The sequence below is a fragment of the Thunnus thynnus genome, chromosome 8 (assembly GCF_963924715.1).
Source record: "Thunnus thynnus chromosome 8, fThuThy2.1, whole genome shotgun sequence".
Classification (NCBI taxonomy): Eukaryota; Metazoa; Chordata; class Actinopteri; order Scombriformes; family Scombridae; genus Thunnus; species Thunnus thynnus.
Genome location: NC_089524.1, coordinates 428,992 through 501,080, shown reverse-complemented (window position 1 = coordinate 501,080; position 72,089 = coordinate 428,992). Strand labels below are relative to the sequence as shown.

At 41.2% G+C, this 72,089-nt stretch overlaps 4 protein-coding genes across 5 annotated transcripts in view; 3 read left to right on the top strand and 1 right to left on the bottom strand.

Annotated features, from left to right (window-relative positions):
- Positions 1–4,562, top strand: part of vcam1b (vascular cell adhesion molecule 1b) — a 17,996-nt gene extending 13,434 nt beyond the window's left edge. Inside the window, exons 9-10 of one of the 2 annotated variants that reach the window (XM_067595984.1) lie at positions 1,582–1,842; positions 1,983–4,562. In XM_067595984.1, coding sequence (XP_067452085.1) covers positions 1,582–1,842; positions 1,983–2,137 — 416 coding nt within the window. In that variant the 3' untranslated portion in view covers positions 2,138–4,562. Of the gene's footprint in view, positions 1–1,581; positions 1,843–1,979 lie in introns of both variants that reach the window. The other variant, XM_067595982.1, reaches the window with a different exon arrangement.
- A 10,408-nt stretch (positions 4,563–14,970) lies between these two features.
- slc30a7 (solute carrier family 30 member 7) lies at positions 14,971–28,866 on the top strand. Its single transcript, XM_067595980.1, has 11 exons — positions 14,971–15,143; positions 15,434–15,535; positions 17,005–17,118; positions 18,273–18,360; positions 19,300–19,429; positions 20,581–20,748; positions 20,908–20,958; positions 22,114–22,249; positions 27,005–27,095; positions 27,629–27,778; positions 28,359–28,866. Exons 1-11 carry the CDS (start codon positions 15,064–15,066, stop codon positions 28,404–28,406), a joined length of 1,158 nt encoding a protein of 385 aa, XP_067452081.1. The 5' UTR covers positions 14,971–15,063; the 3' UTR covers positions 28,407–28,866.
- dph5 (diphthamide biosynthesis 5) lies at positions 28,863–43,167 on the bottom strand. The gene is made up of 7 exons (XM_067595981.1): positions 42,886–43,167; positions 38,041–38,165; positions 36,930–37,038; positions 35,353–35,473; positions 34,134–34,173; positions 33,735–33,838; positions 28,863–32,058 (listed from the first exon to the last, which is right to left on the bottom strand). Exons 1-7 carry the CDS (start codon positions 43,018–43,020, stop codon positions 31,826–31,828), a joined length of 867 nt encoding a protein of 288 aa, XP_067452082.1. The 5' UTR covers positions 43,021–43,167; the 3' UTR covers positions 28,863–31,825.
- A 26,156-nt stretch (positions 43,168–69,323) lies between these two features.
- s1pr1 (sphingosine-1-phosphate receptor 1) overlaps positions 69,324–72,089 on the top strand; it is a 5,212-nt gene continuing 2,446 nt past the window's right edge. Inside the window, exons 1-2 of the mRNA XM_067595979.1 lie at positions 69,324–69,425; positions 70,401–72,089. The exon at positions 70,401–72,089 is cut by the window's right edge and continues 2,446 nt beyond it. Of these exons, the coding sequence (XP_067452080.1) occupies positions 70,504–71,640 (1,137 nt within the window). The 5' untranslated portion in view covers positions 69,324–69,425; positions 70,401–70,503 and the 3' untranslated portion in view covers positions 71,641–72,089. The remainder of the gene's footprint in view (positions 69,426–70,400) is intronic.

The window sequence follows — 72,089 nt, the reverse complement described above, 5'->3', positions numbered from 1 at the left end:
CAGCTCTGGACACAAATAACCGCTGACAGCACTGCTGACTAACGTGGTGCCAGACGCTTAAAGCTCTCAGTCTGTTCATTCAGCAAACAGCAGAATAATCCAAGGAGGGAAAACCAACAGACCTGTTTAAAGCAGGTTCCCAGTGTTCCCAGTGTTTCCAGTGTGTTAAACCAGCAGTCAGGTGTCTGTAATCATTCCTCCTGTTCATACTGGATATTAAAAGATCCTTCAAATGTGCTTTCAATGGAAGTGATGGAGGATAAAATCCACAGTGTGTCCACACAGTCATTTTAAAGTCTGTGTGAAGCTTCTATTCAGCTTCAGCAGTCTGAGTTAGTCATATCAAGTGGATATCTGACACATTTTGTACGGTGGTCCTGAGGTGCAAAACACAACAACAAAACAAATTCATTTGTGAAATGTTGTGTTTTCAGTTTTGTTCTTGTCACCGTATTTTAGCCTAAAAAGTATTTTTTCAGCCCATCAAGTACATTTAATCTGTCAGTTCATCGGAAAATTCATATTCATATTCACATAAGTATGTGGTTTTTATGGGAAACACAAGTTCCTTAAAATAAACAAGAAGCTGAAATGCTGCAAAAGTTTATTAAAAGAAGGAAACAAACCTGCTGGTCGACATTCTGAGTCGGTACCAAAACGTCACATACAAACATTTATGATTCTCCACTGAAAAACACATGAAATACAAATGAGTGTAGTCAGCTCACGTTACTGAAATAAACCTTTTCACATAAAATACTTTGACACGTCACAGCAGCAACAGTGTCAATAATAAAATGAATGAAGGCTGAATTACAGTTCAGGATCCTGGTAAAGCACATGCTGGCTCACAGTTTTACTGCCATGGTTTATGGGGATACTTGTCAATGTTATTAGTAACGTGTGCTTTTTTCCTGTTGTGACGAGTCAAATCTCTGCTGTGGAAAATGTTTATTGACCTTCAGAGTCCTGCTGTCAACAGTCTAGAAGATAACGCTTGTTGTTCTCAGCAGGAGCAGATAACCGGGAAGCAGTGAAGATAAATACTGACCCTAATAATAAAGAAAGACACCTGACCTGCACTGAGGGTCAACAGCTTTTCACTCCTTTAAAGTAGAGCTGCAATCATGAATGATCTGGTGCTTGTTGTTGCTTTTAATGGTAGTTTTAATGTATTATTGTTTGTGTTTTAATGCTGAGTTTGATGTATTTTAAAGACCCAACTAAGGATGGTCTTTGCAAATTAGCTTATGCTATAAATGTTGTGGTGTGTGGCAGTGATTAACGCTAAATAGTTGTCCCAAACATTATGTTCCCAAACATTAATGAAATAAATAAATAAACAATTGAGTCGATCAACAGAAAATTAATCGACAACTATCATCATTTTTCAATCTAAAATTACACAGTTTCTCTGGTTTCAGCTTCTTTCAGTTTTTTTTAGGTAATTCAGCATTATTTAGTATTTATTTCACACCTAACACACGACGAGAAAGAATATTTAGCTATTTTACAAAAACCATCCTTCACATCAGAATCACTGCAGTTAATGCTAATCTGATCTGGTTTCTTCTGCTTCAGCTCCTCCGAGGAACACCACAGTCCTCATCCTGCCGTCTACGGTGGTCCACGAGGGACAAAATGTCACCGTCTGCTGCCGAGCCATCAGCTTCCCGCCGTCAGCTGTCGTACTGAAGAAACTAGCCAATGGGACAGAGCTATATTCCCCTAATGGCACCTTCCTATTGGTTAACGTCACTGCCAGAGACTCGGGGCTTTACCAGGTCAACGTGACCAACGACCTCGGCTACCAGATCACAGTGTTCAGCATCAGCGTCAGAGGTCAGTCAGAGTTTACCGTCCTGTTTCTGTCTGAGAGGGAATGTGGTCAAATATAAACGTCTACGTTCGGTTTTGGAATACTCATTTAAAATCAGTAGAAAACAGTCACAACTCTTCTTCTTCTTCTTCTTTTAAAGCAGAGAGAAGCCTTCCTCCCCGTCTTGGCGTCATCGTGGTCCCAGCTGTCTGCGTAGCCGCTGGGCTAGCAGCTGCTGCTCTGTTCCTCGACTACCTGAGGAGATACAGGAAGAAAGGCTTCTACCAGCTGCCCCAGTCTGCTCCTGCTTCAGCTTGAGACAAACGCCAGGCCACCACCTCCTACCATCTACCATCTTCCAACATTTGGTTACCAAGTTCCCAAATGTGACTTTCTTCACATGTGGCAACAAAGTTCCAACATCTGGCTACAGTGTCCTGAAAATGTGACAACCACATCTCAACATCTCAACATGTTACTACCAAGTTTCAAAATGTGATTGTCCCAAACTTGATATCTCTACATGTGGCTACCAAAATCCAAAATGTGGCTACAACAACCCCACTTGTGGCTACAATGTACTGAAAATTTGGCTACCATCTCCCAACATGTGGCTACCAAAATCCAAAATGTGGCTACAACAACCCAACTTGTGGCTACAATGTACTGAAAATTTGGCTACCATCTCCCAACATGTGGCTACTAACTTCCATCATGTGGCTTCGGTATCCCAAATGTTGCTGCAACATCCCAACATGTGTAACAACCTCCCAAAATGTGGCTAACAAGTCCCAAGTGACTACCACCCACCAACATGTGACTACCATACCCTAACATTACAATCATCAACGTCATCCTACATGTGGCTACAGCTTCCTGTTGTGAAGCTGCAGCAGTCTGATGGTTCCTGATAGTACCTGATGATTTCTGATGGTCCCTGATGGTCCCTGATGGTTTGTGATGGTTGCTTATGGTTCCTGATGGTCCCTGATGGTCCCTGGTGGTCCCTGATGGTTCCTGATGGTTTCTGATGGTTGCTTATGGTTCCTGATGGTTCATGATGGTTCCTGATGGTTCCTGATGGTACCTGATCGTTTCTTCACATCTCATTAGAACATTTCTGTATAATTAAAGAAATTCAAGAGGTTTTATGTCACATGAGCAGCAACACAGCAGATGGAAACACTGAAGGCAGTGAAATTTGGCTCCTTTGAGCTCCAGCTCCAGTTACAGTGTATAATAACATGACATGAACTGCAGTAAACATCTCCTTTATTAGAGTCTGTTATGAACTTTTAGCATCTTTGCAGAAATTTTCATCTGCTTGTTGAATCACTGAATTTTCAGTGAGTGAACTGTCCCTTTAACAGTCAGAGAGTCACAGCTTTGGCTTCAGCTTGCTAACATGTAATGTGTTTACTTTATGTAAACCAGTATTTAATATGATCTCTGTCGGTCTGCTGCGTCTTCAGTCGTAATGTTCTGCACACAGAACCTTTGTGTTGATATTTGTTTGTGTTGAATGATCTGCTGGATTGTGAGCTGGATGTAGATATGTACAGTTTCTCACGGTGTGCTTTTATTAAAGATATTTATTTCTTCACTCTTGTCCCGGAGCTTATTGGATCATCATTTGGTTTCCTGGGAATTTCCAGAGTTTTAGACGACTCGGCTTTCCCTTTCACTTCATGTCAGAACCTGTTTTTACTGGAAGTCTTTTGGGACTTCGTTCAGTTTTGGAATATTCATTTAAAATCAGTAGAAAACAGTCACAACTCTTCTTCTTCTTCTTTTAAAGCAACCATCTCCCAACATGTGGCTACTAACTTCCATCATGTGGCTTCGGTATCCCAAATGTTGCTGCAACATCCCAACATGTGTAACAACCTCCCAAAATGTGGCTAACAAGTCCCAAGTGACTACCACCCACCAACATGTGACTACCATACCCTAACATTACAATCATCAACGTCATCCTACATGTGGCTACAGCTTCCTGTTGTGAGGCTGCAGCAGTCTGATGGTTCCTGATAGTACCTGATGATTTCTGATGGTTCCTGATGGTTCCTGATGGTCCCTGATGGTCCCTGGTGGTCCCTGATGGTTCCTGATGGTCCCTGGTGGTTCCTGATGGTCCCTGATGGTTCCTGATGGTCCCTGATGGTTCCTGATGGTTCCTGATGGTTCCTGATGGTCCCTGATGGTTCCTGATGGTTCCTGATGGTACTTGATCGTTTCTTCACATCTCATCAGAACATTTCTGTATAATTAAAGAAATTCAAGAGGTTTTATGTCACATGAGCAGCAACACAGCAGATGGAAACACTGAAGGCAGTGAAATTTGGCTCCTTTGAGCTCCAGCTCCAGTTACAGTGTATAATAACATGACATGAACTGCAGTAAACATCTCCTTTACTAGAGTCTGTTATGAACTTTTAGCATCTTTGCAGAAATTTTCATCTGCTTGTTGAATCACTGAATTTTCAGTGAGTGAACTGTCCCTTTAACAGTCAGAGAGTCACAGCTTTGTCTTCAGCTTGCTAACATGCAATGTGTTTACTTTATGTAAACCAGTATTTAATATGATCTCTGTCGTTCTGCTGCGTCTTCAGTTGTAATGTTCTGCACACAGAACCTTTGTGTTGATGTTTGTTTGTGTTGAATGATCTGCTGGATTGTGAGCTGGATGTAGATATGTACAGTTTCTCACGGTGTGCTTTTATTAAAGATATTTATTTCTTCACTCTTGTCCCGGAGCTTATTGGATCATCATTTGGTTTCCTGGGAATTTCCAGAGTTTCAGACGACTTGGCTTTCCCTTTCACTTCATGTCAGAACCTGTTTTTACTGGAAGTCTTTTGGGACTTCTCAGCTGGTAACCATGGTGACACTCAGACTACTGTTTAAACCACCCGCACTAAAACACATTAACCCAGAACAGACTCTGTTTGTTTTTCAGGGTTTCTAGCGGCTCTGATAGAAATCCTCTGCACTCATTACGGCTGCTGTAAGAAGAAGCTTCACACATCAGCAGATCTTCCTGCTGCTGATTAAATCAAACGTGTTGAGCTGCAGGAGAGACGAGTCTGTAAAGATTCCTGACAGTAAAACAATCCTTAAAAAGAAAATGAATGTGAGATAAACTGTAGCTGTAAAGATTGACCTGAGGGTGGCGCTAGAGAGAAGAGTCTTAAATCTAAAGGGTTCGTCCTCTGAGGAGCAGGACGGAGATCACGGATCATCATTTTATAGTTTTAAAATTTTAAATCTTCCAACCTCTGAAAGGTTTTCAGATGATTCAGTCTGAGAAGAAAAATCAACTCGGAGACCTGCAGCTTTAAACAGTTTGAGAAACACTTTAGTGTCAGAATTCAGTTTCAGCACCTTTAATGTTCAGTTAACATGTTTACATTCATAAAGCTCACTGAAAAACATCATACAGGAAATTAGGGCAAACAACTAATATTTTGTCATTAACTTTAATACAATATTTTAAAAATAATTTCAAGATAACTCAACCTAAAAGTTTCTATTTCAGTACACTTTCAGAACTCATATTGAAGTTCTGACTTTAAATGATGAGTTGAGTGAATGAAGTGCTGACGGTTCACTGGTTAAACTGATTTATTACAAATTAAATTAAATTAAGATTCTAAAGAAACGTTACGACATATCAGCAGATTTCCCAGCATGCATTGTTTGAGAGTCCAAACTCTCCAAAGATCTTTTTTTGTTTGTTTGTAGTTTTAAGAAAACAAACATGATGGAAACTTGTTGTGTCTTTAATACACATTAAAATGAGTCATGAATGTTTCTTTTCATATCAACAAAAACAAGCAAACCGTGATGAAGGTCAGTGTTGAATTTATTCCCAAATACACACACACACACACACACACACACACACATATATATATATATATATATATATATATATATATAAACACTGGTATAATAATAATAATAATAATAATAATAATAATAATAATATAATCTCAGTGAGCCTGGTGGTTTTCTCTGCAGCAGCAGCTGATCTGGAAAAACTGACTCTTCAAATTAATAAAATGTAAATGAAAACCAAATTTAATCTGAATTAGATTCACAGTTTCAAACAGAGCAGTTCAGTAAATCCACCAATCAAAGTCTGGCTTTATACAACATGTGATATGTAGTCGAGATGTTAGAAGAACTTTTTGTATTTGTTGATTAAAGCAGAACTTTCACTCATATGAAACAACAAATTACACTTCACGGAGCTGAAAAAAAAAGAATCTTATTGTCTAGTTGAAACATAAATATCACTGAAATATTTCACTCCGTCTATATTTGTGTGGGTTGAATCTTCTTTAAAAAAACACCAGGAAGTAACTTCAGAAGGTGCAATTTCTTGAATTCAGGTGGAAAAACCAAACGTCCAAAATTTAAAGAAAAAAACAAACAATATTCAAGTAAACATTGAAGTCAGACGAAAAAGATCATGTTGTTCATATAAGAACCAGATCAACATTATCTCAACATTAATAGTGTAAATTTCATTTTCTTATAAGAATTAAAGTTATTAACCTCCGTATGTGCAGTATGCCTTCAGAAAGTGAATTTAATCAAAGTTCAACTAAACTAACCTGAATGTTTAAACCATCAGGTGACTTCAATGACATCATAAAGCAACAAAACAGGAAGTGTCATTTTATTCTGAATACTGTCACTAAATGTTTCAGACGAAAACAGAGAAGTTTGTGTTTGTCTGTAAAAAAACAGGCCACGGTGGTGAAACTGGTCCAGAAGCGCTGATCCACAGTCACTTCACACCTCCCGTCCAGAGCCTCGTTTCCATGACGACCAGCCGAGGAACCAATGAGCTTTGTGTCGAAGACAAAAAACACCAGAACATTTAATTCATTCGCTCAGCTTGCTGAAACAGCTCTGAGGCTGAGAGGGAGCCAGGAATTAGACTGATCCCGCTGGGTCACACTGAAAACCACCAGAATCAGAGTTTCTATATTCGACCGTTTCCTGCTTTATGAAGGGAAACCTCAACGCTCCAACCAGGAGCTTCATGCTGATCCAAACTGTAGAAGGAGAGAACTGAGACTCTCTAATGTTGTTTATGAGAAACATGAAGAAGATTTTTATGTCCAGAACCAAAATATACCTGAAATATCTTTTCCCACTTCACTGATTTCTCTGGTTTGACCTTCATCTCAGCCTGCAAATCCTCCAGATCTGTGGTTTGATCATGTGACCTCAGATCAGCAGTAACCTGCATCCCGAACCGTCACACATCACTGTTAAACACTAATGATGTTTGAAGGTGTGACAGCGCTGTGGTTGAAGTTAGCGTTGGGTTCAAATGATCACTTTGTTAAAGGGAAACTTCAGTATTTTTCGACCTGGACCTTATTTTCTCGTCAGTCTGTGTTGAGACTCAATAACAAACAAACCGCATCAAGCTAAAGGTAAAGAAACATGTTTTATTTCTCTGTTTGGTTCTTTCCATAATGTTGTCAGACACTTATAATAATAATCTGAACTCAGTGGCATTATTGATTACATTGCAGCCTGTTTCTCTGCACTCTCTCTCTCAATACTGGACCAGTTTCAAAAACTGTCTCCATTAGACACAAAATGATGGGAAAATTGGGTCCAGGTTGAAAAATACTGAAGTTTCCCTTAAAGGTTAGAGAAACATGTGGTGTGAGTTAAATTTACTACTTCCTTAAAGTTGGCAACAATAATAACCACAGGGTTAAAGGACAAGTTCAACCAACAGTCAGGAGTCCAAATGAACATGAAAGCAGTTTTTCTTGCTGTAATCATTCCTCCTGTTCATACTGACCAGTAGAAGATCCCTTCATAATGACCTTACAATGGAAGTGATGGAGGACAAAATCCACAGTCTGAAGCTAATATGAAGCTTCAGCGTCCAAATGAGTCAAATCAAGTAGATATCTTTCAACGTTACAGTCTTTTTAGTGCCAAAGTTCCTCTTTTTGTTACTATACTTCCACCTGCAGCTCAACAGGGAAACACTGTCCGAGGAAACACAAAGAGGGAATTTGATGCTAAAAAGACTGTAAATGTGTCAGATATCCACTTGATATGACTAACTCAGACTGCTGAAGCTGAATAGAAGCTTCACACAGACTTTTAAATGAGTCGTATGTATGTGACGTTTTGGTACCGACTCAGAATGTCGACCAGCAGGTTTGTTTCCTTCTTTTAATAAACTTTTGCAGCATTTCAGCTTCTTGTTTATTTTGAGGAACTTGTGTTTCCCATAAAAACCACATACTTATGTGAATATGAATATGAATTTTCCGATGAACTGACAGATTAAATGTACTTGATAGGCTGAAAAAATACTTTTTAGGCTAAAATACGGTGACAAGAACAGAACTGAAAACACAACATTTCACAAATGAATTTGTTTTGTTGTGTTTTGCACCTCAGGACCACCGTACAAAATGTGTCAGATATCCACTTGATATGACTAACTCAGACTGATGAAGCTGAATAGAAGCTTCACACAGACTTTTAAATGACTGTGTGGACACACTGTGGATTTTATCCTCCATCACTTCCATTGAAAGCACATTTGAAGGATCTTTTAATATCCAGTATAAACAGGAGGAATGATTACAGACACCTGACTGCTGGTTTAACACACTGGAAACACTGGGAACACTGGGAAACTCCTTCAAGGTTAGGGGATGAATGTAGTAATGCTTCTTATAAAAACTTTCTGAACTCATGACTGGAAATAGGAAATGAATGGCAGTCTCCTGTGGCGGCTGATTAAAAGTCTCGATCCAGCTTCCTCCTCTGCATGAGGAAACCTGCCCACATATACAGCAGGTCTGGAAGTCTGAGTCAAGATACTTCTATTGTCATTTGTTTTGAATGTAATACTATAGTTTTAATTACAAATGATAATATCAGTTTAACAGTTTAAGTGAAAAGTTGAATCTTTGAAAAATGTCCATGAATTTCAGAATATCGTAGTATTTTGTTTGTGCCCCTTTTGCTTTAATGACATCATGTACTGGAGCTGCATGGACCTGGCTCTGTCCCAGTCTGGCTCTCTGTCCCTCCACCAGTCCACCAGTTCCCCCTCCGGTCTTTGTTGAACTAGACTGACTGGCAGTTGACCAGTTTGTTTTCACACTAGTTGTGAAATGTGACTTTGACACCTGGTTAGACGTATAAGATGCAGCAGCAGCTTCATTCCAGATGTTCTGATCCACTGACAGCTGTCACTCGTCAACAACACCTATAAAAAAACAAGTCTGTTAACATTTGTTTCTTTACATTTGAATCATTTACATTCACAGCCTCCATGGGAGAAGAACTGCATCATCATGAAGTTGTAAATTAGAGTTTGCAGGTTAAAGTGTTCTTGTGTATTTAAGTTTATTCATGTGTATTCTTAGACGGGTTTATTGGATATATAAGAGTCCTGAGTTTTCCCTCCACACCTGTCCTGCTCCCTGTGTCTCCACCAGCCAATCAGCTCCCAGCCAGCCTGTTCCTTGTTGTTTCATTAGTTCAGTTTGTATTTAAGCCCTGGTTCCATCCTTTATTCCTCTCTGTATAGTTCTGGTTCTGGTTCGCTCTGTTCTGCCAGCTTTACTTTGGCGGAATAAAGAAGTTATTCTTCAGCTTTGCTCTGCCTGCGTTCAGGTTCACCTGCTCTGCTCCATTTAACAGACTCAAACCCGCTGAGCCGTGATGTCCCAGCAGGATCTGACAATGTTCCTCAGAGCTTCCTGTGATGTCACGGAGCGCTCGGCTTTCTCAGTCTTCACGCTGCCATAAATGTTCAGTATGGGTGAGGTCAGGTGACTGTGGAGGGAAGTCCAGGACAGTCAGGACTCCTCGGTCTTCTCTGGTCTTCAGTCGTTGTTGCAGAGCTTTGAGGTGTTTGGGGTCGTTGTCCTGCTGCAGGATGAATCCTTCCAGCATGAAGATGCAAACCAGACGGTCCAGCATGTCTCTGAAGAACGGAGCACTGCTTCTCCCCCGTCAGGGGGGTCAGTTCACTGCAGGTGTCCAACTGCAGAGTAGTCAAACCCCCCCAGACCAGAATATTCCCTCCAGCATGTCTGAACCTTTAGTCCGACCATGATGTGAAGCTGAGAAAGCTGCTCTTTGCTTAGAAAAACAGTTTAACTTCTGACTCTTCGCTTAGTTCTGACGTCATGTTTCCCGCCATCACAACGCTGCTTAGTGATCAACGACCTGCTGAAACTAGTGATTGAGACCATAAACTCGTTAGGAAACAGTTTACTGAGGTAATTAATCCAGTGAGCAGTAGGATCATTTTCTCATAGACTTCTCTACAATCAGACTTCTTTGTGCAGCCAGTGGAGTCGCCCCCTGCTGGCCGTTAGACAGAATGCAGGTTTAAGGCACTTCTGCATTGGCTTCACTTTTCAGACCCAGAACTACCCGCTTGTAGGGGGCACTACAGGACTCTGAAGTTCAAAGGTCATATGAAGTCTTTTCTTCCAGAACCAGTGAGCTTGTTCAGAGACATACTGGAGTTGTTAGTTTGTGCCGATTCAGCTGGAACGTCTGATAAATGAGCCTCTCGCTGCTCCATCTGGTGTTTTTCAGCCGTGTGGCATTCAGTGTCCTGCCGGGCTTCCATGACCTCTGACCTCTGTGTGTGGTTGTGCAAGAAGTGACTCTGCTTCTGCTGTGTCGTGTCATTTTAATCGCTGCTCTACTGGAATTTCCTGCCTGAAAGAGGACAAGATGGAACTCTTTGTTTTCCTGACCTGAGGAGTCTCTTTTAGAAATTAAGCATTTTTACAGATTCATCTTTAACCTTTGACCTCTGCTGCAGTGTCCTCACAGTTCAAACTCACAAACCTTTATTTAAATTCCAGATCTCAAGGGGTCAGCTGATCTCAGATCTGTCAAACTGGCTGTTTGTTTGAAATGAAGCAGACATGAACGCTATTTATTCTGATGAAACACTTCAAACATGAAAACATCACATGAGGTCAACAGATTCATTAAAGGACCAGTTCAGTGTTTCCATCATGTCTATAACCAGCAGTCAGGAGTCTGTAATCATTCCTCCTGTTCATACTGGATATTAAAGATCCTTCAAATGTGCTTTAATGGAAGTGATGGAGGATAAAATCCACAGTGTGTCCACACAGTCATTTAAAAGTCTGTGTGAAGCTTCTATTCAGCTTCAGCAGTCTGAGTTAGTCATATCAAGTGGATATCTGACACATTTACAGTCTTTTTAGCATCAAATTCCCTCTTTGTGTTTCCTCGGACAGTGTTTCCCTGTTGAGCTGCAGGTGGAAGTATAGTAACAAAAAGAGGAACTTTGCCACTAAAAAGACTGTAACGTTGAAAGATATCTACTTGATTTGACTCATTTGGACGCTGAAGCTTCATATTAGCTTCAGACTGTGGATTTTGTCCTCCATCACTTCCATTGTAAGGTCATTATGAAGGGATCTTCTAATGGTCAGTATGAACAGGAGGAATGATTACAGCAAGAAACACAGCTTTAATGTTCATTTAACTGACTGCTGGTTTAACGACACACTTAGAAAATGTGAACTCGTCCTTTAAGTGACATTCAACTCTGAGTGACTTCAGATTGTCTTCATGTCGACGGGGTCTGAGCTGTAACGAACTCTCCTGAACACTTTGTCTTCTTACTGTAACATGAACACAGTGTTTCTGCTGTTTATCTCAGGTTCATCCTGATGAAACATAAAGTGACGTCACTGCGAAAACGTTTGTGTTTTGTTGTTTGATAAACCTTCAAACTCGTTAATATGTTTCTATTTTTTCTCCTTCAAACTTTATTGAGACCATGTGACACACAGAACCAGACGTTTCATCATATCAGGATCATTGTAGTATAAAAACTCAAATATACAGTAATTATATCAAACTATGAGTTCTTTTAAAACGTAAAATGTAAATAAAGAAGACCTCAGTTACAATAAAAAGGTAAAAATGTTTGTGTGAGCATCACTAATGTCACAGCTGGTTAAGGAGGGGCTGATGATTATATTTTGTATTAATAATCTTCATCTGAAAAGTAACTGAAGCTGTCAACTAAATGTAGTGTAGTGGAAGTATAAAGTAGCATCACATGGAAATACTCAAGTAAAGTTCAGGACGTTCATGTTCTGACCTCAGCTGACTGCAGTTCCTCTAACGGCCACTAGGAGCTGCTGTGAGGAAACTGTGTCAAAGTGAACAAAGAGAACAGTTCAGCTCTCAGCAGATCTCCTGAGCTTCCTCAGCGAGGAAAGGTCGGGATGTTTCCCTCCATCAGATCTGCAGCTCACAGCGACGACCTTCATCCCATCATGTCCTCTTCCTGTCTGTGATCTGATCATCAGTTCAGTTCGATTTCAAGTCAGTTTTATTTATAAAGCACCAAATCCCAACAGAAGTTATCTCAGGTCTGTTTCCACATAGAGCATCTAGACCGAACTCTTTAATCTACAGAGACCCAACATTCCTCCATCAGCAGGAAAACCTCCAGCAGAACCGGACTCTAGCTGGACGCCGTCTGCCTCCACCGGCTGGGTTGAGAGAGAAAGAAGGACGGAGACACAGAGAAGCAGAATAACAACAACAATAATAGAAATATGACTAATAATACTAAAGGCAATAATAACCGGAGAAGGTGTCGAGGCAGGACGCCACCAGGACGCCATCAGGACGCCATCAGGACGCCGTCATCCCCGCAGACATGGACCATAACTCAGATTCTGGATTTTCCTGTGAGACAAGGAAGCAGTAAAACAGAGGAAGAAGCAAAGTTAATGACATGCATTGATGTTACATGAATGCATACAGATGGAGAGGAGGAGGAGGAGAGAGGAGCTCAGTGCATCATGGGAAGTCCCCCAGCAGTCTAGGCCTATAGCAGCATAACTAAGGGCTGATCCAAGGCGAGCCTGGTCGGTTCTAACTATAAGCTTTATCAAAAAGGAAAGTTTTCAGCCTACTCTTAAACATAGAGAGGGTGTCAGGCTGCTGGGGGAGGATGGAGCTGCGGACGAGGTCCTCGGGTTTGTGGTTGCCATGGAAACTGATCATGGTGATTCGTGTCATGGCTGCTCGTTACACAACAAGCGGACTGACACTGACACGTGTTGTGGGATGAGCAGGACTGATTGTGAGTCTGTTCTGAGAAGTTTGAACCAGATGATGTTTGACTAAACTTTGTCCTCTGTGATGAAACAGCAAACAGAGTCTGAGTCACACAGAGCTGCGACGCCCCCTGCTGCTCACTGCAAACCGCCACAACTTCCTCCTTTCATAACTGACTTTCACCGTATAAACACTGTAAATCATGAAAACATGAAAACTAAAGCTTGTTATAATCTGCTCTTTTTAAACTGACATGTCGCAGTTTATTAATCATTAATAACTTGCACATAGTTTCATACAGGAAACAAAAGGTTTGTAGCTGAAGCTTGTTGTGTGTTAAACTGGTTCCCAGTAACAGATTACTGAAGTGAACCTGATGTTGTTGCTGCTGTATCGACTCAAACCGGGAAACATTTAAACTGTGACAATGTTAAAACTCTTTGTAAACAATGTTTTTAAATAAAGTTCTTATTACTATTACTATACAATGCACAGTATTATATATCATAGCAACAGATTATTAGTGCTGATGTATCCATATATGAACATTTTTAAACTATTTTACATCCTGTTGGGTTGTTTGATCCATATTTTATAAGCTCAGCTCATCATATGTTTTGCATGTAAAATCACAATTTACAAAGTAACTCCAGCTGTCAAATATACGTAGTGACGTAGTAAAAAATATAATATTTCCCTCTGACATGTAAAGTACCTGATAAACCTGAGTAAACCTCTGTGTTACTCATCCTGCATCACATCCTTTCTCTACATCAGCTGTTCTCCAGGTTCTAGTTCTTTATTACTGCAGAAATATTTGTTGTTCTTTCTTCTTCTTCAGCCTGATGATGAACGGCAGCATTCAGGGAAACAGGAAGTGGCAGCAGTGATGTTAGCCGTGACCGCTGGTAGATCACAATCATCAGATAACAATACTAAACTATATTGACTTCAGTGTCACATTTTCAATTTAAGAAGTCAAACTTTGGACTTTTTGACTTATCATTACTATTTTTTATTTTTGTCTTTGTTTGTTTGTTGTTTTGGCAGCATCTGTCTTCCATACACAGACTATAAATGAGCGGAAACTGTTTTGTTTTTTTCATGTTTTTATTTTTATGTATACAGAGGTTCAAACAGCTGTCACAGTTCATTACAATACACCTGACTAACATGACTGCCAGTAATATAATAAAAATAATACTTTAATACTAAATAGCCTAATTAAAGTAAGAAATAAATAAACACATGTACATAAACAAGTAAATACATGTTTAAGGAGTTGTGTAGTTTTATAATTACTAATATTAGAAACAGACAGTAGCAGATAAAGGTGCCATGTCTTTTTTATTGATTCACAAAAGTACAAACAGAAAAACAGAAAATACAGAATTCTGACAGTTAATTAACAAACAAACGAGTCCAATCATCTCAAACCCCCGAAACCAACTTACAGACCTGAACCAGCCCTTACAGTCATATTATTATTATTATTATTATTATTATTATTATTATCATTACAACATTATTACTGTCCTTCAGGTCTCACTGAGCTTCCATCTCTCAGCACAAGTGTTCATACTGTAATTATTCAATTAATCCAAAAAAAAAGAGAGAAATAAAATAAAAAGGTGGTCTTGGATTGATTTGATAGTGAGTGTACTTTTCCACTGGCGCTCATGTTTCATCGTATTCTGTCTCATTATTTTGCAGCCTAAAGGTTGATCCTGTATGAGTGTAGACATCAAGAGGAAGATCTTTATCTGCTGAACTATCTGGACAGTAAATGTATCTGCAGTATTGTGGTGAGAATGAAATGACTTTATGAGCTTTGATCTTTAATTGTATTGCAGATTTCCTTCATTTTATACATTTACTGTCATGAAATAAAGAGTCTTGTAAAAGTGGGAGAAACAGGAAACAGTTTGATAAACACTAGTATTAGACACAGTAACTGTAGTACCGGAAGTAGTATCAGTATTATGAGTCAGAGTTTAGTGGAAGCCTTTATTGTGACACCAGCGGAAGTTGACAGTTAGCATACCACAGCTAAGTCAACCCGGAGTGAGTGTGTGTGTGTGTGTGTGTGTTCAGGTGTGAAAATGTTACCTTTATCAGTAAAAGACGACGAGTACAAACCTGCCAAGTTCAACCTGCTGGTGAAGCTCTCGGGATGGTTCAGGTAAACTCACCTGCTGCTAACAGCTAACCGCTGCTAACGGAGCTAACTCTCAATCAGCTGACACCAAGCTGCTAGCCACATGCTAACCGGCTAGCCCGACCAAAGCTGTGCGGCTGTCAGCTGCGTCTTCATTAAGCTGCTGATGTTTGTGTCAGCGGGTAACAAGGTGACTGCCGGTGTGCTGCGTGTGAAGGCGGCCGGCAGGTGTGGATAACCCGGGCTTTTCTCGGGGTTTTCACGGGTTTCTCGCTCCAGGGCTGTGATGGAGGTTTGTGGTTCTGTGTTTTCAGGTCGATCCTCGCTGATAAAACCTCCAGGAATCTGTTCTTCTTCCTCTGCCTCAATCTGTCCTTCGCCTTCGTGGAGCTGACCTACGGCATCTGGAGTAACAGGTAGCTAACACAGTTAGCATCCAGCCGCTGTCTGTTTGTTCTGCCAGGATGTGCCACGTATGTGTTTGTGTGTGTGTGTGTGTGTGTGTGTGTGTGTGTGTGTGTGTGTGTGTGTGTGTGTTTGTGTGTGTGTGTGTGTGTGCGTGGTCTGTCATAGGCTACTTTTGGGGACAAATTTCAGACTGAGGACCACTTAATTGAGGACAGTTTGTCCAACTGAAGACAAGAGTCGTGTCCTCACTTGGGAAAAAGCTGATTTTTGGGTCAGGGGAAGTTGGGTCAGATTAAGGTTAGGAAAAGTCTCCAGGAAGTAATATAAAGTCTATGTAATGTCCCCAAAAGTGACCATGAGCTGGTGTGTGTGTGAGAGATAAACTGAAAGCTCAGGCAGCCTCCATTTAGTAATTACAGAGTTATAAAGTATAAGTTTCTAAGTGTGTCATTAAACCGACAGTCAGTTAAATGAACATTAAAGCTGTGTTTCTTGCTGTAATCATTGCTCCTGTTCATACTGACCATTAGAAGATCCCTTCATAATGACCTTACAATGGAAGTGATGGAGGACAAAATCCACAGTCTGAAGCTAATATGAAGCTTCAGCGTCCAAATGAGTCAAATCAAGTAGATATCTTTCAACGTTACAGTCTTTTTAGTGCCAAAGTTCCTCTTTTTGTTACTATACTTCCACCTGCAGCTCAACAGGGAAACACTGTCCGAGGAAACACAAAGAGGGAATTTGATGCTAAAAAGACTGTAAATGTGTCAGATATCCACTTGATATGACTAACTCAGACTGCTGAAGCTGAATAGAAGCTTCACACAGACTTTAAATGACTGTGTGGACACACTGTGGATTTTGGCCTCCATCACTTCCATTGAAAGCACATTTGAAGGATCTTTAATATCCAGTATGAACAGGAGGAATGATTACAGACACCTGACTGCTGGTTTAACACACTGGGAACACTGGGAACACTGGGAACTGGTCCTTTAAACAGTAATATTTTCACTGATATTCAGGGTTTTATTGAGATCTGTGATGAATTCAGCTGCTGACGTCATGAACCAGTTTAACTTTATCAGACTGAGGACAAACAAATCTTCACCTCCAGCTGCTGACAGCAGGAGAAACACTGTCTCCATCAGATTAAAACAATACAGTTGCTTATTTAACTGATCCCTTTAAAAATAAATCAATTCAAACCAACAATGAACTGATCTTCTAACAAGTATTGTGTGTGTATCAAAGCTGATTATATCTGATTAAAAACCCGTCAGTGAGTCTCACCGCTGCACTGGGTCACATGTTCCTTCATCATGAAGAGTTTGGTCTCGTTAGTTTGTTTAGAAACGACTCCAAAGACTAATAACAGCATCACGTTCTGTTAATTCTCCAAATGTTTTAAAAGAAGAAGAAGAAGAAGTGAATTTCTGTTCTTATGATGCATATCTGTGTTTGTTGTGTTCAGTTTAGGTCTGATCTCAGACTCCTTCCACATGTTCTTTGACTGCACCGCCCTGCTGGCAGGTCTGGCAGCCTCCGTCATCTCCAGGTGGAGATCCAACGATAGCTTCTCCTACGGGTGAGACTGATGATCCACCAGGTGTAAGACAAACGTTTCTGAGGAACCTCAGTGTGTTCAGTCTGAGAACTAGTGATGGAAGAAGTACTCAGATACTTTACTGCAGCAAAAGTACCAATACAGCAAAGTAAAAATACTCCATTACAAGTAAAAGCCCTGCATGAAAAATCCTCCTACAGTAAAAGTACATAAGTATTATGAGCTTGATGTAGTTAAAGTATTGCAGTAAAAGTACATAAGTATTATGAGCTTGATGTAGTTAAAGTATTGCAGTAAAAGTAGTGGTTTGGTCCCTCTGACTGATATATTATTATATATGACATCATTAGATTATTAATAGTGAAGCATCAGTGTTAGAGCAGCATGTTACTGTTGTAGCTGCTGGAGGTGGAGCTAGTTTACACTACTTTATATACAGTTAGCTAGTTTAGTCCAGTGGTTCCCAACCTAGGGGTGGGGCCCCTCCAAAGGGTCAGCAGATAAATCTGAGGGGTGGTGAGATGATTAATGGGAGAGGAAAGAAGAAAAAAAAAAGTTCTGATACACAAATCTGTTTTCAGTTTTTGGACTTTTTCTCTAATCTTTGATTTTTGCTGAAATATTGGATCATTTGAACATTTATTGAAATGAAAGCATGTGAGAAGTTTAGAGGGAAAAATCACTATTTGGTGGAGCTTCAGTGAGCCTTAATATTTATGCAACAGACAGGCTTAATTAGACTAGTCTAACCTGACTATCTAAGACCAGAACTAGTCTTAAACTGAGTTTATGCAACTGGCCCCAAATGGGATTTTTGTTTGGAGAAAATTAGCATTAAAAATATCCAGAAAGCAAAAGCAGATGAACAAACAGAACATCGTCACTACTGACAGTTTGGTTTAAATGTTTTAATCATTATCTCAGTATTAATGAGGGTATTTTCTGATATCAATATGTATCATGAACAATATAACAAACAAATTAGTTAAAAATTGTAAACCTAAACATATGTGTGTTTTTAAAATAATAAGTAAATAACTGATTTAGTTTTAATGACAGTCTGCTCAGAGTCAGAAGTCCTGTCTTCAGCTCAGACATGTGTGTGTGTGTTTATTCATGTGTGTGTTGAGTATTTCTGCTGCAGGTTTTCAGTCTGTGTCTCTGGTGTGTTTCAGTTATGTTCGAGCAGAGGTTCTGGCGGGCTTCGTCAACGGACTCTTCCTCATCTTCACAGCATTCTTCATCTTCTCTGAAGGAGTCGAGGTAACAAAACTCCAACCAAACCATCACAGCTAAAGGTCTAACCACAACCCAAACCATCACAGATAAAGGTCTAACCACAACCCAAACCATGGCAGATAAAGGTCTAACCACAACCCAAACCATGGCAGATAAAGGTCTAACCACAACCCAAACCGTCACAGCTAAAGGTCTAACCACAACCCAAACCGTGACAGCTAAAGGTCTAACCACAACCCAAACCATCACAGATAAAGGTCTAACCACAACCCAGACCATGGCAGATAAAGGTCTAACCACAACCCAAACCATGGCAGATAAAGGTCGAACCCCAACCCAAACCATCACAGCTAAAGGTCTAACCACAACCCAAACCATGACAGCTAAAGGTCTAACCCCAACCCAAACCATCACAGATAAAGGTCTAACCCCAACCCAAACCATCACAGCTAAAGGTCTAACCACAACCCAAACCATGACAGCTAAAGGTCTAACCCCAACCCAAACCATCACAGCTAAAGGTCTAACCCCAACCCAAACCATCACAGCTAAAGGTCTAACCACAACCCAAACCATCACAGCTAAAGGTCTAACCACAACCCAAACCATCACAGCTAAAGGTCTAACCACAACCCAAACCATGGCAGATAAAGGTGGAATCCCAACCCAAACCATCACAGCTAAAGGTCTAAACCCAACCCAAACTGTCACAGCTAAAGGTCTAACTCCAACACTTACCTGAACCTAAACCTGATTCCAACCTGAACCCTAAAACAACTGAACTGAACCCTCAGACAGTCGTAGTGAGGACGTGTCCTCAGTACCATGGTGTAAAACTCACTAAGATACACGTACAAGTATGCAAACACACACACTGACTGATAGAGCTGAGAAAATGTTCCTGTCTACCATCTGTCTGTCTGTATACACCTGTCTGTCTGTATTCACCTGTCTGTTTCTCAGAGAGCTCTGGAGCCTCCTGATGTTCACCATGAGCGGCTGCTTCCTGTCTCTGTTGCCGGACTGCTGGTTAATCTGGTCGGGATCTTCGTTTTCCAGCATGGAGGCCACGGACACTCACATGGAGAGGAAGGTACTACCTAGAACATGTAGAACCTCACTACAGCTGTTTAGAACCTCACTGTGTAGAACCTCACTACAGCTGTGTAGAACCTCACTACAGCTGTGTAGAACCTCACTGTGTAGAACCTCACTGTGTAGAACCTCACTGTGTAGAACCTCACTACAGCTGTGTAGAACCTCACTGCAGCTGTGTAGAACCTCACTACAGCTGTGTAGAACCTCACTGCAGCTGTGTAGAACCTCACTGCAGCTGTGTAGAACCTGAAAGCTCAGGCAGCCTCCATTTAGTAATTACAGAGTTATAAAGTATAAGTTTCTAAGTGTGTCATTAAACCAACAGTCAGTTAAATGAACATTAAAGCTGTGTTTCTTGCTGTAATCATTCCTCCTGTTCATACTGACCATTAGAAGATCCCTTCATAATGACCTTACAATGGAAGTGATGGAGGACAAAATCCACAGTCTGAAGCTAATATGAAGCTTCAGCGTCCAAATGAGTCAAATCAAGTAGATATCTTTCAACGTTACAGTCTTTTTAGTGCCAAAGTTCCTCTTTTTGTTACTATACTTCCACCTGCAGCTCAACAGGGAAACACTGTCCGAGGAAACACAAAGAGGGAATTTGATGCTAAAAAGACTGTAACCTCACTGCAGCTGTGTAGAACCTCACTACAACTGTGTAGAACCTCACTACAGCTGTGTAGAACCTCACTGCAGCTGTGTAGAACCTCACTGCAGCTGTGTAGAACCTCACTACAACTGTGTAGAACCTCACTACAACTGTGTAGAACCTCACTGCAGCTGTGTAGAACCTCACTACAGCTGTTTAGAACCTCACTGCAGCTGTGTAGAACCTCACTACAGCTGTGTAGAACCTCACTACAGCTGTGTAGAACCTCACTACAGCTGTTTAGAACCTCACTGCAGCTGTGTAGAACCTCACTACAGCTGTGTAGAACCTCACTGCAGCTGTATAGAACCTCACTGCAGCTGTGTAGAACCTCACTGCAGCTGTGTAGAACCTCACTGCAGCTGTGTAGAACCTCACTACAACTGTGTAGAACCTCACTACAACTGTGTAGAACCTCACTGCAGCTGTGTAGAACCTCACTGCAGCTGTGTAGAACCTCGGGTCTCCAAGCTCTCTGTCTGTGTCCTCAGGTCACGGACACAGTCACTCTCTGTTTAACGGCAGTCTGAATCACGGACACAGTCACGGGGGACACGGCCACCAGAAACACGGACACGGAGGACACGGACACAGTCACGACGGTCATGGACACAGTCATGGAGGACACGGACACAGCCACGAGGAGCCGCACTGTCACGGTGAGCGTCCGTCCAGAGAGACGATTAACGGACTCAGAACAGGAAACAAGTCTTCGTCACGTTCCTCTTTTTTGAAATATCAGCACTCTTTGTCTAATGTCGGTTAAACGATTCGCTGCAGAGACGTGTTGAATCTTCTGTCGTGTGTTTTTCTTGCAGACGAGCTGCAGCACACGCCGGGGAAAGGTGCCAGTAAACAGATCCTGCAGGGTGAGAACAGCAGAACACACTCACATCATCTCCAGCATCACTCATAACAGCAAAGAAGGGGGTTTGGTCTGAAGTTAGAAATAAAAACTCACATAGTTACATGACAAATAAGAAGATCTGTCTATATTTATGCACACAGTGACGTGTTAGTCTACACAACAATGAAAGACAAACCATATTCTGTATTCTGAATTATTTCTTTTGAGAGTTCAGACAGAAAATGTGAAGCAGAGTCTTCATGCCGTCTTAAAACTGGCAGGTGATCCTGTGAGTGTGACGACTGATTATTAATTAAACTTTAGAACAGATCATGTATCCAGAAGAAGGACTTTGACATGTGTAGCTGTTATGAACTCATAAAACTGATAAAACACTTTTACCGTGGAGATGAAAGTGATTAATCTGCCGGCTGTTGTGACCTCTGTGTTTACGGAGCAGAGAGGAGGAATGACCACCGGGGGGCGCTCACACTGCATCACAGCCTGCTATCCAACCAGCAGCAGACTTCACTGTCCAATCAGAATAACGCATCTCCTTATTTGGGGATTTAAAGTTTTTTTTTAGATAAACTGAAAGATTAAATGTTCTTTTTGTATCATAAAATCACTCCTGAAGCTTTAAACAAGCTGTTTTTTTTTATTTGATATAAAAGTTGTCTTCAGGTTACTAATGTTTGTTTCTACAGCTGTGAGTCTTGAAGAATCTGATGATTTGATTAAATAAACAGGAAGATGTTCCTGCAGACACTGACTGCTACTCTTTGTCCTCTGAACATGAAACATCAGTGAGAGTGAAGCTACCTGGAGGTGATGAAGGTCACTGACCAACATCACTGCTTCACTTCTTCTCTCCACAGGCTGAAGTTTAGTAAAGTGCTGCTGTGTTAACACCAGTCTCCGGGTGATGAAGCACCAACGATTCACTTAAAACTAACATCATTATCACAAACATGAGGATGAACTGTGAGATAACTGCAGCATCCAGCTGCTGCTCTGAGCTCACAGATCAACAAAATGTTTTTTAACGACAAAGAAGTTAATTGATTTTCCTGTTTCTCAAATTTGCTGCACATGAAAAACAACGACAGACTCGTAGTCAACAGTCTGATGTGTTTGTTTTTATTTGTGTGTGTGTGTGTGTGTGTGTGTGTTGCAGGCGTCCTGCTGCACATCATCGCTGACACACTCGGCAGCATCGGCGTCATCATCTCCGCTCTGCTGATGCAGAAATACGACCTCATGATCGCCGACCCCATCTGCTCCATGCTGATCGCCCTCCTCATCGGAGTCAGGTGACACACACACACACACACACACACACACACCACTCTGTCAAAGTAAAACGTCACACTTGAAACTGTCAGAAACAGTTCTCAGTTCCATCTGACTGTCTGTGAGACTGAAGAGATGCTCACTGAGTTATTTTAGATGTTTTATAGATTCCCTCTGATGAGACGGTGCAGCCATAAAAACACGTGGAGTCTGTGGTTCATCGTAAACACACACACACAGCTTCAATAAAGTTTGTTTTTCTAACATGAAAGTCAGTTAAGTGCAGGTTAGAGCGTCTTTATGTCATGTGACAGTTTAAATCAACTCGGTCAGAGATGATTGGCTGCTCAGAAGTGACTCTGGTATAAAAATACAACCGACAGAAGAACACAAACACAACAACAGTCAGATTCTTTACTTCAGTGAGTCTGTAACGAGGAAGGTCGTAGAGACTGTAGGAGTAACGGTAGCCATGAGGAACTGTACTGTTTTAACTGTGGTAGTAACATAGTGTTAGTTGTAGTAGTGAGGGATGGGTATCAAGACCCAGTACTAAATTGGAACCAGTTCCTGACTGGTCAGCAGTGAGATATTGATCAGCTCCTGGACGAACGGTGCTGCTATCAGTATTTAATCGTCCTGTAATGATGACGAAGCTGCCGGCGTCGGCGATTACATTTGTGTGATGATGTTTCCAGTCTGACGACGACTACAAGTTTTACTATAAGTGCAGTAAAACCTTTGTGACTTTATTAAACCAGCTCGTCAACAGACATAAACATGTAGGAAAGTGATATTTTCCTGCCGTCACCACAGCAAAGTGTTATAAACAAGCTAAACCAAAGCTGTGTGTATGCAGCTGTTATCAGTCTTCTCTCTAAACTTCATCCAGTATTTTCATGTCAGAAATATTATTTATTTTACTGACGTTATTGATTAGTTTCCAGTGAGATTATATATAGTTTATATAGTGACTTTTCTGTTACTGCTCTAGAAACATTTAATTATATTTAAATATAAATCAATTCTAATCCTCTTCTGAATTTATTCATTTTTTTTAAATACTAGTTTAAAAAAAGAAACTAAATCTTCAGTAATCAAAAGCAAGAGTATCGATAAAGAACCGGACCAATAAGAAGTATTGATAACAGTGGTAGTATCAATAATATTCTATAGATATCCATCCCATAATAGTAGCTGCAGGAGTAACAGTAGTTGCAGTAATAACTGTAGTAACTGTAATTTAAAGAGTAAAGAAACTTGTTTCTCAACATTAAAGTTGTTTAAGGAATAAATCGAACTCTGCACAGTGTTGCTGCTGCTGGTCTCCACCCTGTTGACTGACAGCTGTAATTACAGCCTATAGCAGAGCAGACCAGGGTGGGCGGGGCTTTAACCAGCCACTGCCGTGTGGCCAGCTGAGACCACTGTGTGCGTGTGTGTGTGTGTGTGTGCGTGTGTGTGTGTGTGGAGGGGGTGGGGCCAGCTGCCTCTTTGTTGTGGGCGTCCTTTTCGTCGGCTGTTGTCCAATCAGCTCGTCTCTCTGTGTAATGACAGACTGCAGGAGGACCAAAGCTTTTATACACACAATGGACTGCAGCTGTGTGTGTGTGTGTGTGTGTGTGTGTGTTCCGGTATAAACACCAAGCTTGTCAGGACCAGTAGTCCTCATGGGACCAAAGCCTGGTCCTAATGAGGCAAAACATCATTTCTGAGGTCCTGGTTTAGGTTTAGGGTTTGGGGTTTTGGGTTATGCTGCCATCAATGAATGGGAGTCAGTGCAATATCCTAACAAGGATAGCTGTGTGTGTGTGTGTGTGTGTGTGTGTGTGTGTGTGTGTGTGTGTGTGTGCGCGCAGCAGGAATGAAGTTGAAACAGGAAGGTGAACAATAGTATGAGGTCACTTCCTGTTGTGCTTTGCTGGAGAAAGTCTGAAATCTGGTTCTGTAGTTTCAAACCTCCATCAGACGGATTTCCTTCCAGACGTTTGTTTCTCTTCTTTTCTTTGAATATTTGCAGACAAATGATCCTTCAGTATTTAAACTCAGAGCATGCTTTCAATTTCTGTAGAACCGTGAGGTTCCACAGGAGCTAAATATCATCATCTGCCTCTCTGTGAGGACATAAACCTCTTCAGTGACTGCTAGATCCTCCTAAAGGACGACCAGAACCTCTTAAAGACCACTAGCACTTCCTAAAGGACCCTTCTTATCTTCTTACAGACCACTAGAGCCCCTAATGGCTAGTAGAACCTCTGGGAGGACCCTTAGAACCTCCTTAGTGGCTGCTAGAACCTTGTAAAAGACCACTAGAACATTTTCATTGACTACTAGAACCTCCTAAAGGATCTCTAGAAACTATTCAGTGATTATAACCTCCTTAACAATGGCTAGAGCTTCAATGGCCACTAGAACCTCTTAACCACTAGAACCTTCTAAATGACCTCTAGAACTGTCTAAACGTCCAGTGTGTAAAATTTAGTGGCATCAAGCAGAAATGGAATATAATATTCATAAATGTTTTATTAGTGTATAATCACCTGTAAATAAGAATCGTTGTGTTTGTGTCAGTGACCCCTAGAACTTCTTACAAGACCATTAAAACCTTCTAAAGGACCACTATTATCTCCTTACAGACCACAAGAACCACTAATGACTAGCAGAACCTCCGGAAGGACCCCTAGAACCTTGTAAAGGAATTGTAGAACCTGTCCAATGACCACTTGAATGTCCTCATTGACCACTAGGAACTCCTAATGGACCTGATTAGAACCTCCTAAAGGACCACTTGATCCTCCCAGAGGATAACTAGATCCTCTTAAATAAACTCTGGAACTCCCTGAAGGACCACTTACAGACCACTGGAACCCCTAATGGCTAGTTGAACCTCCAGTAGGACCCATAGAACCTCCTAAACGATGGCTAGAGCCTCTTCAGACCACTAGAACCCCCTAAACACCCATAGAACCTCCTCATTGGTCACTAGAACCTCTGAAAAGAAGATGATCTAGTGAATTTGTTGTTTCCTACATCTCAAACCTTTAAACAACTTTAAACTGTTGGAGCGTTCACAAACACACCATCAGGAGAACCTTTACTGTTCTCAGCTGCATCACCACATGATGAGAACATAAATGACCAAAATCTTAAGTTATCTGAACACTGATGGATTGACGATCAATCAGGTTTTGGTCTGTGAGCTGATTTCCACCGAGCTGCGGTGACGCAGCGTCTGCCTGGAACCTGATGGATTCTTTGGAAAATAGTCGCCACTAATGTAAAGAATGTGCGATTAGTAGTTAATGGGCTCCGACCTGCCAAACCACCGGCATGGAACTGGAAATAGTTCTGCAGTCCAGCCTGGGCTCCGCCGGTCCTCTGGATGTAAATGCAGCGGTCAGATTTCCCAGAAGCCCCAGTGATGAATGGAGTAGATGTGTGCTGATGTGGTTTGATAGGCTGGAAGGGAACGCAGCTGCAGATTTAAACAGTCAGCAGAGCGAGGAGCCGAGCGGAGCTGTGGTCAGTTGAGAGGCCTTCACACAACCACAAGCATCATGTTACTGCAGCTGGAAACTGCCAGTCACCCTGAACCGAACTGCAGAGAACAACTCTGACCAAACTCCAGTTAAATATCTGTAGATTCCTGAGCTGTGGGGTGAAACTCTCAGTACAAACCCCAGTTAAATATCAGGGGCTGAACTCACAAACACTGAGAGAATACTCTGAGCGCTCCTTAACTCAGCCTAAAGGTTTCTAGCAAGGAGTCCGAGCCCAGGAGTGATTTGGAAACATTCTCAGAGCAACTTTGAGCAAGGAAGGGACAGAAACTTTTAGCTCATTGAGGAGGTGTGGTGGACCCTGCCAGCAGATTCCAGATTTTTCCAGTTTCCAAATATCTCAGCGTTGTGATCACTTTCATTTCTGGCGTTATAGTGATGGTTGGAGCTGTGAGCGCATCTCTGATGAGATCGACCACAAACATCCCCGCATGATCTGATCTATAGTGTTTCATTAACTCACTGTCATTCAGCGTTTGGAGAATATTAGAAAATTCTTAGAAAACATCATAATTCTAAGAATTTCATTAGAATTTCGTCACTCGGATCTGCAGGGTGAAACTCTGAAAACAGTAGATTTAGAACCGAGCAGGTCTGGCAGCAGCAGTTAGTAGTTTAATGGCCAAAATAGCACAGATGCAGCAGAACGTATCCATCATAATCAACCACGGACGCATCGCGCTGCTCATCTGTTTTGATCATCAGCTGATCTATTTTTTTTTTTATTGTTTTATTTTACTCTCTATTTGCAGCTACGTAACCCTCCAACAGGCAAAAACTACAAGAACTATGTAAAAAAAAAAGACGAGTACAATCTGTTTAAAAATGATAAATAATAATGTTGATTGATTGATTGATAAATATTGCATTGTACCAGAGGCAATGCGTTGCAGCAGTGAATCCTTTTGGGGTTTTTCATTGCACATTAAAATACATAAAATAAATCAATGTGTATCCATGATCCTGCAGTTAAAACCATCTAGTTAATTCAGAAGCAGTTAATATAACCTGCATCAGATCACTCACAGCTGAAATCACATTACAGAATAAATCTACAGTACACATGGAGACAAGTCTTATTTATAATAGTTTATGTGGCAAATGCTTTATTTTCCAAAGTATTCACATGCAACAAAGATACAACGCAGCTGATGTAGCAGGTAAAAACCTGCCTGATGTATTTAACACTCTCTCTCTGTGACCTCTGACCCACAGCGTGGTGCCATTACTGCGAGAGTCCATCGGGATCCTGATGCAGAGGACGCCGCCTTCACTGGACCACGCCCTCCCTGAGTGTTACCAGAGGGTGAGAACAAGCCACGCCCACCACACACACACCTGCCCAGGTGTTGTGCAGAGGTGCGGGGGTGTGGGCGTGTTTATTTGTAACCACCGTGAAACAATCAGAAAATAGCGTCTTCTTCCTCTCGTTCACCGGCTCTCTCGCTACCACAGCTCGCTCTCCTCATTCACTCTCTAGCTCACTCGCCCACAGCTGCGCTCTCTCTCTTTTTTAAAATTCAGAAAAAACTCAGGAAGTCGCCATTAAAGTCAAACTTTACTCTTAACGTTATCAAACGAAGAGAAATGTCCTCCCTCATGGCAGGGTTGTACAGCTCTGATCAGTCTGATCGCCAGCTGTGATTGGCCAACACAGCGTGATGTCGGGTTGCGTTTCTCCAAAAGTTGATTCTGGTTCAACGTTCTCGCCGTAGGCCGCTGTGACGCCCCTGCAGCCCTGACCCCCGCAGCCTAAACGCACTACCATCATTCAAATGAATGGGAGGACTGGTTTTATTTGTTGTTGTTCAGTCTAACTCCTGGTCGTGTTGTGTTCAGGTGCAGCAGCTGCAGGGAGTTTACAACCTGCAGGAGCCGCACTTCTGGACCCTGTGCACTGACGTTTACATCGGAACCCTGAAGCTGCTGGTCGCCCCCGACGCCGACACCCGCTGGATCCTCAGCCAGACACACCACATCTTCACACAGGTACCTGAACGCACCACACCTTCACACGGGTACCCGAACACACCAAACCTTCACACAGGTACCCGAACACACCGCACCTTCATACGGGTACCCGAACGCACCACATCTTCACACGGGTACCCGAACGCACCACACCTTCACACGGGTACCCGAACACACCACACCTTCACATGGGTACCTGAACGCACCACACCTTCACACAGGTACCCGAACGCACCACACCTTCACATGGGTACCTGAACGCACCACACCTTCATACGGGTCCCCGAACACACCACACCTTCATACGGGTACCCGAACGCACCACATCTTCACACAGGTACCCAAACGCACCACACCTTCACACGGGTTTTTTTTTATTATTTGCAGTAGTAGTATATTGTTGTAGTAGTATTTGCAGTAATAACGTGTTGTCTCTCTGCAGGCAGGGGTTCAACAGTATTATTTGTAGTAGTAATAGTATTCCGTTACAGATGTAGTATTCTGTTGCAGTAGTAGGTGCAGTAGTTGTAGTAGTAGTAGTAGTAGTATTCTGTTGCAGTAGTTGGAGTATGTTTACAGTACTGTTGTCTCTCTGCAGGCGGGGGTCCGGCAGTTGTACGTTCAGATCGACACAGCGGCGATGTAGAAGCTCCTCCTCCTTCTAGACTCTGGGACCAATCCATGGTGACCTTTGACCCCGGGTCACTGCAGGACAGACTGGGGGGGGGCGGGGCTTACAGAGAACTGTGAACTCAAATGGCCCCTCCCCCTGTTTTTGTTTTTTTAACCTGTTGGCGAGCAGCGGGGGTGGGGGCGAGGCTTTAGCCCCTGTCTAGCCCTGCCCCCTCCCCCGCAGCACTTTGTAGACTGGAGCAAAGCATTCTGGGTAAGTGCCTTCATCATGAATCAGAGACAATCTGACCCCGCCCCCACCACCGCCCCTCTGACATCACTGCTGGGACCAGACCGCTGCCAGCTGATTGGTCCATGGTGTGTGTGATGTCACTCTGTTTTTACGTGCCAAACCATGTGATCAGACCATGTGACCAGTCAGTGGATTTCAGTCTTTTTTCAACTGTAATAAATGATTCTGTTTCTGAAGTGAATATTGATCTGTGTTTATTGATGACATCACAGCAGACAGGTTCGACACATCAGTCTGTTCAGGTTTAACACCAGTCAGGTTTAACACGAGTCAGGTTAACACCAGTCAGTTTAACACGAGTCAGTTTAACACGAGTCAGTTTAACACGAGTCAGGTTTAACACCAGTCAGTTTAACACCAGTCAGGTTAACACCAGTCAGGTTAACACGAGTCAGGTTAACACGAGTCAGGTTTAACACGAGTCAGGTTTAACACGAGTCAGGTTTAACACGAGTCAGGTTAACACGAGTCAGGTTTAACACGAGTCAGTTTAACACGAGTCAGGTTTAACACGAGTCAGTTTAACACGAGTCAGTTTTAACACGAGTCAGGTTTACACGAGTCAGTTTAACACGAGTCAGGTTTAACACGAGTCAGGTTTACACGAGTCAGTTTAACACCAGTCAGTTTAACACCAGTCAGGTTAACACGAGTCAGTTTAACACCAGTCAGGTTAACACGAGTCAGGTTAACACCAGTCAGTTTAACACGAGTCAGGTTAACACGAGTCAGTTTAACACCAGTCAGTTTAACACCAGTCAGGTTTAACACGAGTCAGTTTAACACCAGTCAGGTTAACACGAGTCAGTTTAACACGAGTCAGTTTAACACGAGTCAGTTTAACACGAGTCAAGTTAACACGAGTCAGTTTAACACGAGTCAGTTTAACACGAGTCAGTTTAACACGAGTCAAGTTAACACGAGTCAGGTTAACACGAGTCAGGTTAACACCAGTCCGGTTAACACGAGTCAGGTTAACACGAGTCAGTTTAACACGAGTCAGGTTAACACGAGTCAGTTTAACACGAGTCAGTTTAACACGAGTCAGTTTAACACGAGTCAAGTTAACACGAGTCAGGTTAACACGAGTCAGGTTAACACCAGTCCGGTTAACACGAGTCAGGTTAACACGAGTCAGTTTAACACCAGTCAGGTTGACACCAGTCAGTTTAACGAGTCAGGTTTAAGACGAGTCAGTTTAACATGAGTCAGTTTAACACGAGTCAGTTTAACACGAGTCAAGTTTAACACCAGTCAGGTTAACACAATTCAGGTTAACACAAGTCAGTTTAACACCAGTCAGGTTAACACAATTCAGGTTAACACAAGTCAGTTTAACACCAGTCAGGTTGACACCAGTCAGTTTAACGAGTCAGATTAAAGACGAGTCAGGTTTACAAGAGTCAGGTTTAAGACGAGTCAGTTTAACACGAGTCAAGTTTAACACCAGTCAGGTTAACACCAGTCAGGTTAACACCAGTCAGGTTAACACCAGTCAGGTTAACATGATTCAGGTTAACACCAGTCAGTTTAACACGAGTCAGGTTTAACACGAGTCAGTTTTAACACCAGTCAGGTTAACACGAGTCAGGTTAACACCAGTCCGGTTAACACGAGTCAGGTTAACACGAGTCAGTTTAACACGAGTCAGGTTAACACGAGTCAGTTTAACACGAGTCAGTTTAACACGAGTCAAGTTAACACGAGTCAGGTTAACACGAGTCAGGTTAACACCAGTCCGGTTAACACGAGTCAGGTTAACACGAGTCAGTTTAACACCAGTCAGGTTGACACCAGTCAGTTTAACGAGTCAGGTTTAAGACGAGTCAGTTTAACATGAGTCAGTTTAACACGAGTCAGTTTAACACGAGTCAAGTTTAACACCAGTCAGGTTAACACAATTCAGGTTAACACAAGTCAGTTTAACACCAGTCAGGTTGACACCAGTCAGTTTAACGAGTCAGATTTAAGACGAGTCAGGTTTACAAGAGTCAGGTTTAAGACGAGTCAGTTTAACACGAGTCAAGTTTAACACCAGTCAGGTTAACACCAGTCAGTTTAACATGATTCAGGTTAACACCAGTCAGGTTAACACCAGTCAGGTTAACACCAGTCAGTTTAACACGAGTCAGGTTAACACCAGTCAGGTTAACATGATTCAGGTTAACACCAGTCAGTTTAACACGAGTCAGGTTTAACACGAGTCAGTTTTAACACCAGTCAGGTTAACATGATTCAGGTTAACACCAGTCAGTTTAACACGAGTTAGTTTAACACGAGTTAGTTTAACACCAGTCAGGTTAACGTGACGTTGCAGCAAAATAAAATATTTCTCACATTTGGGAAATCAAATCAGCATCGTGTTCACCAAAGAAATAAAATGGAGGCCTTTTATCTCATGATTATGACTCTTTTTTACCTTTAAACACAAAACGTTTCAGTAAATCAAAACACAAAATCACAACTTTCCTTTTCTTAAAAGGTTTTTGACGTGAAGGACGTTTAAATATCAGAATTGTTGCATAAAAAGTCACTTTTTATTCCAAATGTAAACAAACATTTGAATATTAAGAGAAAATGTAGGTGTGTGTGTGTGTGTGTGTGTTAGGAGGCGTGTGTGTGTGTGTGTGTGTGTTAGGAGGCGTGTGTGTGTGTGTGTTAGGAGGTGTGTGTGTGTGTGTGTGTGTGTGTGTGTGTGTGTGTTAGGAGGCGTGTGTGTGTGTGTGTGTTAGGAGGCGTGTGTGTGTGTGTGTGTGTTAGGAGGTGTGTGTGTGTGTGTGTGTGTGTGTGTTAGGAGGTGTGTGTGTGTTAGGAGGTGTGTGTGTGTGTGTTAGGAGGTGTGTGTGTGTGTGTGTGTGTGTGTGTGTGTGTGCGTGTGTGTGCGTGTGTGTGTGTGTGTGTGTGCGTGTGTGTGTGTGTGTGTGTGTTAGGAGGTGTGTGTGTGTGTGTGTTAGGAGGTGTGTGTGTGTGTGTTAGGAGGTGTGTGTGTGTGTGTGTGTGTGTGTGCGTGTGTGTGTTAGGAGGTATGTGTGTGTGTGTGTGTGTGTGTGTGTGCGTGTGTGTGTGTGCGTGTGTGTGTTAGGAGGTGTGTGTGTGTGTGTGTGTGTGTGTGTGTGCGTGTGTGTGTGTGCGTGTGTGTGTTAGGAGGTCCAGGTGGAGCTGTCGATCGCCTTCAGGTGTTGCAGTGCGTTTGGTTCTTCGTTTACTCGCAGCATGTCCACCTCCAGCGGGTGGAGTCTGCCGGTGACGACCAGAGAATGGAGCGGAGCGCCGAGGTCACATGACAACAGCTGACGTAATGTCGCAGCACGGATCTTCTGGTCATCGGCGCCGAGCCTGGCGACGCCCACACACACCGTGTCCTCCGTCACACCTGAAAAACAGAGACGCTGGTCTGAGATCAGCTGCACGGGACGCGTCTGATTGGCTGAACGAAGATAAACGTCTGACTGATGAAGATTTAACTTCTTACTCAAAGTCACAACATTTCAAGATAAAGTTGTAACATCACGAGAAGAAGTCCAGATTCTACGAGACAAACTGTAACATCTCAAGTAACTCTGTAACTAGACTACACCGTTAAAGTCATTTGATCCGTACCTCTACGTAACCATGGAAACGCGTTTACACCAGCACGTGACCACAACATATGCAGTCGTCACCATATGTCACCAACAGGGGTCGACTCCTGTTTTACCAGCTAATGAGATTAAAGCTTCACTGTAAATGTTTACACGCACATGTTCACATACATGTTAATGCACATGTTAATGCACATGTTAACATACATACATGTTAACATACATACATGTTAATGCACATGTTAACATACATACATGTTAATGCACATGTTCACATACATGTTAATGCACATGTTAATGCACATGTTAACATACATACATGTTAACATACATACATGTTAATGCACATGTTAACATACATACATGTTAACATACATACATGTTAATGCACATGTTAACATACATACATGTTAATGCACATGTTCACATACATGTTAATGCACATGTTAATGCACATGTTAACATACATACATGTTAATGCACATGTTAATGCACATGTTAACATACATACATGTTAATGCACATGTTCACATACATGTTAATGCACATGTTAATGCACATGTTAACATACATACATGTTAATGCACATGTTCACATACATGTTAATGCACATGTTAATGCACATGTTAACATACATACATGTTAATGCACATGTTAACATACATACATGTTAACATACATACATGTTAATGCACATGTTAACATACATACATGTTAATGCACATGTTAATGCACATGTTAACATACATACATGTTAATGCACATGTTAACATACATACATGTTAACGCACATGTTAATGCACATGTTAACATACATGTTAATGCACATGTTAATGCACATGTTAACATACATACATGTTAATGCACATGTTAACGTACACGCCTGCTGAGCTCAGTGACTTCCCATAGAATTCACCACCAGACACAAACACGCATCCACACACGTTAAAAATGTTTGTGGTTTGTTCGCATCGCGGCGCTTTATGAATGTACTTGATGTCCGTGCAGAGACGCTGTTAGCTTTCAGCTAACGCACAGTCATCGTTTTGGTTGTTTGGGGCAAATAAACACAAACGATCCAGCAGATGATCCTCAGACGTCGCTTCATGTTCTGTCTGAACGCAGCGTCATGAAGCTGTAAAAAACCTCAAAACAGCGTTGAGGTGAACGTAGTAAATATCAACATCTTTATCAACCAATCATGTCTCGCCGCGCTGCAGCGAGGTACACGGGTACTTCAGGGTGTGTCGGTACACTGTGACATCAGCAGTGGGCGTGGTCACCGGGATTCAGACCTACATCTCTGAACTCACTTGTGGGGGGCGGAGCTTTAACTCTCGATGGATCCGGTGAAATGATGATATATGTCATATATATAATATAATAACACCACTCTGTTGTGGACAGTCAGTCAGGTCTGTGTGTTGTGTTCAGCCAATCAGAACAGAGCTGTTGAGCTGTCACTCACCTAGCTCCTCCCCCTGCTCCCTCCTCCTCTGGATGATCTGGATCAGCTGATCTGCAGCCTGACTGACTGTCATGTAGCGAGGAGGCTCGTAGATCTTCCTCCCTCTGAAACACAACCGATACAAAACACTCAAGTAGGAACCGAATGTACTGATATTTATATTTTTATATTTATACACACACACATATATATATATCTACATATGTTTATATATTTGTTACTCAGCTTCAGAGTAACAAATATTTTATTTAGTTGATGTTAAACCAAATGTATTCTGTCGGGGTCAAAGGTCACAGCTCTCCTGCCGCCACCGCACGCGCTCACACGGTTCACCTCAGATCATTACACAGAGCTGGATGACATCAGCATGACATCATCACCCTGAGACCAGGTTCTTACCTCATCATGTTCTCGATGGACTGCTCTTTGACTTTAATATCTGTCAACAAACAACAAACAAACAAACTGATCAGATTCATTTGAAAGGAAATCAGACTTATTGATCCTCTGCAGGTTTCAGGTTTTCTGTCATTGATATTCTCCAGAGGATGAATCCTGCTGACGTCATCATGAGTTTATGATCAGAACCTGCAGAACTGATGACGTCATCAGTATCAGCTGATCGGAGGACGAGCGTTCGGCGGATCTGTGATCGTCTTCCTGTGTGGATTAAACCATGACAACACCAGAGCTGCAACGATTGGTCGATTAATCTCCAACTGTTTTTGATTATCGATTAATCGTTTTGAGTCGTTTCTTAAGAAGAAAACATGTCTGCGTCCAATCAGCTGTCAGGATGATAATGATACATAAATCATTAATATATTTTATATTCTAATGTTGAATAATTGAATGTATTGAGTCTTGTTTAGTGTTTATGAAGCAGCAGCGAATCCTGATGAACCGACGTCACTTATTGAATTTATTTGAAATTGTTTCATTGACATGTTTTTATTGTTTAAAGTGAAATAAATGAGCTGCATGTGTCAGTGAGTCTAATCATCATATGCAGCTGAGTTTTATTGATTATAAATGATCAGAAACACGTTGACATCAGTCTGAGTCGGGTTTCAGCCTCTTTAGTCTCCGACAGTAAACTGAACCAAACAACTAATCAATTAATCAAGAAAATAACTGACAGATAATCAATAAGGAAATAATGGTTAATAAATGAAACTGACTGATCAAACTGATCAAATCAAACTGATCAATAATCAACAGACTAATCGATAAGGAAATAAATGAAATAAATAAACACACACAGACACACACACCCCGCCCTGGGGGAGGGGGGGGCCCGGTGGTCTCTGGGGGTCTGATGGTGATTGATGGGGGTCTGGGCTGCTGGTCTACTGGGATCCAGACTCACTGAAAACTGTCAAATATCAGCAGAAACTTTATTATATATGTGATATAATAATATATAATAATATATAATAATATATAATAATATATAATAATATATAATAACATCTTAGTTTAGTTTTAGTGTTTAAGATGTTTTTATGTTTCATGTGTCTGTTCATCAGGCAGACAAGACGCTGTATTGATCTGATCAGATTTGGTCAGAAATCTGTGTGTGTGTGTGTGTGTGTGTGTGTGTGTGTGTGTGTCTCACCCAGCAGACAGAGTGTGTGCATTCCAGCTGTTCTGTTTTTACAGATTTTGTCGTAGAAGCTCTCAGGTCTCCACGTGTCCGTCCAGAACACCAGAGACACCGTCTCCCCGAAGTTATACAGCTGAAACACACACACACACAGATACACACAGGTCAGAGGTCACATGACTGTGTTTGTGTATAAAGAGGAAATGGACACACACCCTGACATCCAGTCAAAACCTCATATCTCCAGGACCTGGTCTGAGGTCAGCAGACAGAGTGGAGCTTCTTCCCTCACAGAGGATCTTTGGTCGAGTTTCATCGTGTCTCTGAAGGTGAATCAGCTGACGAGATGCTGCTCTGATCAGCTGGTCAGGTTAACCAGCTGACTGTTTATAAAGTAGTTGAAACTAATCTGCTGAGTCTCCGTCAGCCTCCTAAACATCATTTATGTAAGTTATCAATACTGATCAGACACGTTTGTTATTGGGAGGAATAAAATATAAAATCAGCGTCTCATCTGGTCCAGAGTCATGAGGTGAGGGGGCGGGGCTTTCAGACAACAGACAGCAGGGCCTGATGGGATTGACTCCCAGTGGAGGGAAAACAGAGCTCATTAGCATACCCCTCCCCTCATTAGCATATTAACAACCGCCCAGAGACGCTGCTCACCCTGTTAGCATAATGCTAATGTGTGTGTGTGTGTGTCTGTACGCTGGGGAGGAGGGGGGTCCTGCTCTCTGATTGGCTGCTCTGACAGGTCAGTTATTGATGAGGTGGCATCAGTGTGGTGCGTTCACTGTCGTAACAATAACAGTTTAATGAGTTTCATCAGGAGCTGCAGCAGATGGGACAACAGCTTATATAAACACTAAAGGGCTTCTCTGCCCTGAACTCTGCCTTCCAGGGAAACATTATAAACACTAAAGGGCTTCTCTGCCCTGAACTCTGCCTTCCAGGGAAACATTATAAACACTAAAGGGCTTCTCTGCCCTGAGCTCTGCCTTCCAGGGAAACATTATAAACACTAAAGGGCTTCTCTGCCCTGAACTCTGCCTTCCAGGGAAACATTATAAACAGTAAACGGCTTCTCTGCCCTGAACTCTGCCTTCCAGGGAAACATTATAAACAGTAAACGGCTTCTCTGCCCTGAGCTCTGCCTTCCAGGGAAACATACAGTAAACCTGAGCAGAGAAACTAGCGTGACCAAAACGCAGTAGAGACTCTCACACTGGGATGAAATGAAACGAGTGCATATAATTAATTAAATATCATTAAAAACATATCTTGTTTCTTTCTGAGGGGCGGGGGGGGGGGGGGGGGGGGGGGGGGGGGGGGGGTTGCTGTTGGAGGGGCGGGCCACACTGGTAGGGGAAACGCTGAGCGTATAGTTGTGACATCACAACCTTACGGAAGTCCGAACGACTGTTTAAAGGCAGTTTGTGAATAGAGCACCTGGACCTGATATCGTACTGTTATAAACATCGTACCTGTTATTGTATTTAATAGAAGTTTGACCCATCAGCTGTTCCAAAATTCAATAAATAAATAAAGACTGAGAATCAGAATGGGAGCAGGTGTGTCATGTGACCTACCTGCAGGCCGCAGCAGCCCACTGCGTTCATGATGGAGGCGTTGTGGATGACTCTGTACGGTATCCCAGCATTCACTGCTCTGAGGACCAGGTCACTGTGTGTGGTGGCTCTGCAGGAACACAGCAGACGTTCTAACAAGCAACTAAAACACTGAAGACTCATGAACTCTCATACAAAGTCAAGCAGCTGTAAACACAACATGTTTCATTTAAAGTGAGATTCAGTGAGCAGCATTAGAGAAGTACTCGGATACTTTACTGCAGTAAAAGTACCAATGTACCTATGTATAAGTACTCCATTACCAGTAAAGATCCTAAAGTATTGCAGTAAAAGTACATAAGTATAATGAGCTTGATGTAGCTGGAAACCACTGGTTTCATCTTTAACAATGTGTTGTATTTTAAAAGCTTGTTATATTATCCATTGTGTCAAATCTTCATCTGAAAAGTAACTAAAGCTGTCAAATAAATGTAGTGGAGTAGAAAGTACAATATTTCCCTCTGAAATTTAGAAAGTAGCATCACATGGAAATACTCAAGTAAAGTACAAGTACCTCAAACTGTACTTGAGTAAATGTACTCAGATACTTTCCACCTCTGATCATGAGTGAACTTGAGTTGTGGGTGAAAAGCATTTGAACAGACCAGAAGTCTGATGGTTTGGCCCAGACGACAGTATAATTAACATTTTCATGATCTCACTGAGAGCAGCCCCGTCTGTGGAAACATATCGATCTAGATTTCCTCTCTAAGGTTTTGGAAACGCGATGTGACGGAGTAACGAACAGACTGCTGAGGTCACGCTCAGGGTCAGTCTGCAGCCTGATGGAAACAAAGATCAACATTTATAGACTTCAGTGGGACAAAAAAAGGAGCAGCTCCTCTTTTCATGTAAACTGTAAAACCAACATTCACATGAACAAAAGTCAACAGACATGATGAAGCTTCAGACCGCAGCTCTCAGTCTGTGATTAACTCTGAGAGGAATCTGGTGGTTTTGTGGAGAAATCTGCTGAAAAGAGAAACTCTGTGGTCGCATCCAGCACGCTGACGCAGCAGCTGCAGCTGATCTGTGGGATCAATATGAGCTGCTCTGATGCGTCATGACTCACCCGAACGGATCTCCCACCACCAGGAACGCCACGTCAGTCACATCTGCATCCTTCAGGATCTCATCAGCTCCCTGTTCCACCAGATCCCTGTCCGCCAGGATCAACTGCTTCCCATAATACTCCTCCTGAGGGGGAAAGGTCATTGTTAGCATGCTGCTAAAGAGGCTAACGTACAGTTTAATCAGCTAGCCTGTGACTAAAGAGGCTAACGTACAGTTAAAACAGCTAACACACAGCTAAAGAGGCTTACTTACTGCTAAATCAGTTAGCATCATTGCTGCTAAAGTATCTAACACACTGCTAAAGAGTCTTATTTACTGCTAAATCAGTTAGCATGCTGCTAAAGAGGCTAACACACAGCTAAAGTATCTAACACACTGCTAAAGAGGTTTACTTGCTGCTAAATCAGTTAACATGCTGCTAAAGAGGCAAACGTACAGTTTAATCAGCTAGCCTGTGGCTAAAGAGGCTAACGTACAGTTAAAACAGCTAACACACAGCTAAAGAGGTTTACTTACTGCTAAATCAGTTAGCATGCTGCTAAAGAGGCTAACACACAGCTAAAGTATCTAACACACTGCTAAAGAGGCTTACTTGCTGCTAAATCAGTTAACATGCTGCTAAAGTAGCTAACACACTGCTAAAGAGGCTTACTTGCTGCTAAATCAATTAACATGCTGCTAAAGCAGCTAACATACAGCGAAAGTAGTTTATTAATAAATGAAGTAGAATTGCTTCCAGTGTTTGATTTTATTCAGTTTTCTAGTTCTTGTCTCTGATGTTTGTTCAGTCAGACTTTAGCTGCTGGACTCCATCTTGTTAAAGGTTGGTATATGCTGAGTTCAATGTGATGGGATTTACTGTGTATCAATTAACACAGTAAACTCGTTCATGGATAAAAACCGCAACGCGAAACCACAAAACATCATCTTATGCACCTTTCATAACTCCTAGTGTGGCGCCGGTTTCTAGCCTCCACCTCGTTCTTAACCAATTTCAGGATTTTTCTACTATTGTTGTTAGGTCTTCTTCATAGGCTCCTCCCCTAATGACATCATTTCCAGTAAAACTCCTCCCACAATGACATCATGAATGACCTTGACGCTTTGGCAAAGATCCAAGTATGATTCATCTCAGAAACAACGGAGTCTCTAAAACTCTAAAACTGGCCTTTAATAATCACGACTTACAGGAAAAACATTCAAACATCGTAAGTTCTCATCGGCTAGTAGTCAAATATCACGAGCTCATGACTCCGACATCTTTCTGCACCTGGCCAAGGACATTATTCTTCCACAGTTGATGATTAAAAGACATGAAGCTGAAGAAGCTAATCATCAGCTCTGAGGTAGCTAATAACGCAGCTCAGTAAACTAACTGACGGTACTGCGTCGGTCGGTCGGTCGGTTAACTGACTTCGGTTGTATGATGAGACACAGGAATGTGTTTTCTTGGAGGTACAACGACAAGCACGAGCAGCGCTTTAACTGTGCGTCTGTTTGGTATTCTGGTGACCAGCGCAGTGCACACGGCGACCAGCTGGGAGGACAGGCGCAGACTGGTTCATTACAGAGAAGCAGCGCAAAGACAGTTGTTGTATTTTGACATTTGAACGTAAATGTTCCCTGAAAAACAGACGACGTCTCAGAAACACATCAGTTTGTGTCATAATGTCGATCTGCTGCTGCTTTGGTGATTTTATCAACAGGATCAAACTAAATACTCCCTGCAACAACAGATTAATGCTTAAAATATAAATAATTTATTTCAATGAGCATTCTTCAACCAAAAAATCACCACACAAAGTAACGTTTACTATGGTTGAAGCAGGAAAGTCAGTAAATCAGTCTGCATTGATCTATAAATGAATGTGTAGCTCTTTATACTGTATGAAAAGCTTCTTCAGTTCATTAAACGTCTGCAGCGTCTGAAGGCAGCAGGACTGATATGTTGATACGCAGCCGTTCACTGTGTTTACCTTCATTAAACCACCTGATGACACCAGGCTGCTACAGTATAACCACACACACCTGAACACACATCAGACCGGTCCGTTAAAACTCCATATTCTGCTGTTTATGAAGGAGACATCGGGTTATAACTTTCTTTTTAGTAAAAGTTGTGTCCCGTTTTATCCTTGAAACACGTTGCTGTGTAAACACTATTGTGTGAGATTAACTACTAAACTCTGTGACCATGAATGATGTGAGATACATTAGAATTACTGCTGAAAGAGCATCTGTCCGATATGATCATATTAACAGCGACTGGCTGGAGGAGAGGGACGGCAGGTTGAGTCGTGCTTCATATATTCATGTATTATTTTCTTCCTTTGTCTTCTGATGTTACATACGACTATCTACTCCGTAATATCAAAATGGTTTAATGATGGCAGGTTTATCTTTTCTGTCTTGGAACATGCAGAGCTTTAACGAAGCAAAGGAGCGCAGCAGCTGTTTGGATGTCAAGTTAAAAAAGGTCGATACTACAAGAAACTCATTTAATGCAGCAAGATGCAACTAAAGTTGATAACAGTACATTTAAAGTTGCATCATACTCATCAGCTGGTGATAAAACACAGGGAGCAATTATATTGTTTCGTTCCAACCTTAAATTGATATTGTATGAAAAGGCAGTGATCAGGGAAGGATTGATTAAGTAAAAACTATTATTGAAGGAGTTTATATAGTGTTGACTGGAAACCAGTATTCCTCTCTGTTTCCCAGTTACAGGGTCTCGTCAAGGCTGTTAGTCACCGTATCATTGGAGCCGCTGGTACTATAGGCCCTATAGCTGTGGGGAACACCGGCCATTTTATTTCATTATATGCGGACGATGTTTTATTATATTTTAACAATGTGGCACAAGATTTGCCACATAGTAAAGGCTATAAAATAAATCTGAACAAATCTTCACTTTTCCTTTTGAATAATGCTTTAATTTATTCAGAATAGTTTCCCAATTTAAGTATCTCGGTATAGATATTTTCTCTACTCTTGATTAAATTGTCAGCAAGAATTACAAATGTTTAAACAACTCAAAGTCAGAAGTTTTTATATCAAACAACTGGGTGGATTTATATTTCTATTATCTATTATTTACACTCTTATATGCAGCTGTGTGTACATGATTTATTAACAACACACTTAAGAAATAAAATTAAAATTTGATCACACAAAAAAATCTTTATTTTTCATTTCTGTTGTTACTATAGTAACTAACTGCATCATGTGATGTTTCCTGGAGAAAAGCTTCCTGTTGGTTGAGTTTTGTGAGCAGCTTCTGGTTCCTGAAGTGTTTTTGAGAATTAAAATCTTATGTTTTTAAGTTTGTCATTTTCATTTCAAGAAACATTAACTGTCATGAGATTATAGCGATTACAATATCAGATTATATTACACTGTAAGACTTTCAGATCCCGCTGAAGCTAACAGTCTAGTGAGGTAGCTGGTAGAGCTCCAACTAACCATTTACTGCATCGTTGATAAATAGATCAATAGATTAGTTGTTTAGTCCATAAAATGGTGAAAAATGTGGATCAGTGTTTCCCAAAGACGACGTCCTTAAATGTCTTGTTTTGTCCACAACTCAAAGATCTTCAGTTTACTGTCGTAAAGACTAAAAACACCAGAAAATATCACATTTAAGAAGCTGAAATCAGAGAGTTTGGACATTTTCTTCTTTAAAAAACGATTCAACTCAATCAATTATCAAAATAGTTGGCGATTAATTTTCTGTAGATCAATTAATCGGTTAATCGTTTGAGCTCTAGTAGCTAAAACTATGTCGAGGAGCTAAAACGTAGTAAAAATACTGAGGTGAGTTTACAGATCAGTAGGAGGAAGTTAACACACAGCTGACTTCAGGTTGAGGTAGTTTCTGTAGTTTTTACTGTACAGGTGCAACGTTTCAGACGCTGCTGGTTCATGTTTCTCTCAGACTGTCAGAGACTCTCAGATCTCAGATCCTGTTGAATCATCACAACCTGACGCCTGTTCAACATCTACATGCTTCTACTGGCTCACACACAAATTTACATAACATGTCACCAGGAGACTGTGGTCCAATACAAGCTCTGATCAAGTGCATTGAACTAATCAGTGATCGGATGTGCCACAAGTTTCTTCAATTAAACAAAGATAAAACTACACTATATTACACTACACTACACTACAGTGTAAATACTGTAAACTGGTGTCGGAGTAAACACCTGTAGGGTCGTTACATCATCAGGAATCACATCGAGGAGATTAAAGAAATATTTGAAATGTGAAAACAGAAGAAGGAAAAACAGCTGCTCACGTTTATACCGAGGAAGTGAACTAACAGTTTACTGCTGTCACTAATAAACACACTGCTGAGGTTCCTTAAAGGTCACTGAGGTCAACAGACAAACGTCACTGAAGAAGCTAACAGCTAACAGCTAACTGATAAACACTCATAGAATAAGTTATGAACCCTGACATCCCATAAAACACAATTAAATATTTGTACTTTATTTTATTGTGTTTCTTCAATTATTGTATATATTATTATTATTATTATTATTTACTGTCCTTGTCATATTTTCTGTTTCCTTTGATAATATTTGATTGTTTCTTCTATTTGCAATGTTTAATATTTTAATTGTGATGAAACAGACATTTGATTTGATTAGTAAAGTTTTTTGGGGAAAAACAAATACAACAGACAGACGTGTTTTCAAATAAACTTGAGAAAAAGCTGCAGACATCAACAGACATCAACAGACATCAACAGACAGCAGCTGAATATGTAAATATAATAACTGCTGAAACATTTCTCCTGTCTGATGAAACCACACAGTCGAAGCGTGTCCGGACTCACCAGAGCCTCCTTCCCCACGGTGAGGATGGAGGTGTAGGCCTCCAGGTAAACCCTGCTGCAGCCCTTCACCGCCTGCAGACCCTTCACCGTGATGTCCGCGGCGTCTCCCAGACCCAGGCCGATCAGGTACAGCATCCCGCCGGCTGCGAGCTCTGCTGTCGGTCGGTGTCGCAGCGGTTCTCCACTAATGTAAAAACCTCAGAGGAGTCTCTAAACTTACTGTTTCATACATTCACGTGTAGTCTCCATGCACAGACTGGAATACGGTTTGCCGTAAAATGTTTACATTTTACGACAGCTACAGTCGCGATACGTCCTTGCGTCGTTTGGGCAAAATGAAGCCAAACTCCATCAAAAAATCTGGTTATTTAATAATTGTTTGCTTATCAGTACAGCTGTCATGAGTATTATATAAGATATTTTTACTTACTGACAGAGTATGATGCAGTCTTTAGTTCGGCATAAATATCATTTCAAACCAGTAAAACCAGAGAAACTGCGGAATAAAGTGTTTTTTATGGGGTTTTTTTATCTGCCGAATTGAAGAGACTCTCATCATGTTTCAGACAGAACAGAGTTATCGTTTTACTAGCTGATGTTAAACAGATTAAATCCAAAATTAAATATCAAATACTATATTTATGAATGGAGGCTGGTGCAGTGTTGCTTAAAATAGGGAAGAAACTCGCTGACTATTAAGAATTTAATTAATTTTCCTTTCAGAATTAAAACAAAAACAAAAACTAGAAACAAAAATGTGGTTTGAAGTTTTAGTTGATTCATCTGTTTGACAGTCAAACATTCAAACATTCAAAACAAATGGAAACAGGAAGTGTTTCTGTAAACAAGGACCAGACTTCAGATTTACTTTTACTGAACATATCTGATGGTGATGTTACATCATCTTTAGCTTTTGTTTGTTAACATATATTTTATTTTATTTCATTTTCATATATTTTTACTGAAAGATAATTAACTACATATAATAATCTCCTCACCAGCCCAAAAACCTTCAGACAGACACATAACTGACACATTTTTATATCTGAGCAACACTTTAAACTTCTCAAACAACATGAAAATAGAGAATAACATTCGTGACATCTGATCATCCAGCTGTGGTTTATTGAAGGAAAAGTTCATAAAGAATTTACTGAAAAAATGCAACTTATAACCACAACATAACTACTTGAAACCACATGAGGATGTCTGTGGAGACGTTGAAGTAAATCAACAGAGAGCTGGTTCGTCCACAAGAACATAAACTATATGGCCAAAAGTATGTGGACACATACTTTATGGTACTTTTGTTCTTGTTCTGTGTTTCCTGGTTTGAACTTTTAGTTCTGATGAAGGAAAGTCTGAGTTTAGACTGGTGGGTCGCAGGACGACTAACGAGAAAGTAAAGAAGAAGAAAAAACATAAAGTATGTTTTTGGTTTTACTGCTGACAGCTCACCGACCGCCTGTAACCAGACAGAGAGGTTGAGAACCAGAGTCAACAGTTTGTGTTTGACTCTTTCCTGTTTCAACATGACACACAGACGCTCCGTGAAGAAACGCTTTTCCTGCCAAGAGGAACCAGTTTATCACAGCATCACTGATGCTCCTCAACGTCTCATTTAAAGCCAAAGGAGGAGATTTCAGCTGTCCACAAACTTTTGGCCATGTGTACATGAACACAGGGTTAACTTAGATGTTAAAGATGATCTCTCTCTCTCTCTCTGCTGCCCCTGGTTGCCCGGTCGTTTCCATGGTGACGGCGGCCGGCAGCGCGGCGTGTGAAAGCAGCGGAGTTGTGAATGAGGCGGTGGGAAAAACTTCTCTCTCTCTCTCTCCACAGTCTGTTTCTCCCTCAGTCGCCCCTTGTTGTGGTAAACAAGCCTCAGCGGACCACGTGACCCCCCCCAGCTCCCCCCCACTCTCCTAACTGGGAACCAGTTAATGACTGGGATGGTTGGTGGGTTACATAATGGGCTCCTCTGGAGAAGGGGGGTTGTGGTCCTTTGTGTGGGGGTTCAGGGTTTGTTCGGCTCCAGTCATCCAGAGAATCGACTCCGTCTCTGTTAACTGTTTCTCTTCAGATTCAGACTCCTGATGCTCCGGATCTGGATTCTGTTTCAACATCTAAACATCAAATCCTGGTTCCAGAGAGCTGGATCAGACCTGAACCTGAAACAGGAGTTAAACCCAGACAGGCCTCACCCGGTTCACTCAAAGCTGGATCAGACCGACTTCATAGCTTTACGTGTTCTGGTTCAGTGATTCGTACTCAGCAGGGCTGGAAAGTAACTAAATACATTTAATCAAGTACTCAAGTACAGTTTAGAGGTACTTGTACTTTACTTGAGTATTTCCATGTGATGCTACTTTCTACATTTCAGAGGGAAATATTGTACTTTCTACTCCACTACATTTATTTTACAGCTTTAGTTACTTTTCAGATGAAGATTTGACACAATGGATAATATAACAAGCTTTTAAAATACAACACATTGTTAAAGATGAAACCAGTGGTTTCCAACCTTTTTGGCTTTTGACGTCTTACAAAAAGCAACGTGTAGTATATATAAAATATAAATAATTTAAACTGTGAGAGTCTCACAGCTGACAGAAAGTCATCAGATAACTGTGATGCAGGTGATGTATGACGCTCGCAGGTGTGTTCAGGTGACTCCTCTGTCAGGGTCAGACCGTCTCTGCTGGACTCAGACATCAACAGGATTAAACAGATAAAAACTAAACTGGATTAAAACTGTTTGTGTTCAGATGTGATCTTCAGTCAGACCCTCCAACACATCAGTCCATCACTGCTGCTCATCTTCATGACTTTCTCTACAGCCTGTTAGTGACTGTTCTTCTTTTCACTCAAGGAAAAAACGATATGAAACGATAATGAACTTATTTTCAGTATCAGCAGTGGTGGAAGAGGATATCTTTACTCAAGTAGCAGTAAATATTCTGTCACAAGTAAAGGTCCTTTATTCACAATTTTACTTAATGAACACATATTCTGCACATCTCCAGCTCTGTATTTATATTCTGGGGCTCTACTGGAATATCTTTGCATGGTTTCCTGTTAAAAACTCCTTATTTATCTTCTACTGGTCCTTTATGCAGCCCCTCAGTTCAGCCTCTGTCTGAAACAGGCCGTTTTAGCTCCTGTCTCTTTAAGGCCCCGCCTCCTGATGAGCCCACTCTGTTCTGATTGGTCAGCTTCAGGTCGGCCCCCGTTCGGCCCCCAGTCGGGATGCCACATGAGGATTTAATGGAGATTTAAACCTGGACTAGATTTAATTAAAAAATAAGTTTTTAGATCATAACATTTTATTTTAATGGTATTTCTTTAGTGCTCCAACTAGCCAATATTTTCATTATCAACGATTCTGCAGAATATGTTCTCAATAAATTTTTTATTCTATAAAATGTCAGAAAATCTTAAAAATGGCATCACAGTTTCACCCGAGGTGACGTCAACACCTTCGGCCCTTTTCACACATTAACAGGCATCTCCACATGCGTGTTAAATGACCGCAGTGATCGGATCTCATTTCCCCGCAAATAAAAACATACAAATTATAGCGTAAATCCTGAGCTCATTATGTCGAGCAGCACAGCAGAAACTGTAGTTATCAGCTCAACAGGACAGAGGAAACTATCCAGAAACAGAATTAAACGTTTAAACAGACAAGCGAAAAACAAATTATTTTCAGGTTTTTGGTTTAATTTCTGTTTTGATTGCTGATTTGATGAGGAAAATGGTTTAAAACAGGAAAAAACAGGAAGTGGATTTCGTTTTTTAATTCATATGAAAGACGGAAAAACAGAATTATTGAACAGCTTTGGACGGAGGGTTCACGGATGGGGAGGCAGCGATGCACTTCCTGTTCCTAGTATGTTGAGTAGGTGTCCTTCAATGTGGCCCAGGATGCATTGCGTTTACACTGCTAAAAAATGTGGCCACATGTGGCCCAGACCACCTCCAAATGTGGTCTGAGTGATCAGATCTCAATGCGTCTCTACACCTGTACTTCGAGCTGTCCACCTGTGATCAGATCACCAGACATGTTAATTCCAGGTGTAAACAGGACCTTACTTGTTCTCCTAAACAACACTTGAAAAATGTGAAGTTTTCCTGTAGAATAACATTTAGAAAACAGAGAAACTGGAACTACAGAATGTTTTGGCATTTTTTTGTGGAAACGATTAATCAATGATCAGAATAGTTGCTGATTATTTCAATCAACTAAACATTTCAGCTGTACAAGATGCTGTAAAAGAAACCTAATGCAGGCACCAAACTAACAGATCAGTGTGGCGGCTGCATGTAGGCAGATCACTCCGTCTGTAGCGGCTCCTGGGATTTCTGAAAGTCAGACAGATTTGATGGAGCAGAAGCTTGTGGTGTCAGTTTGTTGTTGGAGCAGCTGATAAAAAGTTTAAAGTGGAACATTTAGCTTGTAGATTATAAACATGGACTGAATGAATCAGCGTCTGTGGACACTTGATGACTGACTCTGCTGTGATTGTGTAATTGATGCTAAGCTAACCAGTGGGAGCAGGTTAGTGTGTTTATGACTGTTTGACAGGATGTAGGTTTTATATCGAGGCGTGGCTGCAGCTGCAATTATGGCTGCGGCTGTTACAAGGCTGCGACACATATGTGTTTAGTGGATGTCAGCACACACACACACACACACACACACACACACACACACACACACACACACTGGTGACAAGGAAGGAGCTAGCTTTCTGGATTCCACTCTGGCAGGTCTCGGGTAGAAAGCCAGACCTTCTGACCAGGGTTGTAGTGAGGGGCAAGAATGTTGCGTCGATTAGCCTCTCTTCGGTACCGGTCGGAGATGCGTAGCAGAGTGGAGTGAGCCTGCAGGCAGGTACAGCTGCATTGACGAATGAGAGCGTGGGCAGATGTAACCCTGACCTTCTGTTCCTATTCTGGGAAGAGTTGGGTTGATACCCCAGGGAGCACTGGAAGGGGGAGAGTCCAGTTGCTGAGCTGGAAACAGTGTTGTTTGCATATTCTACCCACAACAGTTGCTTGGACCAGGATGCAGGACGAGAGGCAACGCAGGGCCATCTTCATCTCCTGGTCCATCCTCTTGGTATGGTCACTGGACTGTGGAAGCCAGATGAAAGGCTAACAGAGGCTCCAAGCAGGCTGCAAAATCAAGCCAAAAACAAGAGGTGAATTTGGGCACCCGGTCGGAGACAGTGTCTCTGGGGAGGCTGTGCAGATGGAATATATGGTGTAACATGAGTTCAGCAGTTTGTTTAGCAGATGGTAACTTGAGTAATGGAATGAAGTGAGCAGCCTTGGAGGAACAATCAACCCCAGTGAGTATGACAGTGTTAACATCTGAGGGAGGAAGTCCAGTACTGAAGTCAAGGTCGCTGAGCACCTGGCAGAGGTTGTAGCAGACTGGCAGGAGCTTGGCGAAGACTCTTATTCTGGGAGTAAACCTGACAGGCAGCAACAAACTCCCGAGTATCCTTCTCCATGGAGGCCCACCAGCACTGCTGCTTGAGGAGCGCCAAGGTGCAGGTGACCCCGGGGTGGGAAGAATGTCCCCACTGAAGAACCTGGGAATGAAGTTTGGCTGGGACAAAGAGACGGTTATCTGGGCAAGCGTTAGGAGCAGGAAACTGAGAATTAGCCTGTTTTACCTTCTTCAAAGGCAGAAACCTTGAAGCCAGACGGAAGGATCCCCTCCGGTTCAGCCTGGGAGCTCTTGGGCTGGAAATGTTGTGACAGGGCAGCAGGCTTGATGTTCTTGGAACCTGGGCAGTAGGAGAGGCTGAAGTTGAACCGACTGAAGAAGGAAGTTAAATCTTTTGGTGGAACGGATGACTACGTTTTTGTGGTCAGTCCACAACTAAAACGGTAGCTCCACCCCTTCCAGCCAGTGCCTACACTCCTCCAAAGCCAGCTTGATGGCTAGCAGCTCGTTCCTCTCTGCGGATGAAAGATGATGTTTCTGATCATTAGCAGGCTGCTGAGAAACAAACTGACAAAGTGAAGTGAGAGGTCAGGGAAAGTGAGTATTGGAGCAAAGTGAACAAATTTTTTAACTCACCAAACGCCCCCTCCACCACAGGGGACCACATGAAAGGGGAGTTGAGAGCTGTGAGGGGGGCTGCCACAGAACTGTAGTTCCTGATGAACTGCTGGAAGAAATTAGCGAAGCCCAAGAAGCACTGCAGCTCCTTCCAGGAGGAAGGAGGAGGCCAGTGAAATGTAAAACTCACATTTTTTGGCCTTTGTGTAGAGTTGATTCTCCAGAAGCCTCTCAAGAACACACCAAACATGCTGAACATGATCCTGCCTGGACATAGAAAAGATGAGAATATCATCAAGATAAACAAAGACAGCAAGGGTGTTAGTGAGACCAAAAGGCATGACCAGATACTCACGGTGGCCCTGGGGAGTGTTGAAGAAGACAGTTTTCCACTCTTTTCCCTCCCTAATGCAAACCACATGATGCGCATTCTTAAGGTCAAGTTTGGAAAACACAGTGGCACCTTGTAACAGATGAGTGGGAGCGGGTACCTGTTCTTCATGGTTATGTTGTTCAGGCCTCCATAATCAATGCAGGGGCATAGTTTCTAGTCCTTCTTCTCCATGAAGAAGAACCCAGCCCCAGCAGGATGGGCAGATGACGTCTGCAGCCAACAAGTCGTTGACGTTCTTCTCCATGGCCTTGGTTTCTGAGGTGAACAGGGAGAAGATACAACCCCTGGGTGGAGATGTGCCAGGTAGGAGGTCTATGGCACAGTCATAGGGGAGATCAGGGGGTAAGGAGGAGGCATGAGCCTTATTGAAAACCTCCTTAAGGTCCATGTACACAGGGGGAACCCCTGACAGGTCTGGGAACTCAGATGAAGAGGGATTGCAAGACGTAACAGGCAGGGCAGATCTGAGACATACAGCATGATAGTGAAATGACACCTGAAAACCAGTCTATGTGAGGGTTGTGAAGCTTAAGCCAGGGATAACCATAAATAATAGGTATAATGGCTGCATTAATCAAGTGAAATGAGAGCGTTTCTTGGTGATTACCTGACATGCCCAGGTGAATGGGGACTGTCTGGTGGGTGACGGAGGACAACAGATTGCTGTCAAGAGTGGTGGCTGGGATAGACGTGGGTAGGGGCTCCTGACCAATCCACAGCTGGGCTGCCAAGGTAGTGTCCATGAAAATGGCATCGGTTCTGGAATCAATGAAAACCACCATGACGTGGGTCTGGCCAGCCACGGTGAATTGTCCATGGAGGAAGGGATGATGGAGGCTTGGCTTACCTTTGCCCCCTGAATTACTGGTGAGCCTGTTCCTTTCTGGGCAGGAAGCAACAAAATGGTCGGCCTGGCCTGTACATGCACCTGTTCTCTCACAGGGGGTGCTGGCATTTTACCAAGGAGAGACGAGTCCATCCCAACTACACAGGCTCCGGAGAATCACACAAGGTGCTGGAAGTGGAGGGCGGGGCTGAGACAGGATCCGCAGCAGGCAGGTGTGGAGGACCCTGGGAATTAGACCAGGCTGTCTTCTTTCTCTGCTCTCTGAGGTGCCCATCAACACCAAAGGTGAGAGCAATCGTAGTGTCCAAGTCCGTAGGAGAATCTCGAGCCACCAGCTCATCCTTAATGATGTCGGAGAGGCCGTGATAGAAGGCATTGTAAAGTGAAGCAGAGTTCCACTTATTTTCTGCGGCTATTGTGTGAAACACGATGTCCACCACACTATTTCCTCCCTGAACCAGGTTGAGCAGCCCTCGAGCCAGTAACTGGGAGAGTAACTTGATTGAACATTTTCCTCAGTTCAGCAGAGAAAAGCTTAACCGAGGAGCAGATCATGGATTGCATCTCCCTCTCAACGGTTTCCCCATCTCTAGCTTTCCATGTGAGCTAGGAGATAATGAAAGCTACCGAGTGGCTCTCCGACGGATAGGAGAAAGGCTGGAGCTTGAAGAGGAGAGAGCACCGAATGAGGAAAGGCCGACATGTTCCTTGCTCTCAGGAGGAGAGAGTCGAGGTTCGGCCGCTGGAGCTCGTACTGACACAGAGAGCTGCTGCATCCGAACTCCGGTCCTGATGAGTGGAAAACCCCCGAATAACGCCTGGCAACGGAGGTGAGTTGAGCCTTGTGGTGCTGGATCGCTGGATTGCTGCACTAGATCTGAATTGGTTGAGTTCATTTTTCTGGCCAGATTTTACTGTAATGACTCAGAAATGACAGAACCCAAAAGCACAAATTCAGAGGCAGTAGGTGAATGTCCAGAATAGTTTAATCAAGTCCAAAAACAGGCAGGGGTCAAAGACCAGACAGGTAGGCAGGTCAGGCAGACAAAATCAAGGGGAGTCGGCAAGAATCTTTAAACCAGTAATCAGGCAAGGTAGCAGGCAGAATCAAACAGGCAGAGAATCGCTGGAAAGTGATGCATGAAACACTAGACAATCTGGCAGAGGATAGGTGGATCTGGGCCGGTTCATGAATGAGTGACTGATTAGGATGAGATCCAGGTGTGGAGATGGAATGAGGTGACTGCATTGCAGATGGGAGTGGCAGGATCTGTAACGATGGGAACGTTAGTGATAAGTCAGGTGAACAAAGGGCAAAAGGCATGAAAGATGGTCTCTATCAAGGTGAACTTGTGACAGAAATGTTCACGGTGATCTGAGGAGATGAATTTTGTCGCCCTGAGAGGAAACAAACACATCGGATCAGCTGGTGTAACTGCATGCAGGTGTTGTGCAGGTGCGGTGATGTCACCTGGAGTGTTGACTGAGTGTTGGAGTGAAACTATTCCTGAACTCTTGTGTTGTCATGGCAACACATCTGTCACATCAAGGATTGTCAATTATAGAGTCATTAAGTGTGAGCAGCTGCTGGTTCCTGAAGCGTTTTTCCTCATTCTGTATTCACAGTTCAGATGTTTGTTTAATTGATCTCCTCGATGTTACTGAACACAGAAACTCTCCTGATGATGTGACGATGCTACAGGTTTATATTCTGACACCAGTTCACAGTATTTACATTACAATACCCATGAGCCTCTGCTGCTGTTGCTATGGAGAAGAAGCGAGTCAGAGGTCACTTCATCGTTGAAGTTGTAAACAAAGCGTATCGCCATGGTTACTGAATTCACTCAAAGTGACCCAGAAATTAAAAGTGAACTGATTTAATCTGCAAATTTAAAATCAGTTTTCTCAACATTGTGATCTTTAGCTTCTCTTTAGCGACGCACGTGACCAAATTTAAAGCTCTGTGATTGGCTGTTTCTTGCTGAAATGCACCGTGGGACGTAGTTTACTTCTACCCCGAAACCTTTATGTCCACAGTCTTGTAGCTTCGACTTTTTACTAAAGAAGCAGATATTTACTGACACAGTTCATCTGTTGTTGTGATGATTCAACAGGAGAATTTCATGATGATCAAACTGTAGAAGAGAGAACTGAGAGTCTCTGACAGTCTCAGAGAAACTGAATCAGACTTTTACTTCTGAACCAGCAGCGTCTGAAATGTCTCCTCACACTTGTAACTCCATAGTGAGTTACTTTAGTAATGGGCGGACCGATTCTTCTCAGTATCGGCTCCTTCAAGTTGATACGTGTAAATATATCAAACCTTTCGAGTTTTGATACTTTTTGCAAAATGTGCCGTCAGTTTCTTTGTGACACTCAGTTATAGTACAGGCACATTCGACAGCTAGTGCCGCCCGCCCCACAACGTTTCTCCTCAGTGCATTACCAGTCATCATGTATAAGTTTACATTAATAAAGATAAAATTTTAATTTTAATGCATTGATTCAGTATCCCACTTGTATGTAGGTAGGCTATATAAGCTCAATACGATGTGACAGAAATGTGATGTGACACTGACCAATGGTCTGTTGGTCTTTCTGAGGGGCGGGTAGCAGACCTCCTAGTTTGAGAGAGCAGCAGTTCCTATGATGACAGTGAGTGGGTGTGGGCGGTATGAGTGGGAAAAGTCTGAGATTCATGAGCACTCGATACGTTCGACATGCTGACCCGGTACATACCGGACACTAAAAAGATTTGTTCATTCATTTTTGCCCATCACTACAAAACTTACTTTGAGGAAACGCATAATTGTTGTGAGAAAACACAAAAAGTGTTGTGAGGCAACATAAAACTTATTCTGTGGGAATATGAAAGTATTGCAAGGTAAAACAAAAAGGGGTCTTAAGATATTGTTCATTGGGACTTTTTGAGGCCTGTATACACTTCTGTTTTATTCAGATTTCATCAAAGAGTAAAATATAGCCTGGTCCAGTCACATACAAAGGCAATGTAAAGGCACGAATTGACGCGAATACACGTCCACACGAGTTGAAAATGATGTATCCTGGAGCTTTATGAATGTACCTCATAAACATACAGAGAGAAGAGGGGAGAGACTGGAGGGAAATAAAGAAACACTCTGCTGCTGCTCACTGCTAACGTACAGTTTGTGTTTTGGTTGTTTGAGACGAATAAACACAAACCGCCCGGCAGTCAAGTACACACTCCGTGTTCTGTCTGAACCTTTAGAGTAAGAACTTTAACCTGCTGAGACCAAGAAAGAACCAAACACGCCACCAGGTTCCTGAAGAGACGTGGCGCTGATGAACCTGACAAACACCGTTTAATGTAAAGAACATTTAGAACATTAGAACATTATCATTATTATTAGAACATTTAGAGAGTGCTTCTCTGCCTGGCGTCCATTTGATTTATTTTCATCATGGCTGACTCTTTGGGCCGAGCTGAGCTCCAGTTTGTTCCTGTCATGTGATCATCACATTTGAGACTTATGACTGGATGATCAGATTTCACTTTCAACAAATGAGATGAACTTATTCCCTCCATGTTTCTGGTCTCCTTCACTATCAAACTGTGTAAAATAAAAATAAAATAAAGGTGAAAACACCAAAATAAAGACTGGATATTTAAGAATATTTACCTGTCTCAGGTGTGTCTCCATCTTCTGACCCAAACAAAGATGGCTGCAGGAAATGGTGGCTGGTCTCTTCCTGTCTGTGTGACTGTAACAGTGAAATGACTCAATGATGGTGATTCTGTTCATTTGTGATGTTTTCCAGGTGTTTCTCTGCACTGCAGGTGAGATGATGTCACCAGGTGAGCGGGTTGGAGTCACCTGGATTCACCTGTTGGTGAGTTCTGTTGTTTCTGCAGTTTGAGGCTTTAATTGGATCATTTCCTGGAAACTTCATCTTTATGCAACAAGTTACACAACTGAGCGAGAGAGAGGAGGGAGGACAGGATGAATCAGAGAGGAGTGGGTGATGTGGGGGGGTGAGGAGGCCCTGCTCTCTTTGTGGCTCCCACAGAACCATCTCCAATTACAGGACAAAGGCGACTCATTCAGGCCCAGCAGCTCCAACACTGCAGCTTTGCATGTCTAATGAGCGCTCCGCTGAATGCTAAGAGGACCCCGGGGTGCTGCACAGGCCTCAACACCCCCAACACCCCCCTGTAACCCCCCCACCGTCCCCCTATACCCTCCTGCACCCGGACATCCAGGCTGGGCCTCCTCGCCCTGAACGCTGCGGCTCCGTCGCTCTGACAGCAGCTCCGAACTTTACAACAAAAGGTTCTGGACGGTGAATCACAGCATTCGTCTCATGTGGTCATTATTAAAAAACTGATTAATGGATTTTAAGAACAAAGTCACATTCTTGAGAAGAAAGTTATAAGAACAAAGATGTTAATTTATTTTTTAAAAAGTCATTATGTTAAAAAAATTAAGTTGTAATTTTACAAGAAAAGTCTAAATATTTCAAAGATAAAACTATTTTACATTTCAGTTGTAAGAAAATTGAAATGTTCTGATAATAAAAAGAATATAAAGAATAAAAATAAATAATCCAGGAAAAGTGTTGTGATACTTTAGAAATAAAGTGATAATTTTAGGCGAAAGTTATTATATTTTAGTCATAATATTTACAAAATATAATATATTTGTAATATTTTGTAGATAAAGTTCAAGTTTAACATTGTAACATTTTGAGAATATTTTAATAAATATATTAGAAAAGATGATGATGATGATGATGGTGATGATATTCCTAAGATAAAGGTGTAATTTTACAAGACAAAGTTGGACGATTTAGAAATAAAATCTTTTATGAGGAAACACATTTTAAATGTTCTATATGTAGGAATCAGAAAATTCTTCTCAGTAGTGACACCTGTTGATCTATCTATCTATCTATCTATCTATCTATCTATCTATCTATCTATCTATCTATCTATCATCTATCTATCATCTATCTATCTATCTATCTATCATCTATCTATCTATCTATCTATCATCTATCTATCTATCTATCATCTATGTATCTATCATCTATCTATCTATCATCTATGTATCTATCATCTATCTATCTATCATCTATCTATCATCTATGTATCTATCATCTGTCTATCTATCATCTATGTATCTATCATCTATCTATCTATCATCTATCTATCATCTATGTATCTATAATCTGTCTATCTATCATCTATGTATCTATCATCTATCTATCTATCATCTATCTATCATCTATGTATCTATCATCTATGTATCTATCATCTATCTATCTATCATCTATGTATCTATCATCTATCTATCTATCTATCTATCTATCTATCTATCTATCTATCTATCTATCTATCATCTATCTATCTATCTATCATCTATGTATCTATCATCTATCTATCTATCATCTATGTATCTATCATCTATCTATCATCTATGTATCTATCATGTATCTATCTATCATCTATCTATCATCTATGTATCTATCATCTATCTATCTATCTATCTATCTATCTATCTATCTATCTATCTATCTATCTATCTATTATCTATCTATCTATCTATCATCTATGTATCTATCATCTATCTATCTATCATCTATGTATCTATCATCTATCTATCATCTATGTATCTATCATTTATCTATCTATCATCTATCTATCATCTATGTATCTATCATCTATCTATCTATCTATCTATCTATCTATCTATCTATCTATCTATCTATCTATCTATCTATCATCTATCTATCTATCTATCATCTATGTATCTATCATCTATCTATCTATCATCTATGTATCTATCATCTATCTATCTATCATCTATCTATCATCTATGTATCTATCATCTGTCTATCTATCATCTATGTATCTATCATCTATCTATCTATCATCTATGTATCTATCATCTATGTATCTATCATCTATCTATCTATCATCTATGTATCTATCATCTATCTCTCTATCATCTATGTATCTATCCTCTATCTATCTATCATCTATCTATCATCTATGTATCTATCATCTATCTATCTATCATCTATGTATCTATCATCTATCTCTCTATCATCTATGTATCTATCATCTATCTATCTATCATCTATGTATCTATCATCTATGTATCTATGTATCTATCTATCATCTATGTATCTATCATCTGTCTATCTATCATCTGTGTATCTATCATCTATCTATCTATCATCTATGTATCTATCATCTATCTATCTATCATCTATGTATCTATCATCTATCTATCTATCATCTATCTATCTATCATCTATGTATCTATCATCTATCTCTCTATCATCTATGTATCTATCATCTATCTATCTATCATCTATGTATCTATCATCTATCTATCTATCATCTATGTATCTATCATCTATGTATCTATCATCTATGTATCTATCATCTATGTATCTATGTATCTATCTATCTATCATCTATGTATCTATCATCTATCTCTCTATCATCTATGTATCTATCATCTATCTATCTATCATCTATCTATCATCTATGTATCTATCATCTATCTATCTATCATCTATGTATCTATCATCTATGTATCTATGTATCTATCTATCTATCATCTATGTATCTATCATCTATGTATCTATGTATCTATCTATCTATCATCTATCTATCTATCTATCAATCTATCTATCTATCTATCTATCATCTATCTATCTATCATCTATGTATCTATGTATGTATCTATCTATCTATCTATCTATCTATATATATATCATCTATCTATCTATCATCTATGTATCTATGTATCTATGTATCTATCTATCTATCTATCTATCTATCATCTATCTATCTATCATCTATGTATCTATCTATCTATCTATCTATCTATCTATCTATCTATCATCTATCTATCTATCATCTATGTATCTATGTATCTATGTATCTATCTATCTATCTATCTATCTATCATCTATCTATCTATCTATCAATCTATCTATCTATCTATCTATCAATCTATCTATCTATCTATCTATCATCTATCTATCTATCATCTATGTATCTATCTATCTATCTATCTATCTATCTATCTATCTATATATCATCTATCTATCTATCATCTATGTATCTATGTATCTATGTATCTATCTATCTATCTATCTATCTATCATCTATCTATCTATCTATCTATCTATCTATCATCTATCTATCTATCATCTATGTATCTATCTATCTATCTATCTATCTATCTATCTATCATCTATCTATCTATCATCTATGTATCTATGTATCTATGTATCTATCTATCTATCTATCTATCTATCATCTATCTATCTATCTATCAATCTATCTATCTATCTATCTATCTATCAATCTATCTATCTATCTATCTATCATCTATCTATCTATCATCTATGTATCTATGTATGTATCTATCTATCTATCTATCTATCTATCTATCTATCTATCTATCTATATATCATCTATCTATCATCTATGTATCTATGTATCTATGTATCTATCTATCTATCTATCTATCTATCTATCTATCTATCTATATATCATCTATCTATCATCTATGTATCTATGTATCTATCTATCTATCTATCTATCATCTATCTATCTATCATCTATGTATCTATCTATCTATCTATCTATCTATCATATATCTATCTATCTATCTAACTATCATCTATCTATCTATCATCTATGTATCTATCTATCTATCTATCTATCTATCATATATCTATCTATCTATCTAACTATCATCTATCTATCAATCTATCTATCTATCTATATATCATCTATCTATCTATCATCTATGTATCTATCTATCTATCATATATCTATCTATCTATCTATCTATCTATCTATCATCTATCTATCTATCATCTATGTATCTATCTATCTATCTATCTATCTATCATATATCTATCTATCTATCTATCTATCTATCTATCTGACAGAAGTGTTTGTGAAGTGTGTAATAAAATAAACGTGTGGTTCATGACTTCCTGTTCAGACGCCATCTTTCACTTTAAAGCTGCTGCTGGTTTCTGTTTTTTATTCCTGCTGTTAATGTGAAGCTCAGAGACAGAGAGGACGACACCATTAAAATCTGTTTTACTTTTCTGTTGTTCAGATGCTTCTTGATGACCTCTGACCTTTCCTCTAACACCACCACCAGTCAGAAGTTCACTAATGTCCAAGATGCCGGATATTTGTTAACATTTGCTTCCTGACGACTGTTTATTTGTTTGTTTGTTCTGAGGGCGGATCATCGCTGAACTTCCTGAAACAGATGATTCTTCTGTTTCCGTCTACGTCTTAAAAAACAAAAAAAAACACCTTATCACATCTAAAGTTTCATACTTGAGTCATGTGATACAAATTAAAACATTTTTTTGTTCATTTTCAAGTGTGTCATTAAACCATCCGTCAGTCTTCAAATGAACATTAAAGCTGTTTTTCTTGCTGTAATCATTCCTCCTGTTCATACTGACCATTAGAAGATCCCTTCATAATGACCTTACAATGGAAGTGATGGAGGACAAAATCCACAGTCTGAAGCTAATATGAAGCTTCAGCGTCCAAATGAGTCAAATCAAGTAGATATCTTTCAACGTTACAGTCTTTTTAGTGCCAAAGTTCCTCTTTTTCTTACTATACTTCCACCTGCAGCTCAACAGGGAAACACTGTCCGAGGAAACACAAAGAGGGAATTTGATGCTAAAAAGACTGTAAATGTGTCAGATATCCACTTGATATGACTAACTCAGACTGCTGAAGCTGAATAGAAGCTTCACACAGACTTTAAATGACTGTGTGGACACACTGTGGATTTTATCCTCCATCACTAACATTGAAAGCACATTTGAAGGATCTTTAATATCCAGTATGAACAGGAGGAATGATTACAGCGAGGAAAACCTCTTTCACTGTTCATATGGACACCTGACTGCTGGTTTAACATACTGGAAACACTGGGAACCTCCTTTAAAAGTCAGATGTCAAACTATCTTTTAACTTGTTTTTGGTGACAGCAGAGTTATCTGGAGATGAAGCTCATCTGTGATGTTTATTATGAGGTAAGTGAAACTGCAGATGCAACACACAGATTAACTACACACACACACACACACACACACACGAACGATGGCGAGCCTCCACATTCCTCGCCACCAGAGAAACAACGAATCACATCACAGGAAGTCAGAGAGGAAGAAGCTGGCTAATGGTTTCCTGTTACACACACACACACACACACACACACACACACTCAGTCAGTCAGTCCAGACCATAATTACAGGCTGCAGATGTTCAGCATTTAAAGTTTCACTGCAGCAAAATGTTTGAGACCCAAAAGGACCAGAACCAGGACACACGGAGCCTAAAAGTTCTGTTTATTCCTTTTAATTCATTTAGGACTGTAGCTGACTGTAGACGCCATTTTACCATCAGTCATACATGAACATACAGTTCTGTCATGGAAAATAAAGACATACTGTAAGAGAAGAGAAGAGAAGAGAAAAGAAAACTTTATTGATGTTACAGCAGCAGTGCAGGAAACAAGGGAAACAGATGAGAAGTAGCAGTAATAAACACAACAAAATAAAACGTCAGGTAAAGGGAATTCAATCTATAAACATGATAAACAATAAACAATACCTCAGCTGTATACATGACTACCTGATTTATATACAAGTAAAGGTTGTGGTTGGTGTAGCTGTCGTTAGATTTCAGGATTGTATTGTTTAGTTTTTATGTTGAATATCTTTTAACATCTTGGGACCATGTTGGAAATAAATGTTTCACTTTAACATATTATCACTTGGATTTTTGTTTTTGTGTCTGCAAACCATAAATAAAATTAATCAATCAATCAATTTCTGGTTTATTTGACTTATTTTCAGCAGCAGTTCAAACTGCACAGTGACACCATGATGTCAATGCTTCACATGCAACACGCTCATATTATATTATAGCCTTGTGTTTATTTTATTATCTACAGCAGATTTGTGAAACATTACATCTATTTATCTATTTTATTTATTTATATTTACGGCAAACTCAGGACAAAGACAAAGACCAGGATCAGAACCAGGACCAGGACCAGGAGACATGTTGGAGCAACTAGTTAATAATTTTGATATTAAGTGTTATTTTGGTTAATTATGCTTAAATGTAATGAAATATGGGGAGTTGAAATAGAGTCATTATAAATGAATGGAGTAGTTGTTGGAGCCGTCTGACAATCAGCTGATTGAGGCAGTAAATGAAGCAGAGCTCTGAGTCATGAAGCGTCTGATCTTTGATTTGTAGCTGAGTGACGGTAAATTTAAGTTGGTTTTTATGTTTTTTATTTTTCTACTTTAATATCAACTGTTCTGTACGTCATCCTGTAAGAGCACGGCCTGAACATAAAGATGGACGTAGCACGCAGTGATGTCACCTGTTGGTTTCAGTGGAGCCGGTTTAAAGCCGCCATCTTCTTTGTGAAATGACTCAACATGACTTTCACACTCTGGAAACCGCGAGCTCCGACCCAAGCTAATGCTAGCTTACTGCGAACATCCACGGATGTATAGAGAGAACTGGATACAGGAACAGCGCCGGGCTTTGAAGCAAATTTGACATAGCAGTCAAACTGTGTAACTGCAACGTCACATGATGCTCACTGGCCCAGAAAGACTTGTTCCCATAGACTTATATTGTGAAAAAGACGTCTGTAAATCAGCAGATAATTTTTTTTGAATATCACACCTCCGCGGAACGACCCATTTCACTATCAGAAGTTGTTCCATTCGGTCCGATCACACTTTGAAAGTCTAGAAGAGCCGCATGAATGAATTGTTTTATCCCCATTCAAGTTAGCCGGAGGGATAAACCAGAAGTAGCGCTCGCTCTGTGGGCCGCACAGATGCAGAAGAAACGCAGAAGAAGTCAAAGGTTTTTGGCTTCATGCGCCACTGAGCAACTTTCATGGTAATGAACGGGGCCCCGCCTCCGACGCTGTATCCAGTTCTCCTTGTGCATCCATGGGAACATCGAGCACTGCACACTTGGGCTAACGTTAGCTACTTTAGCTACACTGTGCTAACATGGCAGGAACTGTAATCAAGTAAAATTAGACTTAGTGAAATATCGTGACAACAGTCCAACAGGGGAGCCAACTGTCGATCACAGCTGTCAATCAACGCCCAATTATGAACACAAAACATATATAACAGCATGATAATGTAAACATTATAAAACATATATAACAGTATGATACTGTAAACACATTATAAATTATAATTATAAAACATATATAACAGTATGATAATATAAAACACATCTAGTACAACCAGCACTTACAGTGACTGAACTCTGGTCTGTTAGTGTCCAGTTGAAGGTTTTGTTTCTAGTTTCTAGTCGGGTTTAAATCTGCAGCTTTATAACTAAAACCTGCTCAGTGTTAATGAACCGGTCCCTGATTATCTGAAGGTTCTAGTGGGTTCATAAGGTTTAATAAATCCTCTTTAGCTTTTTGATTATGACGGATTTATAGACTTTATTTACTTTATTTCATTTACTTATTTTATTGTATTCTTACTGTAAAATTTTATTGTATCTCATATTTTATCATTTTTAATATTATTTTTTATTTTCCCTCATCGATTTTATTTGTGTTTGTTTCATCTATTTAATCTAGTTTTTATTTCACTCCATTTTATTATTTTTAAATCTGTTTTATTTTATTGCATTTTTATCATTTTTTTTCTTGTGTGCATTATTTTCAAATTGTTCTACTGTTTACATTTGTTTTGTATTATTATTGGCTTGTCAGTCATCTGTGAAGCACTTTGATTTGCACTAACCTGTATGAAAGGTGATATAAATAAAGATTGATTGATTGATTGAAAGGCAAAGACCACGACCAGGACGAGGACTGAGAGCGAGACGTGGTTTGACTCGTTCTTCAGCATCTCTGCTGTGATTATAAATAAAGTTTAGAGGAGTTAGAGTCTCTGTGTGTTTGTGGGTCTGTAGGTGACCCGTTCTTCAGTGTTTCTAATGTGATTATAAATAAAGTTTAGAGGAGTTAGTGTTTCTCTGCTGCTCAGTTCCTCTGTTTCCCTCCAGCCGTCGTCATGGTGACGCTCAGCTATGCAGAGTCTGAATACGGTCGGCAGCTCCGAGGAAAGACTCCTTTGTTACCCACGACCCCCATCACCTCCTCCTCCCCTCCTCCTCCCCTCCTCCCTGTTTCTCTTCATCTCAGCTCCATTTTCAGACTCTGAGCAGCAAACAGGAAACCAACCGTGGACAGGTCACATGTCCGACACCCAGTAAGATTTCATTTCAAGTCCACCATGGCTCCAGTTTAATTCTTATATATTCCCAGTATAATACTGTATATTTGTCAGTATATTGCCAGAATAATATTGGGACCAAACTGGAATCTTACTGGAAATATATTGGTAATGAATTGGTATAATAAATCAGGAACACAGGAGATGAAACGGAAATATATTGGATCCATACTGGGAATATATTGGAAACATACTAACCACCAATATACTTTCCAATATGTTGCAAGTTAATATATATATTGGTACATTGGTAAAACTATATTGTCAGTTAGCATTTTCTCAAAATATTTCCATTATATCTCCACTGTTCCAACTAATATAATTCCAGTGTATTCCCAGTATGGTCCCAGTATTCCACATATATACCACATATATATTTCCAGTTTGTAATTCCCAATATATTGGCTGTATATCTCCTGTTTATTCACAGTATTCCCAATATCTATAATTGTGAGATTCCACTCAAATTACTACTTGTTATTTGTTATTACTAATTGACAATATATTTAGTATGTTCCCAGTATACTCCCAGTTTGGTCCCATTATGGTCCCAATAGTTTACCAATACATTACAGTACTGTGGTGTATATATGGTATGTCCCAGTTTAATATTAGGAAGAACTGACATATACATGAGATATACTGGGAATATACTAAGTGGCAACATATATATAATTATAAGATTCCACTTAAATTCCACTATAATGCCAGTATAATTCCAGCATATTCCAGCATGGTTCCAATAGGGTTCTAGTGGTATATAATTGACAATATATTAAGTATACTTCCTGTATATTCCCAATTTGGTCCCAGTATGGTCCCAGTATCCCCCCTCACATGTTGCCAGTTCGTATATTCTCAGTATATTGACAGTAAATACCTTGTATATCCCCAGTGTTCCCAATATATTACCAATATATTTGCAGTAAAATTCCAATGTGATCAACCCAGTATCCACTATAGCATGTTCCAGTATCATTCCAGCATGTTCCCAGTACAGCTCCAATATATTCTGAAATATATTCAGACTACAGAAACTGGAAATATATGGGAGGTAATGGGAATATATTGGGCTCGTATTGGGGATATATTAGAATTATACTGACACCATAGTGGAATCATTCTGTAAGTATAGTGGCATGTATTGGGAACACTGGGAATATACAGGAGACATACAGGAAATATATTAACTGGCAACATATTTCAACATATTGACAGTTAATATATTCCCAATTGGAACCATTTTGTGGCCATACTGGGAGAAAATAATAACTATGTTTTCAAATATATATTGTATATTTTGTAAATATGTATATAGCTAGTTAGTAATTTCTCAGTATATTTACATAATATCCATACATATCCTGTAAAATTCCACTATGGTGCCGATATAATTCCAGTATGTTCCCAGAATATTTCCAGTATGTTCCCATTATGTCTTCCAGGTGTCAGAGATCACCTCGACCCTGCTGTTGCCGTGGAAACAGGTTGCAGTTAACCAAGTGTTCCAGGACAACCAGTTGACCTGAGGTCTGAAACAATGGACAGGAAGTGAGGTCGCTACACAGACATCCAGAGAGCTGCTCCGTAAAGCACCTCTGTGAGTTCTCACTGTGTTCTGTTAATAAACATAAAACATCGTCGCTCCACAGAGGTGTGAAGTTCTTATGATGTCATCAGTGTCCTGTTGTTATGTAACAGCTGCTGGCTGTGAAACACTTCCTGTCAGACTTTCAGTTTTCTGGAAGTTTCACTTTTCAGGACCTGCTGATGTCCACAAGAACCTGCTGATGTCCACAAGAACCCGCTGATGTACACAGAACCCGCTGATGTACAAAGAACCCGCTGACGTCCACAAGAACCTGCTGATGTCCACGAGAACCCACTGACGTCCACAGAACCGGCTGACATCCACAAGAACCTGCTGACGTCCACAGAACCCGCTGACATCCACAAGAACCCGCTGATGTACACAGAACCCGCTGACGTCCACAAAAACCCACTGACATCCACAAGAACCCGCTGACGTCCACGAGAACCCGCTGACGTCCACGAGAACCCACTAACGTCCAAAAGAACCCGCTGACATCCACAAGAACCTGCTGATGTCCACAAGAACCCACTGACATCCACAAGAACCTGCTGATGTCCACAAGAACCCACTGACATCCACAAGAACCTGCTGATGTCCATGAGAACCCGCTGATGTCCACGAGAACCCACTGACGTACACAGAACCCGCTGACATCCACAAGAACCTGCTGATGTCCACAAGAACCCACTGACATCCACAAGAACCTGCTGATGTCCACAAGAACCCACTGACATCCACAAGAACCTGCTGATGTCCATGAGAACCCGCTGATGTCCACGAGAACCCACTGACGTACACAGAACCCGCTGACATCCACAAGAACCCGCTGACGTAGACAAGAACCCGCTGACATCCACAGAACCTGTTGATGTCCACAGAACCTGCTGACATCCACAAAAACCAGCTGTATGACTCACAGCTGTCTGAACCTGAAAAGACCTTAAAATCAGCTCTTTTACACTTTGGTAAATTTTCCTGTTTACCTGCTGAGTTATGTTTCATCCAGCAGTTGAAGAAGTACTCAGATCCTTTAGTGCAGTAAAAGTACCAATACAGCAGTGTAAAAATACTCCATTACAAGTAAAAGTCCTGCATGAAAAATCCTACTGCAGTAAAAGTACATAAGTATTATGAGCTTGATGTACTTAAAGTATTGCAGTAAAAGTACATAAGTATTATGAACTTGATGTAGTTAAAGTATTGCAGTAAATGTACATAAGTATTATGAACTTGATGTAGTTAAAGTATTGCAGTAAAAGTACATAAGTATTATGAGCTTGATGTACTTAAAGTATTGCAGTAAATGTACATAAGTATTATGAACTTGATGTAGTTAAAGTATTGCAGCAAAAGTACATAAGTATTATGAACTTGATGTACTTAAAGTATTGCAGTAAATGTACATAAGTATTATGAACTTGATGTAGTTAAAGTATTGCAGTAAAAGTACATAAGTATTATGAGCTTGATGTAGTTAAAGTATTGCAGTCAAAGTAGTGGTTTGGTCCCTCTGACTGATATATTATTATATATGACATCATTAGATTATTAATACTGAAGGACCTTCATACTGCGTGTCATGGACTTGGAAACCCATCTGATGATGATCACTCAGAGCGTCACAAAACTCATTAAAGAATATTGAAAATGTAGCCTGATGTAAAGAAACAAAAAAACTTGGTTAACATGACTTGAGTCCATTTGTACAGTTGGTGAGGAAGAAATCCTGGCCAGGATTTAAGATGGAGTCCAAAAAGGAGGAAGCTCTCGTAGCTAAAGTACTAAACTGAACTGGACTGAACTGAACTAGCTTATTAGCTGTGTTGCTGACATCTAGTTTAATTGAAGCTCCTCTGTAAAAACATGTTTACACACAGTTAGACAGGAGGACATGATGCTAGTATGACTTTTTAATAAACAATTCGATCTTATTCTCATGTTAGCAGCTGAGCTAACTGACAGTTAGTTAGCTAGCTCAGAGAGCTTTTCTCTCTTCTTCAGGGCTTTTCGTTGGGTTTCCATCCAAACATAGCACACATTTTAACTGAAATTTCAATAGATTGCTAAAAGAAAATGTGAATTAATGTTTGTTTCCATCCATGACTGTTTAGTGAATATTAACGGTTGATGCTGATTCTGCTGTCGACTGCAGTAAAGCAGAAACAGAAGATGTAATGAACAGAGCGACAGTCAAGCGACACGTACTGAACGCCGCCCAGAGAAACGTCTGCCGCCATGTTTGGTCTCCCGCAGGGCGGAAGCTTCAGGGACGTTTAAGTCACATGTTTCCTGTATGACATAATTTATTCACTAAATCTGTTTTCAATTTACTTTTATCCAGACGTTGACTTTACACCTCATCCAAGCAGAAAAACTTTTTTTTGTGATATTTCGACTTTTTTTCTAGTGTTTCCACTCATGTTTTTTTATGTGCAAATTGAAAAAGTGCATAAAAGAGGGCGGATGGAAACTCACCTAATAATTCTTTACTGACTGAAACGATGAACAATCCTGAAAACTAAACGTGAGGAAACGACTCGGTACAGAGATCTGTTAGTCCAGTACAGAGACAGGGACAGAAAGCATAGCGTAGCGTAGCTTAGCACAAAGACGGGAAGCAGGGGGTAACTGTTAGCCTAGCCTAGCACAAATACTGGAAGCAGGGGGTAACTGTTAGCCTAGCCTAGCACAAATACTGGAAGTGGGGGGTAACTGTTAGCCTAGCTTAGCACACAGAGTGGAAGTGGGGGGAACTGTTAGCCTAGCTTAGCACAAAGACTGGAAGCAGGGGGTAACTGTTAGCCTAGCTTAGCACAAATACTGGAAGTGGGGGGAACTGTTAGCCTAGCTTAGCACACAGAGTGGAAGTGGGGGGAACTGTTAGCCAAGCTTAGCACACAGAGTGGAAGTGGGGGGAACTGTTAGCCTAGCTTAGCACAAAGACTGGAAGCAGGGGGTAACTGTTAGCCTAGCTTAGCACAAATACTGGAAGTGGGGGGTAACTGTTAGCCTAGCCTAGCACAAATACTGGAAGTGGGGGGTAACTGTTAGCCTAGCTTAGCACACAGAGTGGAAGTGGGGGGAACTGTTAGCCAAGCTTAGCACACAGAGTGGAAGTGGGGGGAACTGTTAGCCTAGCTTAGCACAAAGACTGGAAGCAGGGGGTAACTGTTAGCCTAGCTTAGCACAAATACTGGAAGTGGGGGGAACTGTTAGCCTAGCTTAGCACACAGAGTGGAAGTGGGGGGAACTGTTAGTGTAGCTTAGCACAAAGACTGGAAGCGGGGGGAACTGTTAGCCTAGCTTAGCACAAAGACTGGAAGCAGGGGGTAACTGTTAGCCTAGCTTAGCACAAATACTGGAAGTGGGGGGAACTGTTAGCCTAGCTTAGCACACAGAGTGGAAGTGGGGGGAACTGTTAGTGTAGCTTAGCACAAAGACTGGAAGCGGGGGGAACTGTTAGCCTAGCTTAGCACAAAGACTGGAAGCAGGGGGTAACTGTTAGTGTAGCTTAGCACAAAGACTGGAAGCGGGGGGAACTGTTAGCCTAGCTTAGCACACAGAGTGGAAGTGGGGGGAACTGTTAGTGTAGCTCAGGTCTTCTTCTGTTAAACTGTAACATCTGAAGGATGATGGGAGGAGGGGCCAGAGCTGGTTGTGGCGCCGCTGCTCAGCCTTGCAGCCAGTTTCTCCCAGTGGTCACTCGCAGTATTACAGTGAAAAATCTCCCCCGCAGCCCAAAAAGCATTTTCTTCATAGACACCATAATAAGAGAAAACTGCTGACAGGTCAACTATGACTCTTTCTACTGTGAATTTTTGATCCATGGAGAGTTTATATCTGTAAAACTTTCCTCGAACTAAGAAAAGCAATTTAAAAATCTGTGACATCATCACAGTTGTGACAGGCCTCTTGACTTCCTGTTTGGACTATCCTTCCCCTGCAGGAGTGAAGCAGGAAGTGCATCACTGATCATCACCTGAGCCTGCTGCTCCTCAGCTGTCGCTGGGCGTTCGTACTCAACACACTACTGATGTCACTGATTTACATACTTTATATTGTCATTGGTTAGCTTATATTTTGTTAAATAAATCTTTATTTAAAGTCATGTGTTGTCGTCTCCTCTTTGTTCTCAGCTTGAGCCGGAATGTTTAAAGTCTATTGGCTGAGCGGGAACTTGTGGGCGGGGCCAGCGGACCGCACAACGTAGAAGCTAGGAACATTTTTTGGTGAATGCTGAGCAGTTTCTACCGGACTGAACCGGCGCCATTTTCAGTATCCAGCTCTTATATTACATCCATAGGAGGGGCCCCCGTTATTGAAGCCCCCCCAAACTCTGACTCCTCCCCCTGCTGACATCACATATATGATGAGGTCAGAGGTCAGCGACACAGGGGCCAGAGTCAATACGTGGGGTCAGTGTGTGTGTGTTGGGGGGGGGGGCAAACTGATATTTGTTCATTTAATTTATTGGTGTTTGTTAGAAACAGATGTTTGTTGTATCACATATGAAACTTAATGTCCAAACTTTATTTACATCTTTCCTTTTTCACATTTTATTTGTTTTACTTTTTTATTTATTTAAATTTTTCTTTTGGTGTTTTTCTTAATTTTTATGTTGAGTTTCCTTTTTTGTAAAGTATTTTGAATTCTGAGAGTTTATTCTATATTTAAATACAACATTAATATATCATTTTTCTTTGGATTTTTATTGTATAAATAAAAATAGAATAAAAAATATTTTATAGTCCTGAAGACTAAACTGAGTATTTTATTGGTTCTTATAGGTTTTAATTAATTTTAAAGAAAATCAATGAATATTGTGGCAAAAATTCTAAACACAAGCTGACTGGATGCGGTCGAAAGCTCCGGGAACAGCTTAGTAAGAGGACCTTGATTAGAATATATAACACAGATAATAAAAAAAAAACATGTTGAAAAAATGAATTTTAGTTTATAAAACGCATAAAAATTAAAATATTAAACCCAACAGAGAGATTTCTGTTGCTTCATTGAAGTTTTATCGATTTCAATAATAATCAGTTTCATTGATGATCTGATCAGTTTTCACAAAGAATAAAAGAGCCAATAAAAAATACAGAGGAGAACTGGAGGAGGGCAACATCTTCATCCTCATCATCCTCAGCAGCAGTGTGTGTGTGTGTGTGTGTGAGTGTGTGTGTGAGTGTGTGTGTGTGTGTGTGTGTGTGTGTGTGTGTCTGCTCTCTGTTCGGCTTCACTCTGCTGTCGGACTGTTTTCCTCCGGACTCTGAAGGTAAAAAACGTCTTTTTATTTTTATTTAAGCGGATTTTCTGGAGATGAGTGTTTCAGTAGAGCTTCAGTAGAGTCTCAGTAAAGTTTCAGTAGAGCTTCAGTAGAGTCTCAGTAAAGTTTCTCAGGTTGAATCAGATGAAACTCGCTTCATGTTCAGTTTTATTCGCTTTGATCAGAAGCGACTCTGCGGAGAAAATGAGCCGCGTTCAGTTTGATGAAATAAATTTCAGTTTTCAGCGGAAAATAAAAAACATCAGAGTCAGAAAAACAGAAAAACAGACCAAAGTGAGCAAGTGACGTAAGAATCTTTTTATCCGTTTTATTGTTGAGTTTGAGATATTAAAGAGTTAAATGATGAGAATTAATCTCTTCAATAGTTTAATCAGGATTAAAATGATCAAGAATCACTTAAAGGATAAAAATGACTGAATGTGAGTTTTAATGAGTAAAGATTGAAATGTCTGTAGTTTGATTCAAATGTGAGTTTAATGTAAAGTGAAATATTCCAGCAGTTGTTTTAAAGTTTCTTGTTGGAAAAGTTGTTTTCAGGATGTTTTTCTGTAACGAGCTGATTAGAAACCAGTTTGAAGGTTTTATGAATCTCTGCTTCTGATCTTCAGCCTCAGTTTTATTCACCAACAGCAGTCGGACGTCTTAAAGTGACTTTCTGAAGCTTAACAGTGAACTAAAAGGGTAAAATTCACAGATTTAATGGACCCAGAGTCTGTAGATAGATTGTTTGTTCTGATTAGAAACCAGTTGAAACGTTTTATTGGATCAGTGTATTAATCCTCAGCAGCTCTGTGTCGGCACAAAGCTGCAGGAAAACATATAAAACTGCAGTAAAAGCGTCAAATTCACAGATTTATGGGACTCTGAGTTTACAGAACAAAGTGTTTGTAGATGAAAACTTGTTTCAGATGTTTTAAAGTTGATTTAATGACGTCTGATGAAGTCTGATGCGTCTCTCTGCAGGATCATGTCCTCCAGCAGCAGGACTCTCTCTGCTCCTCTTCACACTTACTACCTGACATGAAGGACTGAGCCTGAGGACGCAGCGCCCCCTCCTGGACTCCTGATGGACGTGCAGGCCATGGCTGAGCCCACCTACTCCGACCTGATTGCCAAACATTACAACTACACCGGCAAGTTCCGCAAGACGGAGCAGGACTCCGGTCTGAAGGCTGACTCCGTGGTCTTCATCATCGTGTGCTGCTTCATCATCCTGGAGAACATCCTGGTCCTGACCACCATCTGGAGGACCAAGAAGTTCCACAAGCCCATGTACTACTTCATCGGGAACCTGGCGTTGTCCGACCTGCTGGCCGGCGTGGTCTACACCGCCAACATCCTGCTGTCGGGCGCCAACACCTACAAGCTGACGCCCACGCAGTGGTTCTTCAGGGAGGGCAGCATGTTCGTGGCGCTGGCGGCGTCCGTCTTCAGCCTGCTGGCCATCGCCATCGAGCGCCACCTCACCATGCTGAAGATGAAGCTGCACAACAACGGCAACACGTGCCGCGTGTTCCTGCTCATCAGCACGGTGTGGATGATCGCGGCGGTGCTGGGCGGCCTGCCGGTGATGGGCTGGAACTGCATCCAGAGTCTGAGCCGCTGCTCCACGGTGCTGCCGCTCTACCACAAGACCTACATCCTGTTCTGCACCACCGTGTTCAGCATCATCCTCATGGCCATCGTGGTGCTCTACGCCCGGATCTACGCTTTGGTGCGCACGCGCAGCCGCAAGCTCGTCTTCCGCAAGGTGTCCAACGGCCGCAGCAACGCCGGCGCCAACAGCAAGAGCTCGGAGAAGTCGATGGCGCTGCTGAAGACCGTCATCATCGTCCTGAGCTGCTTCATCGCCTGCTGGGCACCGCTCTTCATCCTCCTGCTGCTGGACGCCGCCTGCGAGACGCTGAGCTGCCCGATCCTCTACAAGGCCGAGTGGTTTCTGGCGCTCGCCGTCCTCAACTCCGCCATGAACCCGCTCATCTACACGCTGACCAGCAACGAGATGCGCCGCGCGTTCCTCAAGACGCTGCTGTGCTGCACCGCCTGCATCCGACCAAACGCCAAGTTCACCGGGCCCATCATGGGGGCGGAGTTCAGCCGCAGCAAGTCTGATAACTCCTCCCACCCCAACAAAGAGGAGGCGGAGTCTTCACCGAGAGAGACGACGGCGGCGTCCTCGGGGAATATCACCTCGTCGTCCTAAAGCGGCGGCGGAGACGTGGATGTACAGAGACGTAGAGTTTGTGTTTGTACAGGAAGCAGGTGTGACATCACAAACCAGCTGATCCGGACTCTCAGCACTGACAGTGGAACTGGAACCTGCACGAGGATCAGCTGCTTCACAACTTCATCTTCATCAATTCACCTGAACTCACCTGCTAACGTGGATCACTGCGGTCCAGGTGGTCCAGGTTCATTCCGGACCGGGTCGGACCAGGAAGTCGACCCTGAGAAACACACCTGACTGGCTGTTAGTACACGATGAAGGTTTATAGCAGCTCGGATAGTGAATCATTCATCATATGAAGGTCAATATTTCTGATAGATCTGAGCTTCATAGTTATTGATCGTCATCAGAAGAAGAAGCAGCAGACGGTTTACTGACCCTCTAAGAACAACTAGAACCTTTAGTGCTTAAATATATAAAATATT

What these genes read in the sequence shown, in the direction of transcription:
- slc30a7 (XM_067595980.1), top strand. Translation starts at nt 15,064, where the DNA reads ATGTTACCTTTATCAGTAAAAGACGACGAGTACAAACCTGCCAAGTTC. An exon ending in AAGCTCTCGGGATGGTTCAG is followed by an intron (nt 15,144 to 15,433) that starts GTAAACTCACCT and finishes CTGTGTTTTCAG; the next exon opens with GTCGATCCTCGCTGATAAAA. An exon ending in AACGATAGCTTCTCCTACGG is followed by an intron (nt 17,119 to 18,272) that starts GTGAGACTGATG and finishes GGTGTGTTTCAG; the next exon opens with TTATGTTCGAGCAGAGGTTC.
- dph5 (XM_067595981.1), bottom strand. Translation starts at nt 43,020, where the DNA reads ATGCTGTACCTGATCGGCCTGGGTCTGGGAGACGCCGCGGACATCACG. An exon ending in GTGGTGGGAGATCCGTTCGG is followed by an intron (nt 37,039 to 38,040) that starts GTGAGTCATGAC and finishes GTGTTCCTGCAG; the next exon opens with AGCCACCACACACAGTGACC. An exon ending in GCACACACTCTGTCTGCTGG is followed by an intron (nt 34,174 to 35,352) that starts GTGAGACACACA and finishes GTTTGTTGACAG; the next exon opens with ATATTAAAGTCAAAGAGCAG.